Here is a 72,089-nt window from a genome sequence, read left to right as displayed (position 1 = left end):
GCCTCTGTCTCAGAACAGAGAGATCGTAGTCTGCTCTCCACTGAGCTCTCTTGGCCACTTTAACTCTGTTTCTGTCGGTGCTGCCAAAAACCCTGCAGTGTCCCGGGTTGTGCGCCCCACAGCCGCTCTCCCAGCCCTCACTTCCAGGGCCGGCAGGCCTCTGTCCTTTGTGCTTCTAACACCACTAGCTGCCCCCAGGTCCTTCGTGTGCTCCCGAGCTCCCTGTTCCAGTGTGGTTCGCAGGTGCTCCGGAGTGCCAGTTTTCAGTCTGGTAGCGCACGCTCCCAAGCTCCTGGTATCAGTCTGGTTCCAGTGGGCGCTCTGGAGCTCCGGTTTTCAGTCAGATCTCACACACACTCCTGAGCTCTCAGTTTCAGTCTAGTTTGAGTGCGCACTCCGGTGGTCCGGTTTTCAGTCTGGTCGCCCAAAGGTGCTCTTTAATAAGCTTTGATTGTAATAAACTCTATCTCACATCTGTTTCCTGAAGAAGTCAATCAGCAACCCACGGAAAGTGTTCCATAAATACTGTCCAATGAATGAACATATAAAGAAACAAAGAAAGCTTAGGTTTTCACTGTGCCAGTGAGAAATATAAAAGGGTAAAAAGCACACATTATGGTTGCTGATTACTTATTTCTAACAACAGCAAATATTCTAAGCTAATTTTTGCTTTAGATTCCCTCATAGGCTTGCATATGATGAATAGAACTCTAGGTTATTAATACTGCAAATTAAGTATTAAATATCCCAAACTGGGAAAGCTAGATTCATGCTAGCAGACATGAAAAACTATTTGCATGTTGGTTTTATTTTGATAAAACTATTTCCAAGAGTTTTTTTTTTTTCCTTGCCATTCTTAGAGGTCAAAGTGAGAGGGGAGCTCATAGATGTTTAAGTTTTGAGGATCTTGCAACAAAGCCTCAAACAACAGTCCCCAATCAATAGCTTGTGGCTCATCTCCATTCTCCATGGAACCTCCTTCCTATACCATGAGCTTTGAAATATTGAGACGTGGAACTGGAGCACCACCATCCTTGATTATTCTGTTAGCGGAGATAGGAAAATAAATGCGGGTGAATTAAAATTAGGCCTTAGAATTTTCTGTAGATTTCAATCAGTAATGATTTTTAAATCTGATTTTCTGGCAAGGAGCAAAATTGGGTGATATTCCAACTCAAAGTTTTTTAAGCTTTTGGATACTCGATGTAATTGTCTCTCTAATATCCATTCCCTGGCCTGCCATAGTGAGAAAATCCCAATTTTTATCTGTCTACCTTGTCGCTCAGCCCAAAGCTACATACTCCGAACTCCTTAATAGCCAGTAATGACTGTGTGATTAATTTCAGGTTAATAAAGTATAAGCAGAAACTTTATGGTAGGAGGGACCATGAGGACAAGACCACCCACTAGGATTGGTAAAGTGGACAGCTACAAGAATCCCTGGTCCTGGAAGACTTTATGAAGTTCTCATACCAGCCTTGAACTGTCTGGATCTACGTATATATCACTTTACATGAGAAACTTGCATCACTGCTTTCCAGGTTACTATTTTGGGAATCTTTGCTACTCATGGTTCACGGTAATTACTAACGGGTGAAACTCAGAACACAAAAATACAATATTCTTTATGTGAAAAGTGAATGAAAATTTAAATATAAAAGTGATACAATAGATAATTTGTGCATCTTTGAAAAGAAATAAATTTATATTTTGGCATTTCTTAATTTGTCTTAAACCTGATTTTTTTTTTTAATATGGCACTTGAATGTTGTTCAGTTAAGGCCAGTGTTTCTTGGCACACAGTTTTAGAAATCTAATGGGCATTCTATCCATGCTATGTATGGGAAAATACAGAAGTTCAAACGATCCTCTAAAATTTGACCATTTGCTTCATGCTATGATATGTACGCTAAATAGTCATATTTTGAATAATGCCATTTTAGTTACACAAAGAAACACACACAGAGAAGAAAATTGGATTGAGTGGGCATTCATTGAAATGAAAATGGATATCACCCCTCGGTTAGGTGCTTATCAGTGATGCTTTTTATTTTCTTTTTGCTTCGATCCATTTTCTACTTTTTGGACAATCATATTTCCTCTGGCATTTGAAAACTTTCACAACATATATTCCTTCCCCTAGAGCCCTGGCCCTTTCCTGCTATCCTGGGAAAAATGCAGGGAGTTGAGCTGTCTGGCCAAAGTCCAGTGTCCACTCCAACTGGGGCAGGCAAACAGGTTTGGGGAGGACCAACTCCCAGCTCTCAAAAAGCCACCTACTCCTTTTCTTAGGTTAGAAACAGTCAGTTAATTTTGTCACTTTGCTCTTTTTCATTTCTGGGCAACATTGTGCTTCCTGCTTTTAACAACATGGGCAGCTTAAGCAGCCTGAGCCCTGGAGAGGATATTTGCGGCTTGTCAGGCCCAGACAGAATCTGCAGGGGGGAAATCTCCAAAAGTTTGTATGTAGAGAGGTTAGCTACAACCCTGAGTAAATGTAAGCAAATAAAAGCCATTGAGTGAGAATCAGACAGGCCGGGGTGCACCCCTGCACAGGGCGAGTGTGTGGGCTCCCTGCCGGCCAACCCAGAGATGTGCTCCATGTGTGGTGTGGACAGGGCTGGCTGGTGTCTGACAGTGATTTAATACACGCTCTACAAACTAAGAGACTTCAATAAATGTTGTTGACTGACTGCCCAACTGGCTTCGACCTCCCCTGAAAAGGAGAAAGGGTGCTAAATAAACTCAAGGTATTATCATAATAATACCTGTTGACCAAGAATGTTGTCAAGATGAATGAGCTCCTTTGGAAGGGCAAAATGTGCTTCTCTGAAGAATGACACTAGATGAATACTAAATTTAACATCATTTGAAAAGAACTTTATATTGCTTCAACTCTGCCCTGATGACAATATCAGCTAGAGGTCTCCTGGAAAGGCAAACACTATCTTATTGAAATGGTTTGGCCAAAATGTGACCTACCTTGGCACTAGGGGTTTGCTCTGTCTTTATTATCTTGGAACCCTAAGATGGAATGGATCTTGGAAGATTGAATACTTCTCATCCACTCAAGGCAACACTGCACAGAAATCATCTAGAGGTGAGTCCCCCTCTCCTTACTCCCACCCTCTAAACCCTACCCCCAGAAGAGAAATTCCCCAACTCTCCTAGGTAACCATCCCTAGTATTTGTACCATACCCACTGTCAGGATGGCCCCTTTGTGTTGAACCCTAATCCTTTGAGAAATGATTTGTCAATTCCTTATTGTTTTGTGTTTAATGGAAATAAAGAGAATCTGAAACTCTGTGCTTCTGTTGGGATCCAGACCGACTTAAACCATACACACACACACACACACACACACTCTCTCTCTCTCTCTCTCTCTCTCTCATTAATTCACCAACTTGGGACTTTAAAAAATGGATTTTGTCACTACTTCAAGATAAACTCTCACTCTTTGCTGTTCATTTATTTTTTCTAACCTCCTGTGTGCTCCTACTACCTGCAGTTTTCAACTCAAGCCACAAGTTGGCATTTATTGCAAAAAACTAACATGTCACCAGTAACATATATCAAAGAACTAATGCCTAATGCCTTTGATGCAGCATTAGGTCTCTTTTTCTTTTTTTGTTTGGAAGGTGGGGCAGCCCTGTGAGATTGTAGACACGAAGGGTAATTCTGTTGTCCTGTGATACGGTTATTTACCGAGTGAGTAATGGTTCCATGTGTCACCCTTGCTGAAAAGTCATGAGTTTGTGGCTCTCTACAGAGTCCCAGGAAAACAGCTGAAAAGTGAAATTAAGTTTATCAATTATTTACTATAACTGGGGTACCTAATATTTTTCACAGGATTTTAAAAAAAATGTGTTTTGTATCAGAATCGTTCAGCATGAATGGAGCAAAATTACACCCAAACATCGGTGATTTTCCATTCATTTCTATGTGGCCATACTTATCTGATCTGTCATGTGTGTCATTGGTATATTATATATGCAACAGAATTATTCAGCAGATGTTATTTCTTGTAGTGCCCTTAACATCTAAACTAGAAAGAATGATTAAACACTGGTCAACAGACAAAGACTGTGATGAATTTAAAGGGACCTAGGTGAAACTGAGTCTGGCCCTGCCCCCACTCCCCACTCTTTTTTGGGAATGGTTTCCTGGAAGAAGCTTGTCTTGAGGTATGTGAGCAAAACTGTGCTAAATTACAGGAAGCTAATTTCATTTGTGTGATGGATACACTTGGGATTATGTCAGGGAAAGAGCAGTTTTTTGAACATCCTGATTTATAGCTCCCAAAAGATGACGTGTGTGGATGATGGACAAGAAGACCCTTTTCTTCTCCCACCCCAAAGTGTCCCTGAGTAAAGGTTCCCTGGAAATTTTAATGACTAGTTTACAGGAGTAAAAACAAAAACATATGAACAACTCAATGGCCTCCCTTACTTGCAAGAGACTTCCCCAGAGAGTCAAAAGTAATCATTTATGGGGTATTTTGCTGAGTTGTCCTTCTAAACCTTTTTGGAACTTTTCTATTAGCATCCCCTGCTTTCTGGGCTTTTAACAGTCTTTTCAGAGAAAGAATTTAGAATATTTCTTTTATAGCCCTTGCCCCCCCACCCCATTTATCTTATACATCCAGATTTTTTATTGAAATGTATCTTCTCAAATGTGGTTTGAGATAATTGCAGATCTTGGCTCCTATAACAGCTCCCTGGAGACCAGGAATTCAGATCATTTCTGCTTCCCCAAATGCATTCAGAACTAAAAAAGAAAAGAAAAAAGAAAAAGGAGGGAAAAACAGATATCTAGACCACAGTGAAAATGTGAGTTATTTCCACATATCCATACCATGTGTTTTTTGGAGATAGTGCAGCCACCCTAACTATGAGTGCAACCTCAGAGAAGAGATGGTCTGGATTCAAATCCACATTGACTGGCTATTATCCGTGTGGCCTTTGACAAGTTACTTGCCCTTTCTGAATCTCATGTGTCAAATGGGGACAATAATAGTAAGTCCCAAGAATTCAGTGAGTTAATGAATGCCAAGCACTTGGAACAAGACCTGACACCAGGGTATAAGTCACCAGAAGCCTGAGGGGTTGTAGAGAATTTAAGAGAAGCAAAAACCTGAAATTATTATCCCCGTGCACTGGCAATTCTAAGTATTGTCTGGTATCAAATACTTATGCCCTAAAAAATGAAAATAAACAAACAAAAAACACTGCTGACTAAACATGTTTTAAATAATTGTCATGGTTACTGTTGAGTTTTATCAGTCTTATACACACACAAGTAAGCTTCAAATTAGCACATTTTTATTATCCATTCTTTATTAAACATTTTATTTTACATAGCAATTACACAAGCAGCCTATCTGACAGTAGACTCTGGCCATGCGTGGATTCCACTACCTGCGCTCATCTTTAGAGTAAGCTTGCTAGGGTTCAGCATTGTTTGAGCTTACATTAGGCACAATTTGAATCTCTGCTCCTTGCATTTAAACATTGGATGGAGGCGGGGATGGCTAGTAGCAAAATGATTATGAAGATGAAAGAACAGAACTAGAATTACTTCAGTTTATGCATAAATCATTCCCTGAAACTTGTACAACTGATTCTTCTGTATTTTTCCCAAAAATACATTAATGAAATTAAAAAGAATCAATCCATTTCTTGTTTCCTTTTATTGCATTGTACTGTTGTTATTGTCTTTACCTTATTTTTGCTGGCATGATTATACATACAAAGTTTAACAGAAAGTATTCTATAGGGGCGCCTGGTAGGCTTAGTCAGTTAAGCTTCTGCCTTCAGCTCAGGTCATGGTCCTGGGGTCCAAGGATCGAACCCTGTGTCAGGCTACTAGCTCAGCGAGGAGCCTGCTTCTTCCTCTCCCTTCTCCCCTCTTGTGCTCTCTCTCTCTCTCTCTAATAAATAAATAAAATCTTTTTTAAAAAGTGTTCTATGTCTCTCTTTTCTGACCATTAGTATCACTTGTTTTATTTCAAGATTGTATCTGAAATAAAATTGTATCATAAGATGGATTGGTGAAAAATGGCCTGCTTGTGGTGCAAATCCACTAAGCAGTCCATTCTCTGGAATGGAATAAGCTCTCAATAAATGCTAGTTATTATCATGGTTAATCTTATTAGTGTGTAGCTCTGCTTGATGGTATCCAAGAGAGACTTTTTTCATAAGAGCCCACTTTGTTCATAAGAAATATGTCGCCGTTCTCTTCCTTATCAACACCTCACCTTTGGTTCAAATGCCCCCACCAGATACCATTCAGCACGCCATGTTTGTCAAATACTTTATCATCAGCTATGAGCTCTGCCAAGAAGCAGCCCTGGGAAGGAAGGCCAACTTGGTGGTGCCTGTTGGAGAGATAAGGAAACAACTCTATAGGGGAGAAGGTCAGCAACCCTGCCCGGTATCAGCTGAGTGGCCCAAGAGCTGACTTAAGCTTCCTGGTACGAATTATTTGTGCACACTTGACATTTGCTTACCTACAAAATGCGTCATCATCCTAAGTCTGCAACTGGGGAAACAGAGGCAAAAAAGGATTAATGAATTTAATTTAAATCAAAAGAAATAGTAAAGCAACAAAGAACCAGTCAGTGGTATTAAGTGCTGAGCTGAAATTTTTCTTTCTTTCTTTTTTTTTTAAGATTTGCTTATATTTGAGAGAGAGAAAGAGAGAGAGAGAGAGAGAGAGAGCAGGGGGAGCGGTGGAGGGAGATGGAGAGAGAGACTCCAGAACAGAATCCCCGATGAGCGCAGAGCCAGAGGCAGACCTTCATCTCATGACCCTGAGATAAGTACCTGAGCCAAAACCAAGAGTCAGAGGCTTAACCAACTGAGCCACCCAGGCACCCCTGAAAATTTTCCTAAGATATTAACAGTAACTAGTTGTTACTGAGGGCAGACTTGGAAGAGTTACTTCTAGGCCATTCCCTTATATTTGTCTTCACAACAAGCCTACAAGGTGAGTCACAACAGTATTACCTCCAATTTACATAGGAGTTAGGAAGCTTACTAGGAAGTGAGGAAACTAGGTTTTAAACCCTGGTTTGTTTCATTGTAGCCACTGCCCTTTGAGTACCACTCAGTAATATCAGAGATCTCCCTGGAGCGCGACTGCTAATTAGCATGTGCTCCCAAGTCTTTAACAGACTAGTATGTTGTGCCTCTAGCAAGGTGCTTCCATAAAATGCAAAGAAAACAAACCAACATTTGATCAACCCCACTGTATGCTGGGGACTGGGGGCTGGCTACCTCTTTCAGTTTTGAAGGTGTGTGTCTATAGACTTCTTTGTTCCAATCCATCAGCCAGGTGAATACATGTGAGGCACCTTCTGTCAAAAGCATCCCATAAACTCCAAATGTTTATATTTATGGGTGTTTCAATTCAAACTTATTTTGCACTATCTTTTCGCCTCAGTGACATCGCCCTGCTTTCTGATTACCTGTTCAAATCCAGGACATATCAATTATGTGTCTCATACTATGCACAAAGCATGGTGAGGATTTATAAAAGGAGACAATGGGAAGAATCACTATTTCAAATGCTAGTGTTTTATTCATGTGGAAATATGCAACACACGATGTTACTTATCACATCTCAAAATATGTAAGGTATTTTGTTTTTTAAGATCATCTGTTCTTTAGTTGTCTGTAAAGGGACCAATAGTAAATATTTTGGGCTTTGTGGGCCATACAGTCTCTGTCACAGCTATTCAACTTTTGATGTCGTAATGCAAAAGCAGCCACAGACACTACGTGGATAAGAGCATCACTCTTCCAATAAAACTATTACGGGCACAAAAAAAAAAAAGATCATCTGTTCTTTTAACTTTTTTTAGGAATAAATCACATACTTGCTTTAAAATTACTGAATTTTTAAAATTCAGAGCAGGACAAAGAAGGTAGGAGAAACCCACCAAAATTCTACAAATTCAAACACTCAGTGCTATAGGTTGGTAAACACCACTCAAGCCATCCATCTCTGTGTATAGTCAGACAGACAGACAGATAGATAGACAAATAGGCAGATAGACACATAGACAAATAGATAGGTAGACAAGCAGAAAGATAGATAGCCAGACGGAGAGAAATACATGACTTTAGAGAAATTGTATCATATTACTTACAACATTTTAATTGGATTAATTAAAGTTCTTTTACTTAAACCAAAGAAAAAGATGGAGAGGTACAATCTGAGGAACTGCTAAAATTCAGATATTTCCCACTGCCAGGGAGTGATCATTTCTAAACAGTCCTTCTAAAAGTTAAAATAAAAGAAATATAAAAAATAACTAGGATATTATAGACATTATTTTTGTAATTACATTTCCACTTTGAATAAGCTCTGTCAGTTCTATTTCTTGTCATTACTATTTTGTTATAAATATGAGTATTTTATCAATTTATGTTCTTAGCTTTAAAAAACTTTTCATCTTATACTGTTCTTTTTATTTTCTTCATTTTTAATTTTTTTTAATTTTTCAATTTTAATTTTGAAACAATTTTGGACTTACTGAAACATTACAAAAATAGTACAAAGTATTTCCATAGACCCTGCACCCTGCCTCCCAAATGTCAATGTCTTACAGAATCATAGTGCAATAAACAAAATCACAAAATTAACACAATACTTTAGCTAACCTCCCAAGCTCACCTTTTTTTTTTTTTACTGTAATTTATCTAGTCTAGGAGCCAATCTAGGATCCCACGCTGCATTTAGTTATTGAGTATTGTTTTTTGTCCTTAATTTGTGTTTTTAATAAGTCCTCCAATAACATGAAGCAGTCACTGCTGGGAAATGTTCTTCTCTTTGGATTATGCCTGCTTCCAAACTGGATTATCCATCTCTCTTTTTGGCATGTTGTGCAGACAAGGTGGCTACTCACCCAATACCATCCTTTTTCTCAGATTTTTTACAGAACCCCAACCTTGTTCAAGTCTTGAATAGAGATTCTCAATCTCAGACAAGATGTGCCAGACTGGTGGGCTGGAGTGGTTTTATAACACAGTCCTGGCCAAAGAGACTTAGGGTAAAGTCTGGGCTCTGCTGGGAAGATGCTGGGAAGGAATGATACTCCGTAATACGAGGATGGTAAATAAGGAGAAGAGCAATGCCCTGCACTGCCCTCCATGTCCTGCTTCTGAGTGCACTGTGAGGACATGATGCTTTGAGCAAGGGCAGTCAGTTTGCATTCATGAGGGAAAGGCTTAGAGAACTGCAAAGCTGTTGACCCAGATCCCTGATGTCAGTGAGCCGTAAACCAAGCCTAGAACTCCCTACCTCCAGACTTGTTATATGAGGGGGGAAAATCCTTACTTGTTTAAGACATCTCTAGCCAAACATTCTGATAGTCGCAGCTGGACATATCCTAATGGACAAAGCACATCATATCTCTTAATTTGTTTCTTTTTTGTTCAAGTTAATTTGCATAGTTGTTTTGTCATTTTAATCTTGCTTATGCATAAAGTAAGTGGTTCTGTTTAAGCTTTCTACTTCCTCTGACCCAATATAACTATCTTCCTTGACTTTTTTACCACTTTTATTTGAATCCTCCCCTTTGAGTTATAATTTACAGGCTGAGGATTGCAGTCAATCTACATTTCGGCAGAAATTGTATTCTAAGTTCAATAGGAAGCCATTGGAGGTCTTCAAGGACAGAAGACGTAGGATCAGATTTATACACATTTAAAGAATTTCTCTGTTTGTTGTGGGTTGGGGGCAAGCATAGAAGGGGAAAGCCCACTTAGCAACTCCTGAAATAGTCCTGAGAACTAACAAAGAAATCGTGGTTCTTTGGACCAGGGGAGCAACACTGGAGGTGATGAGTGGTATTTGAAGGTAGAGACAACAGGTCTGGCTTGTGGATTAGACACGGACTGTGTGAGAATATGAAAAAACAAGGATAAGACTCGGGTTTGGGATCTGAGCACCTACATCAATGGAGAAGACATTTAGTAAAAATGAACATTGAGGAAGAAGGAAGACTGGATGTGGGGTGGGTGGACTGGGAAAGCAGAAGCTCTTAAGCACAAATGAGAAAGAATCGTGACATGGAGAACTCACTATGGGGAATTTTCTTTTCTTTTCTTTTCTTTTCTTTTCTTTTCTTTTCTTTTTTTCTTTTCTTTTCCTGGAATTAGGCTTTCTCCCCATCTGGATTCTTTACTCTCCTTTGTTTCTGCAAGTTGAAGAGATGATGTGGTTGCTTACACATTGGGCGATGTCCCCACTCCTTTTCCTTGCTAACAGAGCTCCAACTTTATTTGAGTTGTAGGAAAAAGCACTGGTCCATGGTAGAAATTGGTGGGAGGTCATGAGGGCAGGACAAGGAGAGACCGCAACTTTATTTCTATTTATTTTTTACATTTTATTTATTTATTCATTTGAGAGAGGGAGAGAGAGTGAGTGAGAGAGAGCATGTGAAGGGGCAGAGGGAGAAGGAGAAGCAGACTCCCTTGCTGAGCAGGGAGCCCCAAATGAGGCTTGATCCCAGGACTGTGTAATCTTGACCTGAGCAGAAGGCAGACACTTCACTGAACGAGCCACCCAGGTGCCCCAACACAACTTTATTTCTTACCTTGTGCCAAGGAGTGATATTATATATGAATTCCTTCATTAAGTATTAAGTCTCCAAAGACCAGATGAGATGGCAATCTCACCCTCAATTTATAGACATGGAAATTGGCATTCAAGGAAACTAAGAAAGCAGTCCTTTGTAATATGACCTTAAATGCAAGCCAGTCTTGAATTACTCCAGAGTCTGTGTTGATCCAGCACACATCACTCACTGCCCCAAGACTCCTCCAATCCCATAAGAATGCTTCAGTTACATTACCTGAACCAGAATCTAAGTACCCCATCTACATGACCATCTGGGACATCCCAATCCAGTGGCAAAAATATCCCTGCTGTGTACTCACCATCACTGCCCCCTGGAACCCTGGGACAAGTCCCTTTGAGAATGGTGTTGGGCAGTGATGTTCTCTCCTTCATGGAAAGACTTCTAATAGACTGCCACCCCTGCTTCTTCTGCTTTCAATGCCCTGCCACAAACAGCCCAGCAGAGAGACACAAAGTTGAAAGAGAGCATTGGTGTTCAGAGATAGACTCTGAAGAAGAAGCCAATGAAAAGACATGATAGAAAAACAGATTTTATAATTTTATGTAAAAATGGCTATTCCTATCAATGGGAGATAAGCTACCCCAATCAAAAGCAAAAAGTACTAACCAGCTCAAAGAAAGCCTGTGGACTTTCAGCAAGCTCTGAAATGCTTTTGTTTGAACGTGTCTTCTTGTTACAGTAATGAGAAAGGTGTTGCCTTAATGAGTCATATAATGCAAATTTTAATGGTAAAATTAAATTTTGAATAAACAGTATGAAAAATCAAATATTAGAAATCCATTTCTTAAAAGCTTACAATAGTGACTTGTCAATGTACTAGGTGAGCTGAAGTAAGATCATTTCAGATTATGTATACAGTGCTGAACTATTTCAATCTAATTATGGTAAAATTGTGTCTTCATTAAGGCTTCTTCCTAATGCAAAATGCTATTAAAATTATTTTCATTGATATTCTCCTAATAAGCTGGCTTAGAAACTGCATTTACACATGACCAGGTAGTTGTTTTCAGAAGCGGGTATGCCTCAGTGGGAATGGATCCTACCTCCCATTCTCGATGGGGCTGCAGTAAGGCAGAAAGGAGGCACTGCTACAGAGAAAGCACACAGCTGAGAGCCTGACACACAGCAAGTGCTTTAAAAGCTTAGCTCTTACTCTTAATATCATTACCATTACCAATCTCCATCTATAATCACATCATCCATGGCAAGAAATATTCAAGGAAAGGGGTTAGTTGTCAGGCTCCACATTTTGCAGCTATTTCTTGGCTTGACATATAGCAGCCATTAACCAACACAGACTGGAGATGGGAAGCAGCTTCCAGATGCTTACTGGAACATGTCTTAGTCCAGCCCTTATAATGCTCAATGACCAGGGAGGAGAGAGTGAGGGGTGGGGAATGTTTAGAATGTACCAAAGCAAAAGCCAATAACACTAGGATGGCAAAGTTTAAACTCATAACCAAGTGGGCACCTAGGAAATCACAGTGAGAAATTATTAGGGCCAAGGCAAACAATGGTGCTTCTTCTACGTAGAGGATTCACAGGGCACAGAGCCTGCACTGACTATTCCAATTATGTAATCTACACATACTTGTTATATGTTGACCATGTGCCAGGAGCCATTCCCGATCCTGCAGTAAACAAAGGGAAACAAGACCCCTGCAGTCCTTCATCCTACCGTCTAGGGGGGCAGCAGATAATAAGCAAGAAACAATCAAACCAGAAAGCTTCAGATGGTGGTTACTCTTATGAAGAAAACTGAGAAAATATAATATGTAGTGAGTAGCAGGACAGGGGTGCAGGCAGTAGGCAGAAAGGAGTAGGGTAGCAGGAAGGTGGCACTTGAGCTAGGAACCACAGCCAGAGGAGTCAGGATTACTTACTAACTGCTGGATAGTCCCATCCCCCATTGCTCCCAAGTCAGTTTTCCTCAACCCTCAGGACTGGAGGTGGGGGATTTCAAATGAGGAAATAATGTAATTAATTTTTCAATACAGGTTGCCATCATCAGACAAAGCCCAGACAGAAAGGAGATACAAGAATGAACACAGGATGGGTGGAAAGTAGTCTGGAAAGACTTCAAGAAAGTTGTAAGTAACTGGAAAAATAAGGAGACCATTAGGAAAAAATCATCTGTGGTTAAAAGACTTTTCTAATGGAGTACCTTTTAGACTAGCTGAATGTCAACCACACAAGTTCATGACTGTGGTAGACTCTAAGGTCCAATGATCCCACCTCCTGGTATTCATGCCCTTACATGATTCCCTCCCCTTGAGTGTGGGCAGGACCTGTAACTTGCTTCTAAGTAATATATGAGTGATGAGTTGTCACCACCATGATTATGTTATGATTGTAACATCTGGCAAACATTCTCCCTGCTGATTTTGGTGAAGTACAGAGCCTGAGACAGCCTCTGCCCAACAATCAGCTAGAAATGGAGGCCGTCAATCCAACAGCTGACAAGGAACTAATTCTGCCAACCACCTCCTGAGCTTGCAAGATGATCCTTCCATGTTGAGCATTGGATAGACCACAGCCCCAGCCAACACCTTGAATTCATCCTTGTATGCCATCCTAAGGCAGAGATCAGCTAACTGTGCCTGGACTCCTGACCATAGAAACTGAGGTAATAAATGTGTGAGTGTTAAGCCACTAAGTTTGTGGTAATTTATTATGCAGCAATAGAAAACTAATGACATTAATGAAGGGTAGAGGGATTACTCCAGTGTTTAGAGAACCCAGGAGAACATCCCTTGGGAATGAAGTAGTCAGGAGCACAGTCAGCCCCTGAGGTATCACAGAACATTTACTGAAAATATTTTATATGACAAGTAAGACTTGAATACGGGAACACTGAAAGCAAAGACTTGTCCCCTGTGCTTAAGGAACTCAGCCAAAAAGAAGTTGTCAGAGAAACTGAGGTGAGGGTGGGACCAGCAATGGTATAAACAGGAAGTGGTCTGGATTAATTTAGGAGATGTAGAGTCATAGACACAGCTGAAATTTGTTGCTTATTTAAAAAAATAAGCTTGAGTATGAAAAATAATACATACATAATGATTTTTTTTTTCAAAAACCAAGGTAAGGAAAAAAGGTTATAAAATAAAAAGCAGAATCTCCCTCCTCTCTCCTGAAATCGCCAGTTTCATACCCAGAGGAGTAGCCCTCAAAACAATTTCTTATCTATCCTTTCAGAAATTTTCTGTCCATGTGCAATGCCCATGTACACCATTTTTTTATACAAATAGGATTAAATTATACACACAGTTGAACAACATGGGTTTGAAATTTGTGGGTCCACTTATACACAGACTTTTTAAAAAATTCTTTATTTAAATTCAATTTAGTTAACATATACTGTATTATTAGTTTCAGGGGTAGAATTTAGCGATTCATCAGTTGTTTACAGCACCCAGTGCTCCTTACATCAACTGCCCTCCTTAATGGTCATCACCCAGTTGCCCCATTCCCCCATCCCCTTCCCCTCCAACAACCCTCAATTTGTTTCCTATAGTTAAGAGTCTCTTATGGTTTTCCTCCCTCTCTGTTATTTTATTTTTCCTTCCCTTCCCCTATGTTCATCTGCTTTGTTTCTTAAATTCCACATACGAGTGAAATCATATGGTATTTGTCTTTCTCTGATTGACTTATTTCACTTAGCATAATACCCTCCAGTTCCATCCACATCATTGCAAATGGCAAGAGTTCATTCTTTGTGATGCTGAGTAATATTCCATTGTATATATTTGCCACATCTTCTTTATCCATTCATCCATTGATGGACATCTGGGCTCTTTCCAAATTTTGGCTATTATGGACATTGCTGCTATAAACATCGGGGTCAAGTACCCCTTCAAAGCACTCTGTTTGTATCCTTTGGATAAATACTTACCTAGTAGTGCAATTGCTGGGTCACAGGGTAGTTGTATTTTTAACTTTTTGAGGAAGCCCCATGCTGCTTCCCAGAGTGGCTGCACCAACTTGCATTCCCACCAACAGTGTAAGAGGGATCCCCTCTTTCCACATTGTCACCAACATCTGTCATTATCTGAGTTGTTAATTTTAGCCATTCTGACTGGTGTGAGGTGGTATCTCATTGTGGTTTTGATTTGTATTTACCTGATGATGAGTGATGTTGAGCATTTTTTCAGGGACATGTACACAGACTTTTTACAGTACAGGACTATAAATGTATTTTCTCTTCCTTTTGGTTTTCTTAATAACATTTTCTTTTATCTAGCTTACTTTATTGTAAGAATACAGTTTGTAATACATATAATATGCAAAATGTGTTCATCGACTGTTTATATTATGGGTAAGGCTTCCAGTAAATAGGAGGCTATTAGTAGTTAAGTTTTGGGGGAGTCAAAAGTTATACATGGGTTTTTGACTATGCAAGGGGTCAGTGACCCTAACCCCTGAGTTGTTCAGAGATCACTTGTCCTGTTCTGTGCCTTGCTTTTCTTCAAATACTATGCTTCAAAAATCTCTCAATATCTGTACATTCTAATTAGCTTATCATTTACAGAGCCACATAATATTTGTTTATATGAATTTACCTTAATTTATGTAACTAGTCTCCTGTCAATTAGCACAGAAGTTGTGTCCATGTTTTTGCTATCACAACAAATGAAACATGTAAATCTTTCCTGGTTTCTGTAGCTGCAGGACAAATAACGAGAAGCAAAATTGTGGGTAGAATGTGCTGCCAATCATCCTCAAAGGTTGCACCCACATTATCCTCTTATCCAAACTAAAAAGCCACATTTTTAGCCACACTTTGGCAAGAGGTACATGTTAAACAAATTAAAAATCTTTTCCAATTTAGTAGATTAAAATGGTATCTAGTTTTTCTGGGGTTTTTTTGCATACATCTGAATTCTTACAAACTCCTCACAGGTTAACTCCACTTTAAGGATCCAGAATCCAGGACAGAAGTTAGACAATCAGGAGTGAAACCCTTAGGGATGGATGGAAACAAGGAAGAGTTGTCATTCAAAAGACTCACTAAAGGCAGTGTCCCCAACATCCCACAGGCACTCACCCCATCAAAGTTTAGAAACTTCCTTTTTTCACTCCAAGCCTCCACATACTTGGCTTGGAGTAAAACTCGGTCATTATAAGAAAAACAAATGCATCATACACAATAAAACAGTATATTGAGTACTTAATGAAAGTCAGAGATAAGTTGTGGCAGGAAGGTCCTTCTACAGAAATCTTCTGGAAAGGAGAGCTTGCGTTTTCTGAGTAATTGTCCTCAATGTGGTCATGTTTGAAGGTTAAAAGGGCCCAAACACTTTCTCTCCACTTTCTAGTTCTTTAAAGCTAAAAATCCCCCCCAAGAAACTTACTTAACAGGACCCTCTCTGTAAGCCAATAGATGTTATTAAGAGAATAAACCTCACAGATTTATAGAAGAAAAAAAGGGGGGGGTGCTTAGTTAACATGTATTAATATTCTGTTTCAACCGAGTTCAACAGCTTTGAAGTAGCCTATGAGCTCACAAGGCTGTGGGCTCACTGCAACAGCAAACACAGTGAAATTAAAGGGGCTACTCAGGTCTCTCCGTCCTGGAAGAGACTTTGCCAGAGACTGGACTATTTTTTAAATCTATTTTTGCAGTGAAAGGAAGCCACAGGCATCTGGATACTGGCTCCCCAGCCCAACACCTAATTTCTGCCAGGGCATGAAGATCACCTTCTAAAACTGCACCTCGGGAATTTGGGTGGGTTCAAAACGAGATCGGAGCATTTGGGTGGCTTTTGTGTTTTTTCCTACCTGGTTTTCCTTCATCCTGGTATTTCTTTCCTCCAAGGACACTGTGTACTCACCACACTTACTCCTGATCAACCCAAAACACAAATCCAGATTCATTTTTTAAAGACGAATGACTGAGCGCTTGTCCTATATTTTTGTTTTCCCCCAGCTATAGACTACCTGTGCCAACAAAAATGAGTGTATTCATTTATTTTTAAAAACCTCCTACAAATCTTCAGTGACTCTTTGAGTATAAAATATTCATACCTTGACTCCAAATTACAGTTGGGAGCATAACCACTCAACAAGTACTTTTAGTTCAGATTCATTTTAGATTCATACAAGCAGGGGAAGGAAACATAGAAAACACAAAGCATCCTTTGAAGGAAAGAAATCCTGAATGAAGAAACGGGTGGGAAAATACTGCCATTTCAAACCAACCCAAACGCCCATGCCGCAGGTTCACAGCTGTTTAGAGTGGAGGATCTAGCTTTGGCAAGTACAAAGGTGGCCACAGGACGAACACAACTGAATTGAGAAGCTTCTTGAACAAAAGCAAAAACAAAAACAAAACAAAAAAACAAAACAAAACAAAAAACCTGCTTTAGAGAATTAAGGTAAGTCAATTAAATATGAGTGTGTCTTAGCCACATCCACTTTTATCACAATTACTCAGCATTTGTTAGGAGAGCTCTTCGGAGCGTTTAGCTCCATAGATTCCAGATAGCTAGAAAGTTGATTTTACTATGAATTTGGGTGCTGGGGGAAAAAATGACCCAGCTATTCAAAACCCACTTCTTGATTTCCATGAAGTGCTACCTGGCAGGTCTGGTTGCAAATCATTTTGCAAATGCAAATCCCAATACCAAAAGTTTCAAGACTTTTTCTTTTTAGTAATCCTTATAATTATTGTAATCCTGGTGTAGATATTTTTAGAGAAAAAATGTTGCTATGGTGTGGAGACATTTGGCGAATTGGAAATGGGCATTTTTATTTGATAATGGTTGGAGGGAAATCAACCAGCACTTGTGAGGTCTGAGGGCTGTGAGGTCTTTGAAAGGTGCAAATATAGCAAAAGGTGATTCTTTCTGCCAATGAGGTTCTAATTTACCAACATTTTAGCTGACCTAACTAAGCCCTTACTGGGAAAGGCCACCCCCAAGCCAGAATGCTTTGGCTCACACCAGAATGAGCTTCAGGGATCACATCACTGGAGGCCCAGGGGAGGGAAGCATTTGGTTTGTTTGATTCAGGGGTACAGTGAGAAAGTCAAGGCCCTGGATTCATTCTGTTTTTCTTGCCTTTCCTCTGTGTGGTCAGCTTCATACAGGGCTGCAAATGGATCCCAGAACCTTACAAATATAAGTTTCTTCTGCCACATCCAGGATGGAGAGCAGAGATCATTTCTCAGAAGAACAAAGCAGCTTTCCTCCCACCCCACATACACCCAGCACATGTCTCCTGAGCCTCACAAGGGGTGCAGAGTCTACCCCTGAACTCATACCCACGGCCAGGAGGTAAAATTGAGCCAGTCTGCTCAGGCCTGAGCCCCAAGACAGAATCAAACATAGACATTAGCATCCCCCAAATGTAAGGACCACACAGAATAGGTAACTACAATATAGAGTTACCAAGAATTGACCAGGTAATGGATGTTGTGGGGCCTACTCATCTAGAAAGGACAAGCCTGAGTTATCACAGAGTGGGCCAGGACTTCTAATACTCACCCAGTTCCTTAAATTTGAGCAGGCTCAAGAGTGCCAAGCCAACTTGTGGGGCTGCTCGGAAGATTATAGCCACTTCAACAGGAGGACTTTCTGAATCTCCCCACTCCCTTTGTTCACCCCTGGACCAACTATAGACCTATCCCAGCCACCTTGTCTCTAGCTTTGACCCAAGCTTCCTTCAGGATCCAAGGGCAGATAGATGCGAGCAGGGTTCACAGACCCTTGACAAGTGGCCCCCTGCATCAGCCGGCTCACCACATGGCAGCTGACTTCTTTGAACCAGCAAGGGAGAGCCTCCGGCTTCAGTGCGGGCCCAGGCTGTGTTTTCAGGCTCACCTGATGAAGTCAGGCTCAGCTGGGATCATCTATCCTTTGATTAACCTAAAGTCAGTTGATTTGGGACCTTAGTTACACCTATGAAATCCCTTCCTCTTTGCCATATTCTTTTGGCGAGAAACAAGTCTCAGGTCTCTCCCAAACTCAAGTGGAGCAGACTGTACAGGCCATGAACACTAGTGGGTGGCAGTCATGGGAGCTATCTTAGAATTCTGCCTCCCTCAGTCTTCATTTTTCTCTCTCCAGCTACCCCGTCCCCAAATACAGTGTATCTACTGGGTTTTTCATAGGTTCTGCCAGCATCACATACCAAAACGGGAAAAAGCTGCCCTGGATCCATGAAAAATGGGAATCTAGAGGAAAACTCAGAGTGTGCTCACATTTTCCATGGATGGAAATCTGTAAGCATTTAGTATTTGTGTTCCACCATGCAGAGAGATTTTTGGCCATGTTCTTTTTTTTTTAAAATACACCCTTGAATCAGTGGAAATAATAGGGCTTATGAAGTTGCCCAATGACAGCCCCCACTTTGTATTTCTCACTGCTCACCAGCAGTCACTCTTCTAGAGGTAGGTCAATTAGCATTAGAACAGGAGTCGCATATAACCAAATAGGTCGCTTTCAAGTGGCTCAAGTTGAATTCACTGTATAGCATTAAGGACTGGGCATTATGTGGAATTATTGGAAAACGTGAAATAGAGTAAACAAAGATTTTCAAATATTTGTACCCCAAATACAGTATTATCAACAACCAGCATAGCCCATAGGCCTATGGATTATGTGATCTACAGCTGAAAAATAAAAAATAATCTTGACTGTCCTAGTGAGTCCCAATGGCCACCAGTGAGAGGTACCTGCTCTGTTCCCACCAAAGTTCTGTATTGTTTTTCTGGACAAGCTCCATGAGGAAGCATGTACCATTCTCACAGTGGTCTCCGGAGTGAAGGCTCAAGGCAGAGCTTTCATCTGAATGGATGCCAAGGCCAGAGTTGAGCTAGATAATTCAAACCGGTATACCGTGCCAGTGGCCAGAGGAAGAATAGCAAGTTTAGGAGTCAAATTCAGGCAACAAAAAATTAAAGAGTTTCTGAGGAAGGAACAGAAAAATCAGAGACAGCCAAGAGACAGTTCTGAAAGCCCTCTCTGAAGGGGCCAAGATGGCATATGAGGGTCCATCTCAAGAGACTAGCATGGGCCGACTCCATTTCAAAGGTCTTACCCCAGCTAGACATTGATATCCCAGTTCTTATTCTCATAAAGGATATTCCCCTTTCAGGAACCACAAGACCTAAAGTACATTCTCTGTGTGATGGAACTTCAGCCATGGGAAAATGAAATACTTCAGTGTGAATTCACTGAGCCCATCACTACACCCCAATGTGCCAATGCTAATAACAGTCACCAAGACAGTTGTGGCTCACCATTTTACCTCCTCCACCAACACACAAATTTCCTACCAACAAAACACTCTATCTTGATTCTTATGTGCTATCTGAATCTGAGTTCTATTATAAATATGCTCATGATTGGCAATCAGCAGACCCAGTGATGTTCATTCCAGCCAGCCTCAGAAAAGGCAGACACCTACAACTTTTCATGCTTCCAAACTTGGCAGGTTGTAGTATAATGAAGGGTTCCAAAGCATATAAAATATTTTCTTTACCTGTAGATAGAAAAAAAGAAAGGGGGAAGGAAGTTGCCAAATCCTGTACATCCTTTCTTTCCAGGTCCCATCATGTCCTCTTTTCTGTTGCCTTGTGTCTGGAGTGTTGCAATGCACATCTATGTTCCTATTTCTAGTACAACAGTCTACATCCTGGATATTTCTCATGGGTCAACTTATCACTTTCATCTTGTGACCTCTCTACTTAAAAAAGACAACTATTCCGCATTCCCAATTGAATAAAGTCTGGGATTCTGGGCCAGGCTTTTGTGCCCAGCACACTCTACCCAGTATCTGAGCTCCCTGCCCCTGCTCTGCCCATATTACCATCCTACTGTCTAATCACTATTTCCAGACCATGTCTTGACTTCCCTGCCTGCACGTTATTGCTCACTCCATTCCTCCCAAATAGAATATTCTCCCAACTTTCCCACCAAAACCAGTCAAGATGCCCCCTCCCTGACCTTCCCCTTTGAACCCTGCAACAATTTGTATACTTCTCATTTGACCTCCCAAATTGCTAGGTATTGTGTGTGTCGGGGCGGGGGGAGATTTACATGTATGTACAGCCCTTAAGGCAAGGACTGGCTCACAATCATAGTCATCTATGTGCCTCACAACTTCTGTTGTGCCTTAAATACAGTAAGCACTTAGTATTTGTTGGATGGGTGAGCAAGAACAATTTTCAATTCTTAGTCATCCTAACTTATTAGATTACTACCTGGATTCACCATTTATTATAAAAGGAAGATTTACATATATGCCTAATATATATTTTTTTATTTATATATATACTAGAGTCTATACATATGCATATTTGCCATTTTTCTCAATAAATGACAGCAAGGTTGAATATATAAAAATAAAGATGAAGAAGTCTAGGCAAAGCATGTAAATATGTATAACACAATGCCCAATTTTAAAAGACAGTGAAATATCAAGTTTTCTATCATTATTAGGTAAAATATGTATGTATGAGACATACTCTAGAAGAAAGAACATAGAAATTAAATGGTTTTGCAGAGTGGTGAAATTTAGTTTATTGTTGAATTGATTAAATGATACTGTAGTAGGACTGACATTATACATTACTATTCCCATGTGCCAGGAAAAAGTGGTTTCCTCATTTCCTATAATTGAACTCAACCTTGAAGTCCCTCCCACCTGTATACCCTCTAAAGACCAGGATGGTCTGAGCAAGCCTGCTAATTAAAAGTCACACCATATCCTCTATGTAAGCATCTTCCATCAGGTAATTATCCCATCTATTCTAAAGCCACCTTCTCACCAGAGTTGTTTATCCTTTTCTTTCTGCCTCTTCAAGATGTCTCCAGTTTCAAGAAATATTCACATATCCTCAGGTAATGGGGGTCCCCTGCAGGAACTCCTCTAGGTCTCACTAGCTCCCAGGTAAGGGACATCCCCTCTCACTTGATCTAGACATTAGCTCCTGGTACCACTGCTGAGTGCTGGCCCTGCTCTCCTCTTCAAGGAACTGTATGAACTCCCTGTCCTGGAATGTCTGCAGAGCATGCACCTGGATCAAGGCTGGGGGTTTACACACATGGCTGACTCTTACCTGTGGGGGCCACAGATCTTAAGTCCCAACCATGTTCACCTTCAGGTTCAGCTTGAACTCCCCAAACAGCCTTTTCCCCCAGGGGACTTGCTACCTCTTACCCTGTCAACCCATAGCAGGCAAGATGGATCTCCTGCCTCAGCTATGGTGCAAAACCTTCCGAGGCTCCCTTTCTCACCAGGAGGTTGGGGTGGAAGACTCAAAACACCAGGTCAGGACCTGTTACCCCAAACTCACTTCCTTCCTTGCTCTTTTACAGCTGCCCTATCATGTTAGAAAAATGTGCATGTACCCAGATATCTTTGGAGTCTCAGAAACATCGTCAAGATGTTTCCACATCCTGCTGTCATTCTGAGATTCACCTATTATTTAACTCCTGACAACCTTGGGAGTCACATGCTATTTGTTGGGCAATGGTTTTACATTATATCCTACAACCTCCCTTTGCCTTATGGAAAAACTTATGGTAAAGCTTTAGGGTCTGAATCTGCCCATCCTCATTCTTGATATGTAAGTGAAGATTTGGGAGTTTAAAATATCTTTTTCTCTTCCCCCAAAACTTGGCTTCAAAATAATTTCCTCACTCAAGAAAGGACTCAAGAAAGAGAGCTTCGAGCCTCAAAGCAGGTTAATGGCCACTTCGTTCTTCACTTTTGATGTTCCAAGACTGGTACTTGGAATGGTAGATAGGCACTGCCTGGGAGCTTGTCAGAAATGCAGAAGCTCAGGCCGTCATGGACCTTCTGAATGAGAATGTGACTTTTAATCACTTTGGACCCCCAAATGATTAGTGTCCATAGTAAAGTTTGAATGATATTGGTCTAGAAAAATCTCTTCCCTCATGGATTCACATTTATAGGGGATGGATTGAAAGAGCATGTAATTTACAAGGGACTAAGAATACAGTGGTATAATATTTTTGATAATAAAAGTCTGTTCTTAGTCATCATGAATAGATGGTACATCTGAAAGAAAAAAAAAAAAACCCTGGGGAAGAGCCAAACTCTTTCTATGCCCTGAAAAATGATAACTGGCTTATGGGAGGAGTTCTCAGGCCCTTTCAGCTTGAACTTCCCATGCCCCTGAGTACAAGTGTGTGGGGCAGAAACAGTATCCTACGATCTCATGTCACCTTGACAGTCTCTGATGTGTGTGTCCTCGCCCTGGTCCAAAGGTTAAACTCCACAGATTCAGTGAAATTAACCAATTCACTCAGGGTCACACAGCCCCTAAGAGAAGAGCTGGGGGCAGAGCTGGGTCATTCCAATTGGGCATATGTCCAATGTCTTTCCCAAGCTGTTGAGAAGAAGAAAGCCAGTAAAAATCTTATTTCTATTAAGAAATTTCTATTAAGAAATAACCACAAAAAAAAAAATAGAAATGCTTGCCTTGAATCAGAACAATTGGGTCTTCTGTATTACCTTCTGGTGGAGAGTAGGATTTGCCTCCATGATACTAACCTCAGACATTAAGATCCCTGTATCCACATGATGACAAAGAGGAGGAAGAGTAAGAAGAGGAGGAGGGGGACAAAACTAGTTTAGTGTCCAGTTTTACCAGAAGAAGCAATAACAATCCTTAAAATGTATATATTCTTGCTATTCTTTTCTCCTCCTGGAATAGATACCTGGGTGAACTGGTAGGCAGCATGGGACACACAAGGCAAGGTCTGCAGCTGCCTTGGATAATGTCATTTCTTAGAGCTTCTCAAAGGGAGTTTCTTGGGCACCACCCAGCCTGTATGGTAAGTGAGACCACTTCCAAATCCACTCAAAATTCATTCAGGTGTTTCTACAACCTGTCATGGCCATCATATAGAGAAATAATACTGCATTTTTATAGATCATGATTAATACAGACAGTGTCCTCACTGTGAGCCATCACTGGATGGATGCATGACAGCCATGATCTCCACAATGCTTAGAAAAAGGAATAATCATTATCATCCTTGAGAGATGAAGAAACAGAGTATCGGGGAGGCTAAGTAACCTGTCTAAGGTTATGCACCTCATAAGTGGTGTAATCAGAGACTTAAGTCAAGGTATTGATTCTATAAAGCTCATGCTCTTTTCCACTACTATCCATCAATTTAACTCCTCAACCAATGAAAACTTTTGATCTAGACCACCTGTTAAATTGGGTATTAAGCCTCCGGGAGGAGCAGTCACTGACAGAGCCCTGAGGGAAAAGAACACCCAGCAGGGGGCTGATGAGAGATCTGTGGGGATAGAGAGCCAGGAATCCCCAGACATCAAAGATGGTGACTAACAGAGAAGGTCCTGCCCACCATGTTGACACAGTTGCAGAGAAGTGTGGTGCTGATGAATAAGGGTAAGCTAAAGCAAAGTTGAGGTTTTTCTCAGCCCCCATTACAGCTCCTTCTCACACACCCCTTTGAGAAACAGTGGTTTCAATAGGCACTAGTGGTGTGCTTTCACCTTTTCTTGTAAAATTTTAAATAACTCAACCATAGCTATTCCAGGTACTGGGAATATGCTGCAGTTTTAGCACAGACCACGGAACATTCCAATGTAGAGTTTCCTACCAATATGGTGGCCAAAGGTCCCTTTCCCATTTCATTTTCCAGCACATTTTCACACGAGTAAAACAGGTGATCCATGTAATTGCCTACATAAAATCAGGAAAGGGATACCTTTCGGTTTTCGAACCCTAGGAAAGAGGGTGCTCCCTGATAAAGAAATTGTTTGAGGGAAGGAACCAACCCCACCACCCACCCCTCAATGCCTACACACACGCGCGTGTGCACAAACACACACACACACACACACACACACACACCCTGTCCACATGTTGGGGTAGCCTGCTAGCCACTCAACTCATCCTTTCCTGCACTCCCAAGTCCAACCAAGATGGAGGCCTCCACTCTGGAGTCTTACCATTGGCTGCTGCTCAGCACTCGTGTCCACTCAGCGCACGGAGAGAATACAGACCCTGTGGCAGACACCAGCAATTGAGATGAATACCAATTCCTCTGTGAAAACCCCTGGAGAATTCATTATGTGGGTTGTTCTTCTGAATACTCCTTTAAACATGCAAATCCCTTCAGCACTGCTGTACTCATGGTTGAATAGAATATGAATCAAAGGCTCAGCCCTTTCCTTTTATGCTCAGATCATAAATCTGAAACATCTCAAGTTTGTGTGTGTGGATTTTTTTTTAACCAGAGGAAGTTAAGGCTTTACTTATTATTCAGAGCCGTCTAAAACGAGATTAGGAAATGAGAATTTAGTCCTTCAGATGTTATCCAGATTTAAAAATTAAAATGATTAATGTCTAGAACATAAATCTCAATTATAAGAAAGACCATTGGGATAGTGATAAAAATAAAAATAGGGTGGAATTTCCAGATAAATTCTGAAGAGTCTTGTAACTGATGTGAGGTCCCATTAACCTCATGGGGATCTAATCAAAGGCTTTCTGTTAAAAGTAAATCTGAGACTCAGGGAGTGAGAGTTCTTGCAAGGACAGGTGAAATTCCATCAGTACTTTGTAGAAATGGCCCTGAAAATGGGATGTCCCTTCTCACACATAGTGGGCATTATCACAGTCTCGGTTTTTGCACAAAAGTGCTTAGGGTCAAATCGTAAGAGGTTCCTCTGTGATCTATAGGTTGTTTGAGTCGCCAGTACAATGTACTTTCTGGCCTCAGGGTTTAGGGAGATCCAGCCCTCACTATAAGGATTTTCCATGGTGAAATAATTTTATCTTGAGTCCCCATTTACTACAAGTGAATCATTTCACCAGGAAACGAGAAGCAAGGCAATAGTTTACCTTCTATTTTAAAAGGAACAAAGTTCACCATTACTCAATACTTCAGCTGACTCTTACACCACTGAGTGTCGGAAATGCATAGTTTTAGAATGTTTCTGTTCAAACTTGGCATTTCTACATGCCTTCCTTCAAGTAACGAGAAGGCCTTGTGGTTCAGGGAGCATTGCGTGGAGACATAATCCTGTTAACTCTCTAGTTGACATCGACCTCACTGTTTCTAAATGTTATCCCTAAAAAGTGAAAAAAATCACATTACTGAGTTCTGAGGTACTTTTCTGAGGAGCATATTTCATAGTTCCAGTGCTTGTTGGCAGAATATAACTTTTGGTAAATGCAGGTGATTCATTCTACACGATTCCCAAATTCAAATTTGGAAGGTTGATCCTATCTTGAAGGAGTTGGAGGGGACTCCTGGCCTCTCCACTCTTGGGAATGCAGTTCTGGGGTCCAGAACATGTGATAACTGTTATTATTATATATCTAACTTGTCTCTCCCTTCCCTATCAGCCATTCTTAAAGATATCTTTTGAGAACTAAAGCCAAGTTACATTGAAAACTTCGCAATGATGATGAGGCTTCTATCATCATTATCCCTGTTTTACGACCAATACAAGTCCTCTAAAGTCTTGGCACTAGGAAATGGAGACAGTAGAACGTAAATGGATGATGTCAGAGCCCCAGATACATCCTCCTAAGCCCACCCTCCATCTGCCAGCATATGCTGTCAGCAGAATCCTACCTTCCCCACACAGGACTGAAAGTGCTTAGAGAATTAAAACTCCCCAGCAGCAGCTGCTGTCAATCAATGACTGACAGGACTTGGTGCATAAATAACCCAGCTCCCTCTCCCTTTGATGAGAAGAGCCCTGAGGTCCTTGTTTTGTTGTTTCTCCTAGCCAGATTAAGCCTCAATTGCCCTTAGTAGTAACTAACTCGATGACATGCTCCTTATTGGCCGCCTTCCCTTCCCAATCTCAATTTGCACACCTTTCCAAATGTTTCCTGGCCCAAACACCCTGTTTGTACGCAAATGCTTGGATCTACTTCTAGGAGAACCAAAATGAAACATAGACCTTTTGACTCCCAGTTCTATATTTTCATTTTACCTGATGCTTTCCAGGCTTTCTCATCAGTTTGGAGTTTTCTGGAGAGACCATCAGAGGCCAGAGGTAGGTTTCTCCTTCCAGAAGCAGGCCATGTCCATTACTGCATAGTAGAAACCAGAGACGATGTTGGTCTCAGAAGCATAGCCTCCCCACCCAGACTAGTGCTGCAACCCCCTAGGTGGTTGTGTCAGCTGAGTTCCCTGAAGGCAGCCTCCAAGTCAGAGCTTAGCATGCACCATGGTTATGAGGCATCAATGGGATCAATGCCTCGTGTGGGGAGAGGAGGCAGGAGGGGGAGCGGGAGACATTGGCCCCAAATCAGACTTGGTCTACCCCATAGGGATCCCCAGAGCTAGTGTGGCCCTCAGATTTGTTTGGAATTGGGTTGAGATGACTGGGCCATGGGTATTGGATGTGGGCCAACCCAGGAAGGGCCGTGACCTCCAGGGAGGTTATTTCTGCAGATGAGGTGACCCCAAAGGAACTCACAACTACCTAACTTGTCCTTCTTTGACAAGGTCCAGTTGAGTAGTGATCCTGTGTCCCACCTCACTTTCTTCCATGCTACCGAGAGAACAGCCATTCCAAACGTTCAGTGACTCCCCATCCTCAAGGTAAGAGGTCAAATTCCATAGCCTTCAGCTACTCTGGGAACCCTCCTGTCTCCCACCAGCTATCTGTTTCTCCCAGGTTGTTCCCAGCCCCCACTGCCAAGCCATGCCCACATCCCTGCATTGGTGTTTCCCTCCAACTAGAGGAGCCGTCGGTTGGGGAACAAACTTTCAGCTTGGGGAACAAACTCTTCCTCTTCCCCCAGGATTTGACTTAAATATCGCCCCCTCAGACAGGAGGCACCTCAGTCTTCCCATCAAAGGAAGAGCAAATTGCTCCTGTCTCTGGGGTACACAGCTTGCTGTAGCAATAATACACCGCATTGTGTTCAGTTTGGCCTACTCCCAACCCTGCGAACTCCTTCAAGACATTTGTGGTGCCCAAGAGCTGTGAATCCATGGACATACTGGGGATTCAGTACATGTTTGTCCAATGCATTTTGGCAGAGCTTCTCCCAAAGCATGGATAAATGTGCCCTTAAATGAGAGCTAAGACCAAGATTAATGCACACCCTTGTCACAGCTGGGGCAGGAAAAGAATGAGGGCCTCATCAGGAGCCTTGGGATCACAGAATTTCTAATTCCTGAGCTTGCAAGCGAAAGAAGAGGAATTAGGTTCCATCACTGCTATCTCTGGCTACAACCCAAAAGGAGGAGGCTCAGAGCAGAGACACTTGATGAGCCTCTTGACTAGAATTGCTAGAATTTAGTTGGTTAGTGCTCTTGGAAATATTTTAGCATAAGTTAAATACAAAAACAACACACAGTACATTCTTCTTGTAAAAAATTTAAAACATTACAAATAAGGGCAAAGTCCCCTTTAACACCCCCTCACCTCAGGGCACACTTTTTCCTCCCCAGAAAAGTATGGTGTGGATCTTTCCATATCCTCTATGCACTAGAGAAACACAGTCACATTGTACAAGAATATTCATTGCAGTACTATCTATAACAGCAAAAATTGCAGTTTTCCCATAACATGTACTATTGGTACATTAGCCAGCTTCCCTCTTTCCATTTTTGTCATTTGGTGTGGGGCTTTCAGTAAACTCCTGCACCTGCTACTCCATCAGGTCCTGCCCTTGGGGTCCAAGAGCCACTTGGTGTGCTCCTGCAGAGAGTTTCAAGTGCCTGGAAATGTATGACCAGACCCCAGGAGGTGCCTTAACCAATGATGGGTGCAGGAGTGAGAACTTTACACTTTAAAGTCTCCTTTAAAGTCTCCTCAGTCTGCAGGGCTTTGCCAAAGATGGCCCCTTGCTAGTCTTCTCCTCCTTCCCCCACCCCTTACCTGGGACAACTAGCTTAATAAATCACATGCACATGAGCCCCAGCCCTCCAGGCTCTGCTTCTAGGGAGCTCACCTGAGACATCAGCAGTAGTAAATTACTAAAGATTGGTAGAATTATATAGTATACTGTAGTGAAAAATAAGGGGTTGTTGTGTATGTGTTAACATGGGAGAATCCCATATACCCAAGATACACCTTTGTGTAGGAAAAACTAATTGGAATATAATATGGATGTGTGTGCTAAAATACCATTTCAGGAAAAGAATAACACTGAGCAATGCTATAAGAAAGTTAACAAAGTGAGGCACCTGGGTGGGTCAGTGGGTTAAGCGTCTGACTTCGGCTCAGGTCATGATCTCAGGATCCTGGGATCGAGCCCCGAGTCGGGCTGCTTGCTCTGCAGGGAGTCTGCTTCTCCCTGTGCCCTTCACCCTACTCTTTCTCTCTCTCTCAAACAAATAAATAAAACCTTCTTTAAAAAGTTAATAAAAGCATAATTCTCCCCTCACACACCACCATGTGCTCCCGCTTTCTTCCCCCACCCCCCGCTTTCTTTTTACCAGCCTGACATGTTCTGTTTTTCCAAGCAATGAGCAAAGCAGCTGCTGATTATGGGGACTTCTGCTCCCACTCGCCACCCAGCCAGGTCCTGTGAAAAGGGGAGAATTTTCCATCGCTAAGAGCAAGGTTTCCATTTTCTTATGGAACAGGTAGCTATGTTGGTCAGCTCAAGAGAGTGAATTCTTTCAAGTTACCTGAAAAGAATCCAAGTAGAAGTGTTTGCTTTTTTGTTTTGTTTTGGTTTGTGTTTTATCTAAGGTGGAAGGTGGCAAATGTTCTATCCCAGAACAAGTGCTTCAGGCTGTCCTGAAACAGCTGGTGGGAAGAGTGGCAGCCTGGCAGTGGCAGCTGAAGATCCTTCTGGAAAAACGAATGAAGGAGGCTTCTGCCAGATTTGGGTCACCCAGAGAACATCACCTGGTTGGAAGACAGCTTGATGGGTGAGAGAACAGCATAGTATAGAGATTAAAGAATAGGAAGGGAATCAGAAAGAATGGTGAGCAACATATTACCATGAAGGTAAAGAGGGGAGTTGCAAAACCATTTGGAAGCTGAAGTTTTCTGGACTTCAGGAAGAGGGCAGGAAGGAAAAGGGGATGGTTTCATCATGTGGTAAAGGGCTTGGAAACAGTTGGGGTTATTGTCTGCACAAAAATGAAATGCTGAATTTAGCCTTCAAAGGGAGGGAAAGTCATGGAATTAAAGCCAACTGAAGCTTCAGACTGCTTGTCAGCTGAGGCAGTCTCCTCAGCTTCTAGCTCTTTGCCACGAAGAGTCACAAGAGGGGAGAACCCATTTGCTAAACTTGGAGCTCTCCTTGGCCCAGAGCTAAGCACAGCATTAAATCCGAGTGATCGTTTCAAACATACGGTATCATTTTGAACAAATGTAGTTTTCCTTTAAAAAGGTTGTTTTTTTTTTTAAGATTTTATTTATTTATTTGACAGAGATAGAGACAGCCAGCGAGAGAGGGAACACAAGCAGGGGGAGTGGGAGAGAAAGAAGCAGGCTCACAGCAGAAGAGCCTGATGTGGGGCTCGATCCCATAACGCCAGGATCACGCCCTGAGCTGAAGGCAGACGCCCAACCGCTGTGCCACCCAGGCGCCCCAAGAAGGTTGTTTTTTGATTACAGTTGAGAGGAGAAATTGTAAAACGTTGAGCTCTTCCTCCAGTGTGTTGCTGAGAAACTGAACAGAATGCAGGGAGGAAAGCAACACTCATCGGTGTTCCCAGGCAGCAGGCTGAGCTTCATCATGTGCCTCAACTGATTTCATCCTCACCCAGTCTGGGGAGGTGGCTTCTGCTATTCTCCCAGTTTTACAGATGAGAAATCTGAAGCTTCTTTGAAGGGAGAGCTATGAGCCCTCTGTCTCCAGTATACCCAGCTTTTCAGGATGAGAACCCACGGTAAAAAAATGCGTTTTCTATCTTGAAACAGATACACATACATTAATAATGGAAATGGGTTTTCCAAAAGGACACACGTCTTTGCTGCGTGAGATGCACTGAAAGATTCTAATCTATTCCTTTCCTTTATTTAATGATAGTTTTAATGGAGTAAATTGCTGTCACAGCATATTAATGAGTCCTCAATTAAAATTTGAAAAGCACTCGGCTAGGATTTGTTATAATCTGATTTGATCCCCCCAAAAGCAGTCTTCCCAGGTAAAGTATGAGTTTTAAACTAACATTGCATAGCATCTGTCCTCTCGTCTTCCATCTATCCATCCATCCCTCTATCCATCCATCCATTCATCCATCCATCCATCCATCCATCCATCCATCTGCCATCCATTCATCTACCCAATAAACATTTATCAGCATGCAGAGGTTGAACCAATTTCCAGATTCTCCATCAGAGGCACTGATGCTATCTAATCAACTCTCAGCTCCCAGATGGAAAAATTCAAATCATCAACCCATGCAAAGACTCAGTAAATGGCAGATACACACTCTAGAAATGCCCAACACAACAATTATAGATGGTTCCAGAGCTAATGTCTTTGGGCATAACCCCTTCCCCACCAAACAAGAAAATCTTCCTTTGGACAATCAGTCACAAAGACAGGAAAATGTGCAAAGGAGGTAAGTGGAAACAGTCACAGTGGCATTCTGAGATGTCCCTGTTGAAGGTCTCACATAGCAAAGAACACAGATCGGGGACATGAAGAAAACTGAAATCACACCATTCCCAACCACTCCCTCATTCTTGCCTTTGAATTTGCTGTGAGTCCTGCTAACCATGACCACAGGCTGTTTAAAATTACACCGTTTGCCTTATTTAATTTTCTTCTGCAGTCATAAATATTAATTAAGCTAAACCACAGAGAGCCTGCATTTCGATCCTTTCACTTCCTGAGGTCCATAAGCAATTAAGACCCACAGCCATTTAAGTACTAGCTGGTTCTTTAAGTCTGCCCTGTGAATCCGCTTTTTAATTTTTTTAATTAGGTCAGATCTACAAATCTTAGTGGTTTCTTTTTTGCTACCTAACTTCTCTTGGCCTGTGGGTGTTCCCAATTTGATTCTCTTCCTGCAAATATGATCTATGTTCCTCCAACAGACTCGTTCATTTTCTCTAAAACAAGATGCAAAAAAGCATATAAGAAAAGCATAATAGAAATATTTGTGTGCAGCCTGTCAGCTATCCAGTGACAAAACCGCACTTTTCAAAGCTTGTTCATTTAATGGTACTTAATGACAAAGACAAAAGAAATTATTGTAAAAAAAAATGAGGAATATGTAAAGGGCAAATGAAAGTCTTCTTCCAAACATCTCCAAGGGCCCAACTTCCGGGGTGTCATTGTTACCGGTCTTATGTGTAACCTTCAAATCCTTTCTATGCACAGACAGAGTCAAAGTTTATTTCCACCAAAACTTAATCAAGTCACCCTATCCTGCAACTATTTAACCCTTTGTCATAATCTTATACACATTTTACATGATTTTAGAGAGATTTAGGTCATTCTGTATAACAGCTGCATAATATTCCACAATAAAGTTGGGTTGATGTTTATTTAAACATATTCTTTTAGACTTTCAATATTGGGCGTGTTGTAGGTACACTACACACACATACACACAGTGCCAGTAATTGGACACTATACCCATGAGCATTTTCTTTCCTCCCGAGCTTTTGAGAACTGCCCCATCTCATTAAAGGAAAGTCCTTGGGGAAGAGGAAGAGATCTGGGTCAGAGGGCCTGGGTGTGGGTGGGAGGGCTGGGGGACTGGAGGCAGGTCCTCAGCATCGCACTCCCAAGACCACAGCAACAATGCAAGTTCCCACCACAGACAGGCCTACGTGTGAACCTTGAGCCTGATGCAAATGTTAGCCCTTCCACAGCCTATTTTCCTAAATCCATGTCCACTGGGGGACGGGGAACTCCAGGAAGAAGCATGTAGGAAAAAATTCTGTATTCCTTTTTTTTTTATGTTTTTTTTATTACATTATGTTAGTCACCATACAGTACATCCCTGGTTTCCGATGCAAGGATTCGATGATTCATTAGTTGCGTATAACACCCAGTGCACCATGCAATATGTGCCCTCCTTACTACCCATCACCGGTCAAAATTCTGTATTCCTAAATTCAACACGTCAAGAGGGAGAACAGAATGAAATAACCAGGAAGAGGAGAGAAGGCAGTGGGTCTCAGAGGTGAGGCACAGAACTCCCACCAAGACCAGATGTTCCCCCTCATTAGCATCTACTTAGCACTTTATTTTGAAGACTTAGAGGAATGAATTCACCAGGTTTCTCTCTTAAAGGGAAGAGCTAAACTCTCAGGATTGTGAGAGCTATAGACCCATTTATGTAGACTACTTTGGAGAATCTTATGCAGCCCTTATAATTCTTTATATATTAAACACTACATCTGAGGTCAGCATCACATATTCCTGTCCTTCTGGCTGAAAGAGGCAAGCCGTGTGGTGACCGACTAGCTGGATGTGAAAGAGACAGCTGCAAAACCAATTTGTATTTTATACCCAGTTCCAAGCAGCTTCATACAATTCCTCACCAGCCTCACTATAACAAGCCACACTGCTTTAAAATCAAACCCAGATTAAGTACTTGGTCTAAAATTCTTACTGTGTTGACATTAATTCTCCATGTGCTTTTATAAATATGAGAGAAATAAGAAGAGTTTACCCACAGAAAAAATATGTACCCTCCCTTTGAGCAGTTCCTACCTGGAAGGAAGGAACCCTTTTCGGAATGAATGGCTTATTTAAATTCCCACAAGGGAAAGGTGGTCTAAGCGCTAATTATGAGTGCATATTGCAAATAGAATAAGCATTAAAGAAACATCCTGAATTTTTAAATTCTTCTCACCTTCAAGACTCAGATTTTAATTTCTAAACGTTTCCTATTTTATATGAAAATATGTGAGTGACAAAGCAAGGGAAACAGTGTGTTTCTTAACAGGGGGGTTCACTTCGGTGTTGTCTGTGGGTTCAGTTTTAATTACTCTCGGTCATGTTGTTTTTGTCATGTATTGGTGGGCAGTGCCAGTGCAGCACGGGGTCAAACGCTGTGGAAGAAAATTCCCACTCTCAGTCACCATCAGGAAAGGCCTTTGTCTTTTCCAGGAGAAGGACCTGCAAACCCCACTGGAAATTCAATAAACAGGATCCCTGTCTCTCTCGCTCTCTTGCTTTTTCTCTATCTCTATCATCTTTCTATTTTGCTTCATTCAAAATTCATGTTGGGATCAGCAAAAAGTTTGTGGGATATTTAGGAAAGGTCCACAGGGAGGCAAAACCAGCCTGGGTCCAGTGGAACCTCTTCCTTAAGAGGAAAAGTTAAGGGGCCTAGGTGGGCATTTGCTGATGCAGTGTGATCACAATGGAAACTTTGCTTAGGCTATTTTCCATGCTTGGGAAAGGACAGTTTCCACACTGCAAAATGATCATAGCCACGGGTCCCCTATCGCTCCCCACCAAGCAGAGTGGTCCTGGTCTCCTGAAGACCTGTGGGAGCGGAGGAGGTGTGGGACCTGTGGGGGGAGCTCTGAGTGGATCACAGGTTACAGCACTATTTTGCCTGCACCTGCGGACACGTTCTGACTCCTGTGAACTGGGAAGGTGGAATCCAGGCTTTGGGGAGGGTCAGTGTGGCCACAGGTCACTGAGGGAAGAACTGACAGAAGGTGAAGAAGGACTTAACGCTTGTCCTTTTATCAAGTCACATCCCACGATCCATCCCGGGACAGACTGCAGGCTGAGTGAGAAACAGGCCTTGAAGGGCCGGGCTGGTCCATCGGTGGCCAGGGACCTGCAGCATGGCTTCACAGGGAAGCTTGTTGGAATGCAAACTCCAGAGTCCCTCCCCAGACCTGCAGAATCAGAATCTGCATTTTAACAAGATCCCCAGGAGATTCCTATGCACATAAAAATTTGAGGAGCTGTCCTAGGTCTGGTTAATTACCTCAGTCTCAGTGGGTTGCTATTGCTCTATTAATACTACCCCTCCCTGCAAAATAGAGCTCCCACTTTTCAGGAAGCTCCACCATCCTCCTTCTGGAATTACTTTTGGAAGTAAAATTGACAATGAATACAAATATGTGTATTACAAACACTTGAGGGCTGAGCGCTCTCCGTGGCCACTGCTGTTCTCACACCCACAGGACGGGGTTCTCAAGTCAGCACTCACCACCAGCAGGAGCATCTCTCTGCTGCCTGCTCCTTCTTTCCAAAGCCAGAACCCCCTAGTATCCCATTGCAAAAAGGTGGGTTTGTAGCAGATAATTTGAACAACATGTCGCTCCTGTCTGGCTGCATTCTGGCCATATCCATTCTGCTGGCACTATGCTGACTACTTCAGAGGTCTGAGCCCTTGATTTCACTATCAGTTCTGGGTCAACACAGGCAGAACACTTCGCCCTGGGTTTTATCTATCCCTGCCAGCAGATAGACTATTTCTGAATGGTGAAATGTAGATTCCCCTTTGGAATGGGCACTGGAAAATTCCTGTGTCATGGCTGAAAGGAGGCATGAAAACATAAGGAAAACACTTTCTGCTAGAATCTGTGGCAGAAGCAGCAGGAGAAAGTAGAAGGAAACACTCTCTATGAGCCTGTGGTGTTGCCTACCTTATTCAAGGCTACATCCTCACCTCTGGAATATAAGAAGTGCTCATTAAAATAGTTGCTGAATGGACCAACGATATATAAACTCCTCTTCATTGTCACTGCTTCGTATTGGACCAAGTTATGTGTACTTCTTTTATGTTTGTGCAGAGCCTCTGTATCATCTTGAGATGGAGACAAGAAGCAAGCAACTGGTTGCTAAACATGAGACTCAAACTCCAGGCAGTGCTGAGTGCTTTCTGGTCTCCACGACTGTCACACGGTGTCATATGCTTCACCCTCTCATACTTACTGGAAGTGCATTTGTTAATCCATGTAAGTGATCAGTAGCTCATAGATCTAATTCTTAATTACCTCTCTGTGTAGACAGGAACTTCTTTGACATCAGCCATAGCAACATGTTTTTCTGTCTTCTGAAGCAAGGGAAACAAGAGCAAAAATAAACTATGGGAATGCCATTAAAATAAACAGCCTCTGCACCTTGAAGGAAGCAATCAACAAAACTAAAAGGCAGCCTACAGAACAGGAGAAGATATTTGCAAATGACATATTCGATAAAGGGTTAGTATCCAAAATGTATAAAGAACTTGTACAACTCAACACCCAAAAAGTGAAGAATTCAATTAAAAATGGGGAGAAGACATGAACAGACATTTTTCCAAAGAAGACATCCAGATTGCCAACAAACACATGAAAAGATGCTCAATATCACTCATCACCAGGGAAATGCAAACTACAATGAGATATCACGTCACACTTGTCAAAAAGACTGAAAAAACACAATAGACAGGTGTTCGCAAGGTTGTAGAGGAAAAGGAACCCTCATGCATTATTGGTGGGAATGCAAACTGGTGCAACCACTCTGGAAGACAGTCTGGAGGTTCCTCAGAAAGTTGAAAATAGAGCTACCCTAGATTCAGTACTGGGTATTTACCCAAAGACCACGAGAACACTAATTCAAAGGGATATATTTACAGCAACGTTATTTAGCCAAATTATGGAAGCAGTCCAAGTGTCCATCAGTAGATGAATGGATGAAGAAGATGTAGCATATGTACACATTGAAATATTATTTAGCTATAAAAAATGAAATCTTGCCATTTGCAACAACACGGGTGGAGCTAGAGAGTACAATGCTAAGTGAAATAAGTCAATCAGAGAAAGACAAATACCATATGATTTCACTTATACATGGAATTTAAGAAACAAAACAAATGAGGAAAGCAAGGAGGGGGGAGGCAAACTAAAAAACAGAGTCTTGACTACAGAGAACAAGCTGATGATTACCAGAGGGAAGGTGGATGGGGGATGGGTTAAATACATGATGGGGATTAAGGAGGGCACTTGTTGTGATGAGCACTGGTTGATGTATAGAAGTGTTGAATCACTATATTGTACACCTGAAACTAATATAACACTGTATGTTAAATAACTGGAATTAAAAACTTAAAAAAAATTATCTGTGTAGCAAAGGATTCTGAAGAAGAAGTCTCCGGGGCCTGATTCTTTAGGTCTATGACTGACTCTTCATGACTCCTGTCCCCAAAGAAGTTTACTGCTTGCCTTTTTGGCAGGAATAACAGAGACTGCCTCCAAGAATAACGTTCAAATATATGAAATAGCTCCCAGGGCCACAAATGTAAATGCATCTAATTTAGGCATCCCTCAAAGAGGAGTTTATGCTCACTCACGTTGACATGTTATTATTCCTACTAAAAGTTGTCATTTCTTTATTTTTATCTCTTCCAATTATGTTAATTACCTGCTATAATAGTCTCACACACCAGAAATGTGCTCAAAACTCAAGAATGGTGGACAGGATGCTAAGTATATACCAGAAATACTTGTCAAATCCTTGACCCAAAAGGCAGAGTGCTGGCCTTCTCCACAGACCCACACAGATGGAAGCAAAGTTGACAACTACTCAACCCAACCACTGAGAAAGCCCATAAAAGATGAACAATCCATAACTGCACCAACCTCCCAACAGCAATCAAATTACATGGGCACAGAGAGAGATCCAGGTGCCAAATTCATTCTAGTAGTACCCCAAGGACCGTCTTCTTTCTTCCCCTGTCATGCTAGGAAGTCATCATCTGTGGTTGGTGTGACTATTACTTCTCTCCTTCCCTCAATTCAAGGAGGAGCACAGCCCACTTTCTGACACAGGTAAGAAAAAATAATATTGGTTTGCTTTTCAGAACTCGAACCTGTGGTCCACTTGAATGGTGGCTTCACCCATCTCCTTTTCAGTGTGAGAATTGAATGAATAGCTGTAAGTTAGTTTGCTAAAGTTTCCATGACATCAGATCTAATATTCTTATTACATATTTCACCTTTAAATAATAAAAAACAATTTAATAATAAAATAATAATGATATAAAATGATACAACTATACTGCAGAAAAGATGTAGATCTTTTCATATGAGCATCATATTTGTTTCATTTTATTTTATCACTATTTATTATTACTTCTTTCCCAACTTTTCCTGTGAATCTTGCCCAGGAGAGCAAGATTACCTTGTATTTAGGTACGTTGTGCACTTAACTTACACTGTTGTATAATGGGGTTTTTTTCCCCACTTTCATCAGCATGTTCGTGTGTGTGTGTGTGTGTGTGTGTGTGTGTGTGTGTGTGTTTTCAGAAGACTGGGACATGCTTAATCTTTTCTTCAATCTTTCACATGAATTTCCTTTGATAACATACTCTTAGCTAATTACCTTTCCAACTGACCTTTCCATAAACAACTGGTGTTTAGGCCATCAGAGAACTATGAAAGCCAGCGAAAGAGTATCTGAGGCTGTGTTCAGTACCAAATAGACTAAGCTTGATGGTCAGGATTTTTAAATAAAATTTCAGAATTAACAACCCTCCCACAGGAAGTGAAATGATGACTGTAAACTTTGGCACAACTATATGCCTTTTCTTTATGAAGACATAAAATTCACCCTGAAAATTCCACTCTGTGAATAAGAGACGTGTGCGTGTCTGATTTCTGCCAAGCCAAAAACTTATTTAAAAGTAAAACGTGTATTAACACAAGACTTTGCTGTCACCTTTTCATCTCCTGTCTTAATCTCACCTGGAGACCTGCCTAATAATACCCTAGAGCAAGGTCTGCCCCGGACATTTATTCTCTGAAGGGCTTCAGGAATTGGAGGATTGATGAGCCAAATGCCACCCCCACCCCAGACCTCCGCCCTTGGTATTTTACGGGGGTTATTTCTTAGGGAAGTTGAGCTCTGTTCATTGATATCCCCTTCCCCACGGGCTAGTTTCATATCACAGAGAGAGCTCCCAGGTGAAAGGGGTTTTGCTAGGGAAATGCAGCATAGTAGCGTCTTCTCCCCGGCAAGAGCAGAGGAGGCCCAGATTTGAGCCCAAGTCAAATCCGCTGGGGCAGCATCCAGAATAAAAACAGCGTGCTCACCCCAAGCACAGTCGTCAGTTATAAGGCGGCCTTATACGGAAGCGGGGCAGCACCAAACGAAAAGAAAGGAAAACACGGAGGACACGGGCAAAAGAAAGCTTAGCAGGTCTCGGTCCTAGGTAGGGTTTAAACTAAGGAGGTATCAGGGGAAACATCTGTTTTCAACCCGAGTTACCCGCGAACTTTTTTCCTGGAGAGAAGCTCCCAGAGCAATTTACAGCATTCCAGCCTGAGGCTTTCGTGCCAGACGCTCTGAATAAACCTTTAGAAACCGAAGCTGCCGGAGAGGACCAGGAGTGTGCAGGGGAGGTAGCGCCTCCAAAGACCTCCGCGCCGGGGACGGAAAGCGAACCTCAGGCTGTGTGAACGTTCCTGCTTCCTCGCAGCAACCGGCGCCTACAGCGCACTGCAGGCCGCCCTCGCCTTCCTCAGAGCGGCCGCCCGCGCTCGAGAGGGTCCGGTACTGGCGGCTCGGACCCGACCCGAGCGCTCGGCGCCTCCGAGGAGGCAGGAGGCAGTTTGGGTTTGCGCAGAACTTCGGGGGACCCCAAAGAAATGTCAATCCCGTATCTGAGAGGCCGGGAAAAGGTGCTCAGGCGCCGGGTTTCGGGGTTAGGAGCGCAGCACGGGTAAAGAGGGCTCGGGTCGGGCCCGATGACTGTCCGTCCGATAGGGGGCGTCCTGTCACTGCGGAAGCAGGTGGCGAGCGCTCCCGGGTGCGCCCGGATCCGGACCACTAACTCTGGCGAGATCTTGCAAGGTTCGCTCTTTGGAAAGGTAGCGCTCCTTCCTCCCGCGAGCCTCCTCTCCAGGCCCCTCTCGCTCCTTTTGCTCGTTAAATAATTTCTAGAACCATAGTTTCGATCAGGAGCAAAAATAGAAAGGGAGGTGGAACACATACGCACATGCACAGATTAGGTTAACCAGAATGTTCAATTTCATAAACACCAGAAAGCTATCTTTCTGTCGTTTCACAGGTTTGTCTGTTTGGGCGTCTCTTTTTTACTGAATTTGAGAAGCGATCCTTGGGGGGTGGGATTGACAGTGTGTTTTGAGGTGTGTGTGTGTGCGCGTGTGTGTGTGTGTGTGTGTGCGTGTGTGTGTGTGTGTGTGTGTGTAGCTGCGTGTCTGCCCTGGGCCTCTGCAGAAAGCTTTAAAAACAAATAACTTACCTTTCGAGCGCCAGCGCGCACCCCTATTCCCCAAGCCCTGGGGAGAACAGTTAAATGGCTCCCCTCATGCTCTGAGACCCTCATGCTCTGAGACCCCTCAAGCTGGGAATCTGGTCCCTTTCGCTTCCCAACACACACCTACACTAAGTGTGCATACACCCCACAACACACTTCCCGGGTGCACTGGGCCGGCCTGCCACTCCTGCAAGCCTTCTGCGCTGCCTGTGGCTTTCAAAGCCATGCAGACTTTGGCTTTGGGGGCTCCTGCCCTGGCACTTTCTAGGTGGTTTCATTAACCCCCTCACTATGAATGGGTCAAACCATTTGAGGTTCAGCCCAAAAGGTCGTGCCAGCGACTGCATCTGGTTCAAAGCAATGCAGGCCTGAGGTACCTGGGGAAGAGGGAAGGGCTGGCTTCCCTGCATGGACTGCTCTTCCTCACTGTCCTTCTAGACTGACGCTCGCACAGTCCTTCCATTCTCGGTGCTCACCTCAGGGCCTGCCACCTCGCCCCTGTCTTCTGACACTATTACCCATCACTTTGGGCAGGTGGGCCAGATATTTCCTATTTGTTCTTTATCTCTGAGATGGGGGCATAGGGCTGGATCCTCATGGCCCAGCCTGTTTTTAAAACCGAGAAAAGAAGTCCACATCAAACACCTGTAATACGCCAAACCCCTCAATCTGGGCTCGCTCGGGTGTTGGTAGCTGGCCCAAGACAGATGATAATCTGAACCCAGAAGCTGGAGCAAAAATAAAAAGGAAGTATATGGTTGCGGGGCTTCTAATTTTTACGAAAGAGTCCCTCAAGAAAGCAGAGAACAGAGACCCCCCTCAAGTGAATTCCATGTGTCCCATTATTGATTCCTTTATTCCCCCTCTCTCCTCCCGCCTCAACCCGCACCTCCTGCCCTGTTTGTTTTAGTTACGAAATGCTGTGGGCACCTCGGTTGTGACTGCAAAGTAACCTTGAAACACGGCGTCCTGAATGTCAGAGACAAATAGCAGTCTCCTAACCGTCGACTGCAGCTGGCGGGGCCGCCTGTGCCCTGAGCTCGGCGATCGGACAGTGCTCTTGCCCGCCAGCCACCTCCTTGCGGGTCGCCGGAGGCTGGGCTCCGAAGAGGCGAAAGCCGTGGCGGCCGGACCAGGCGCGCCCCGCGCGCCTCCCGGACCGGCTTCTGGTCTTAACTGTAACAGGGAGGGGCCTCCCAGGAACAGCGGCAGGCGAGTTCAAGGTGTGTACACAGTTTTTCTAAATACGACAGCGCTTTGCAAATTGGCTCTGTCACCGTCTCCTCGTTTCGACAGGGAATGAGCACTGAGAGCGAAGAAACCCGGGATGAGTAAATGCGGCGTTTCTAAGGCTCTGCGGAGGGGCAACCGGGCGCGGAGGCCGGACGCGCCTTCCGACAGGCGCACCAGGCGCCGGGGCGCTATGGGACCCGGCGGGGATCAGAGCTTTGGGCCCTCGCGGGGTGGCTTCCTCCCAGGTTCCTCCTCCCACGGGCACTCCCCGCGCGCTCATGGGGAAAGGGGGCTGGAGCAGGGAACCTGAGCGCCAACTCGCCCCGCTCGCCCGGCCTGCTACCGGTGCGGGGCGCGGCGGCAGTGGGGCGGACGCCGGGCGCCGAGGGGCAGGTGCCGGGCGCTTGCCGAGGCTCCCTCTCACCTAGGTGTGAGCTGATTATTCAAATGGGCTGCCCGGGGTCTGGGGATTGGAGGCCCGCGCCGGCGCGCCGCGCTATATCACCAGCCGCCCACGTCACTGCGGCACTTGTCTGCTCCGCGGTCCACACCTCCTCCTCCTCCTCTCCTCCTCCTCCTCCTCCTCCTCCACCTCCTCCTCCTCCTTTCCTCCTCCACCTCCTCCCTCTCTCCACCCCCCCCACCCGCCCCCGCGCCGCGCGCTTCCCGCCGCCTCCGGGCAGCTCGCACTGCCAACCTCGGCCTCCGCCCGGCAGCCCGCAAGCGCGGCGGCGGCGGCGGGCGCTCCCTGCCGCGGGGATCGGGTCTCGGCCTCCTCCCATCCTTGGCCCCCTCCTCCTGTGGCTGACCCCTCCCGCCCGTTCCAACTACCGCCTCCGGCCGGCCGAGGGAGAAAGAGGGAGTGGAACCGGAGAGAGGGAGTGCGAGAGAGAGAGAGGGAGGGGACGGTGCCTTGGCTGACTTTTTTTTTTTTTTAAGAGGGTGGGGGTGGGGGTGATTGCTGGTCGTTTGTTGTGGCTGTTAAATTTTAAACTGCCATGCACTCGGCTTCCAGTATGCTGGGAGCGGTGAAGATGGAAGGGCACGAGCCGTCCGACTGGAGCAGCTACTATGCCGAGCCGGAGGTAGGCACTCGCCTTTTCTAGGGGGAAGTGGGGTGGTGGCGTTCGCACTGTTCCCCAACCTCAGGACCGCTTCCTTCGCCGGCACCCGCCCCCACCCCCAGCCGCTCTGGGCAGCCGCCTTTTCCACCCTCCTTCGACTCAAATGGGTCTCTTTTTTATACGACACACTGTTAGCCTTGAGATAATATTAACTTTGTGATCAAATATTGACTTGCGGCGCCTCCAAATCCTCTTCGTGGCCGAGCCACGCACTATCCTAACAGAGTTATGTTTGGCAGCGCGCGGCTGGGGAGGGGTGGGAGGTCGGCCGGCGAGGGGGTGGGGAGCTGGAGAGAAGGTGGGTAGGAGTTGGGGGCTGAGGTAGAGGCAGATTCAAAAGACTAGGGACAAAGAGAAAGAAAGTTTGTGTCTGCAAAGCCCAGCCGCGTGTAGTTCAGTTCTCGATCTCCTCCCTGCCCCTCCACTCAGTGCCTCCAGCTGGCCCCAGACTCTGCGCAGGCACTGGGTTTCGGTTCCCCTGGGGCCAGGGATGGGGTCCTGGGAGGAAGGATGAACGGAGAGGACCCTGGGACAATCTCCGTTTGAGGCCGCTGGGGCGCCCTAGGCTGTGACCCACAGGTTGTTCACTGGAGTCCGAGGTGGCGGCCGAGGCCGCGGCGCGGATTCGGTGTGCTGGCCTGAGAGTCGGGGAGAGGAGATTAATTTGGGGTGCCTGGCCTGGGGTTGCTCCGGGGGACCCTTGCTTTAGAATCTGAGCAAGGCGCAGAAGGGCTAGATCCGGCCACATGCAAACAGCAGCAGCCTGCTTGCCACCTCCTCCAAGGGCGATCCCGGCGCGCTCCGGGTGAAACGGACTCGGTGTCCGGGTCTGGGGGCCGGGGGAGGGAAGGACTCCCCAGAGGCCCTCCCGGAGGCGGGGGCCTGGGCTGGCCCGGTAGGTGGGAGGTCAGGGCACGCTCTAGCTGCGGTGCTAACCCTGTGCGCCTCCCTCCCCGGGCTCTGTCCGCAGGGCTACTCCTCCGTGAGCAACATGAACGCCGGCCTGGGGATGAACGGCATGAACACGTACATGAGCATGTCCGCGGCCGCCATGGGCAGCGGCTCCGGCAACATGAGCGCAGGCTCCATGAACATGTCCTCGTACGTGGGCGCGGGCATGAGCCCGTCCCTGGCCGGCATGTCCCCCGGGGCAGGCGCCATGGCGAGCATGGGCGGCTCAGCTGGGGCGGCCGGAGTGGCGGGCATGGGGCCACACCTGAGTCCCAGCCTCAGCCCGCTCGGGGGACAGGCGGCCGGGGCCATGGGCGGCCTGACCCCTTATGCCAACATGAACTCCATGAGCCCCATGTACGGGCAGGCAGGCCTGAGCCGCGCGCGCGACCCCAAGACGTACCGGCGCAGCTACACGCATGCCAAGCCACCCTACTCCTACATCTCGCTCATCACCATGGCCATCCAGCAGAGCCCCAACAAGATGCTGACGCTGAGTGAGATCTACCAGTGGATCATGGACCTGTTCCCTTTCTACCGGCAGAACCAGCAGCGCTGGCAGAACTCTATCCGCCACTCGCTGTCTTTCAATGACTGCTTCCTCAAGGTGCCCCGCTCGCCTGACAAGCCCGGCAAGGGCTCGTTCTGGACCCTGCACCCCGACTCGGGCAACATGTTCGAGAACGGCTGCTACTTGCGCCGCCAGAAGCGCTTCAAGTGTGAGAAGCAGCTGGCCCTGAAGGAAGCCTCAGGCGCCACGGTCGGTAGCAAGAAAGCGGCCGCCGGCACCCAGGCCTCGCAGGGTCAGCTCGGGGAGGCCGCCGGACCGGCCTCCGAGACTCCGGCGGGCACCGAGTCACCCCACTCGAGCGCCTCTCCGTGCCAGGAGCACAAGCGAGGGGCACTGGGGGAGCTGAAGGGGACCCCGGCCGCTGCCCTGAGCCCCCCAGAGCCGGCCCCCTCGCCGGGGCAGCAGCAGCAGCAGGCAGCGGCCCATCTGCTGGGCCCTCCCCATCACCCCGGCCTGCCGCCGGAGGCCCACCTTAAGCCTGAGCACCACTACGCCTTCAACCACCCCTTCTCCATCAACAACCTCATGTCCTCGGAGCAGCAACACCACCACAGCCACCACCACCACCAGCCCCACAAAATGGACCTCAAGGCCTACGAACAGGTGATGCACTACCCTGGCTACGGCTCCCCTATGCCGGGTAGCCTGGCCATGGGCCCGGTCACGAACAAAGGGGGCCTGGACGCCTCGCCCCTGGCCGCAGACACCTCCTACTACCAAGGAGTGTACTCCCGGCCCATAATGAACTCCTCTTAAGAAAACGGTTGCAGCGGGCTAGACCGGGACAAGGACAAGCGAGAGGAAGTGGGGCGGAGAGTTTGAGGAAGGGGTGTTGGAGAGATCCAAGGGAGAAGAAATCCATTACATCCCCACCCCCAGGACAGCAGTCTCCCCTCACCCTCTGCAACTCTCCCTCTGAAACAGATGGGCCACACTGATATCTATTATTCTATATAAGGAGGGAAGGCAAAAAGAGAAATAGTCAAAAACAAACAAACAAAAAAGAGGAAGAAAAAAGCAAAAAGCCTCTGGTTTCCACTACTGTGTAGACACCTGCTTCTTTAAGCATTTGAAAGTTCTGATTTTTTGTTGTTGTCTTTCTCCTCCATTGCTGCTGTTGCAGGGAAGTCTTACTTTATTAAAAAACAAAAACAAAAAAAAAACACAAAAAAAAACCCCACAAACTTTTGTGAGTGATTCAGTGTAAAACCATGTAGTTTTAACAGAGAAGCAGAGTTGTACTATTGTTTAAAAAGAAAAAAAAAAGATGTAAGGGTCTGCTGTAAATGACCAAGAAAAAGAAAAAAAAATGCATTCCCATTCTTGACACGGTGAAATCCAGGTCTTGGGTCTGATTAATTTATGGTTTCTGCGTGTTTTATTTATGGCTTATAAATGTGTGTTCTGGCTGGAAGGGCCAGAGTTCCACAAATCTATATTAAAGTGTTATTGCCAGTTTTACCCCTTGAATCTTCAAGAATTTTTTTCCCTTTGCCTGACTTGAAAAATACACAGGTCCAGGAATTATTTAAAAGTGGGGGAAGGGGATCCTGGCTGGTTGCAGATTTCATTTTATTTTGGTGAAGGGGGGAGCATGATGGTTGTTGTTTTAACAATATTATTAAAACTTTCAAACATACTGAAGGTGAACAGATTTTACAGAAAACACCCATGTACCCATTGCCCAGATCCTACAGTTATTGTTTCATTATACTTTTTATATCACATATCTATCCAGCTATCTACACCTCCATTGGTCAATTCAGGGTTGGGTTTTTTTTTTTTTCCCGTAAATGCCTTTCAGATGTGATCAAGTACATCCAGAGTGTTATGGCCATAGACCTAAATGCATTTCAAAGTAAATTTCAGACATCAGTACACTTCCCCTTAAACACTTCAGCAAGCACATCATTAAATAGAACTCAATATTGTTTATGATTACTTTTGGAGTTTTAAGTTTATCTCTACACACAATGAAACACACAGATCCGAGGTGTACCATTCCCTGGGTTTGATGCAGGTTTACCTTCCAAGTCGGGAGAAAACTACGTATCTTAATTTCCCATCTGGGTCATGTGAAGATACAATGTAGTTGCTGTCTCTTGGGCCCCAGGGGGCTGACTTCTCTGGGGCGAAGCCTGAATTTTACTGTATTTCCAATCGTAGGCCTCCCTTCAGGTCAGTGAGCCCAGGTTGGATTTGCAAATTCCTGGTACAGGACTTTCATCTCTGCTTCTCTGGCACCCCTTTACCCTCCTGTGGAATTGGAACTCTGCCTGGATCCTACAGCCTCAGGTCCCTGTCTACACTCCACCAACCTATCCTACCTTCCTCCTTCACTTAAGTGTTGTGCTAGACCTAGCTGTAGCCAGAGAGCAGTGAGGCTTCTGGGACCACCTCCTCCACCCCCCCACCACCACCGCACCTGATCTAGAGAAACAGATTTTCTCCTGGAATTGGTGTTTAAAGGGACCGCTCAGGATGACGGTCCAAATCTCCTTTTTAAAATAGGGTATATTTGGGGATGAGGTAGAAATAAGGGGGTGTCTTGCGCTGCTTGTCTAGTGACCCTGACCAGTGGCGAGAGCCCAGGGTCTGCAGATGTGCTTACTCAGCCCCACACAAACACCGCAGCCTTTGAACCGCGTTCAGTTAGCCCAGGTTGGGAAGCCAGGATTGCAGGACCAAGGGTATGAGGAGGTGTTTTGTGAGCCTTAAAAGAAAAATCCAAAAGTATAAAGAAAGACCTAGAATAGATTCTTACAAATCTTGCTGTATCTCCCCACAGATGGCTTAGCCACCCTAAATAGGCAGCCAACCGAAACGGAGACCCCAAAGGAGAAGCGCCGCCTGGGCGCGCAAAGGGGACCCGGGTTTGACTTTGCCTTGGGGGCATGTGCGGGCCTACAAGCTGGCGGGGCGAGGGCAGGAGCCAGTGTCCCCGCAGACTACCGCGCACAGCTATCTTACAGTGGGCGATTACTCTCCGCAGGCATCTGAAGCCGGGACTTTTTGTCTCAAAGTTTCACAGCCCAGGACCCTGTTTTCAGGGACTAGATTTGGGGGCTTGTTGACCATCCAAACCTGGAGTGTGCCAGGTTCTCCCCAACCCTGGAGACCCCCCTCTCTCTTCGCCCCTGCCACTTTGCGGGGTCTCTGCCCCCTCAAGCCCTGGCCTTCCCACGCGCTTGAGGGGGTTTGCCCTCCCCTCGCGTTCCCCACTCCCCCCCCCCCCGCCTCCAAATCCCTTTTTAACATGCCACATTGTCCCAGGAACACAAGGAAGAGAAATTGGGGCGGGGTGGGGGGGATCCGGAGGCCGCAGCCAGCAATCAGGCCAGTCTCTCCCCCTGGCAAGGACACACACGTCGTGAGCCCGGCCTGAAATGTGTTTCATTATCACATAAAAGGCTCCCGTGGCGAAGGAGCGGAGAGGCAGGGCCGGGGGCCGAGTGGGGGACAATGGAGCCTGAAAGCGCTGCCCTAACCTGCTATGTTTCGTATCGCATGCCCATTGTGCGAGGGTCGTTTTAAACTACTTAGCGCTCCCCCCTCCACTGATCCCGGCCGATAAGATATAGTTCTGTCCGAATACATAAAAAGGATGTCGGGGAGCGGGGCGCTTTCGGAGGCTTTTCGGCGCTTCTCCTGTCTTTCACACACACCGCCCCCCCCCCCGCCCGCCTAAGTCCCCTCCCCCAGCCGGGCTCCAAGCTCTCTAGCTCACAGATCGCCCTCCTCCCGCTTTCCCCAACTCTAAGTATTGTAGGGTGCGGCGTATCTTTTTTTCCTCCCCCTCTCTCTTTTTCTTCCTTTTCCCCGCGCCGTCCGCGCGTCGGTTTAAGCAACCGTGATCTGTGAATAAACAAAGTCAGTAAACAACCGAAAAAAACATTCTAGATCCGAATTCCAGGAGGGTAAACTTTCCATGCCACGTCACACTTCAGCAAATTTGCACAGATATTATATTGCCTCCCCCTCCTTTATTATTCTTTTTTTTTTTTTTTGCTAGGATCCCATTGTACTTAACTGAATTTTATAACGCTGATCGATATCTTGGTAAAATATTCATTTTTAAACTAGCGGGCAGTGAAATCTTTGCTTTGTGTGCTAAAGTCAACAGTCGCTCGGTTTGAGCTCAAATAAATGCGGAGATGCCTCGGCTCGGAGCAGTCCGCCGCCTCCCTCCGCGCGCTGGACGCTCTGCCGCCAGCCCGTCGCACCGCAGGTAGGGAGCGCGCCCACTCTGGGGCCGTAACCAGGTCCCTTGGGCAGCGTCCGCCCCCCCCCCCCAGTCCTGTCCGCGTGCCTCCCCTCCCCCAGCCAGTCCCTTTCCCTTCGAAGGGCTCCAACGCGAGGGGTTGGGGGATAGGCAGTGAAAAGCTAAGTCGGCGAAGAGACCTGGGGTTTGGGAGGTGGCCTTTTTTTCCGAGGATTTCTGAGAATGCACGGTATGGGTGAATGAGGGGGCGAAGTGTTGCAAATAGGCTCTGTCTGGGTTCTGAGCATAGAGAGCTTGATGGGGCCCCCAACGACGGGAAGCCAGGAGAGTCTCTTGCAGCCCCTTTGGGCTGGGGATTCGATCCGACGGCTGCGCGTTTCCCAAGAGCAGAGAAAAGGGTGGGGTGGGGGGAACGCCCTTGGCCTCAGGGTCTGGGGTGGGTGCCGCGGAAAACGAAGTGCTGGTACCGTGTGGCTTCGGGGGCAGAGGCCCGAGAGTGGAGAAGCCCTCCCCCCAATCCCTGCGCGTACAGGTTCCAGTTGTGTGTAGGCGCTTGCCCCAAGTCCCTAAGCCGGCGGCAGTGGGGGTCGTCGCCAGGAGGCATCAGGGGAGGGACAGGGCCTTCCCAAGAAAGGAGTAAACTTTCGTTCTCGCTGCAAGAAGCCGCCTGTGCGCTTTACGCACAGGCGCGCACCGCTGCAGACAGGATCGGGAGCCTCGGGGGTTACAAGCGGAGCCCTGGAGAGACAGGAACAGGCCACTACGCCATTTATCCTCATTATCCCAGAGGCTGGTCCGTGCAGGGGCGCGCTGCGATGCGGGAGGACGGGAGTTTAGTTTGGAGGGCCGAACAGAACCAATCGCATCTTTCTGCCGCCGGCGGGAAGGCAGGGGCTCAGAAAGCTGGAAGTTCCAAAGCTGCCAGTTGAAACTGCGGGAACCCCGGGTGTCCAGGGCAGGCTATAGGGTACTGAAAAGTGTCTTTCCTATGGGGTCTACCAGGTGTCCCCTGAAATTTGCATTTCCCCTAGGGTGTTTGCTTTAAAGGGCTACACATCCGGCCTTGTTTGAAGCCCGCGCAGACTTCTAGGTATTTCTCCAGGCGGGGAGACTAGCGCTCTTCCCGTCTGCCCCGGAATCACCAGATCCTGAACCCAATAGAGCAGAAATGGTCCCTGTGATTGGCAGGGTCAGTTATGTGGGCACCTCTGTGTGGGGAGCATGGGCCCCCCTCCGGGCCTTCCCTGGCTTCCCGGGCGGCGCACCTTTGCCCACTTCACCTGCGGCCGGCTGGAAAGCGCGCCTGCCGCGCTCCAAAGCAGCGGTTCCGGCTCGTGGCTGGTTGTCTTCCCTAAACAAGATGAAACGCCTGCAGGACATACGGCTAGGCTAATCGTTTTTAAATAATTAATGCCTCCCCGTTCCGCTGGTAATGCGCGGCCTCGAATCCGTCAATTACTTCTCATTAGACGAGTGTCGCCCCACGGCCTTCCCTCGGGCCTTTGATGGTGCCCGGTCACCCAGCCCAGCCCACTCACGGCCGAATGAAAAGGTGCCCGGCCTTTGAGAGCAGGGTGCGGAGTAGCCGCGGCCCTCAATTCAGTGCGAGTTTTGAAAGAAAGACCGTCGCTGAAGAGATGTAATCTTCCAAATGGCCAATTTAAACGCCTGATCTTTATCGCCTGCCTTCTCCCGGCTTTATAAAGAAAAACCGGTCCTCAGTGCTTTGGAGGCCTTTTAATGCGGGGGTAGGGCGGGGAGACGCGAGAGATGAAGCTTAATAGGGCATAGGGCAGGTGTTTGCTCAAGAAGGTACCTGGAGGTACCTCGGGGTAAGTGGTTTTCTCATGGGCAGCGCATTCTCCTAAGCTTCGGGGCCTGGACGTACTGCCGGCTTTGAAGGCGAGGTGCGCGGTGACAAGTCTCCTGGAATGTATAAACCAGACCGTCCAGAGGAAGTGACAGGGCCTTTTCTGGCTGTGAATCTTCACCCTGCCAGAGGCGATAGGACAGGGAACATTCTCGGAGTCCCCCACCCACCATGGGCTTGGACATTGCACCACAGTCAGTGCTGGCTAATGCCCACAGACTTGTAGCACCACGTCCTGCCGCACAGAAGAAGCCCCACCACACAGAAACACCGCAGAGGCTCCAATCCCAATTTGCTGTCCCTGCGTAGCAGAACAGCAAGATTTGAGACCCCAAATGCCTTTGCTGGGTCAAGGAAGCTGTGGAGACAAGCCTTGGCCCCAGCACCATGGCAACCCCAGCCAGCTAAGGGATGATGGAGTGAAACTAAAACAAAAACACAAACACAAGAAAAAACTTCCCAAAGTTTGAGACTTGATTTTCGTTACATTTCTGCTGGTCCCTTCCCCCCTCAAAAGTTCTTCTTACAGTAAATAAATATCTGAGGCTCTCAGAACCTTACATGGCCCCTTTGAGCAAAACCAATGTGGTGTATCTGTGCCACTCTCAGCTTTACAGAGTTCAGATCACAGGTTTCTCATAGCCTCTGTCCCCAGGACTGGGTTTCCTCTGAGAAGAGGAGAAAAGAAGACATGAGGAATGGATAAAAAAAAAAAATCATGAGGACAGTGGGAGAAACTTTAAAAAGAAATAGATGGAGAAAGGGTGACTGGAACATGCCTGTGTGCCTGCTTGCCCCCAGAGGGCCCTGGGCTGAGCTTTAGGCCTTCGGCTTCAGACTCACATTCTTTCTAGGGCATGCCACACCATTGCGATTTTTTGAAAAACTTCTTTTTGATGAGATTCACCGGATATGGGCAGGATGTTGTAGGAACCTCCAGAGACAAGCAAACAAAAATTGCACAGAATAGATGCTCATCCCCAATGGAGCTCAGCAGGGTCCCCACCTCCAGGGGGCTTCTTCTCCCTTTGACAAAACTCCCAGGGAGCGCCCTACCCCAGAGCTCTCCAGGGGTTGCCTCGGAAGCCTAAATCCTGGGGCATCTTCCCCATTCTGTTCACAGCCTTCCTGCCCACTCTCTTATCCTTTTTCTCCTTTCTTCTTTAAAACAATCATGTGTGTCCCCCCTCGCCCCCTCCCACCATTGTGTTTGTTGATGACCTAACACGCTCACACCAAAAGCCACACACAGAAAACCAACAACGTGGGATGGGAGGAGAGACCAATTATGATTGAGGCTAACAAGCGGGGAACACCCAAGTTGAGGCCGGCTGTCTCCTGGGAGACTGATGGAGGCTTATTTTACAAGCTGTCATTCGTCGTGGTCCCTATTGCCAGATTGGAGGTGATTCCTATTTTCCCCTCCCCCTCAGCCCTTGCACCCATGGAGCTCATTCCGGATTCTTTGTATATCCTCTGCAGAAGAAGCTGCCACAGAAGTCCCTCTCCTGCCCAGGTAGAAAGAGCAGGGGTGTTTTACAAGCACATCCTCACTACAGTTTGCTTATTTTTCACATCAGTAGCTGTTTCTCAGAGCTCTGAGCTCACTGCCAGCAAGACGTGGACCGGTCATACATGCCCCCATCCTCCTCACCAGGTTCCCAGTAAAAGGCTTTGATGACTTACCCTTTACACTTCTCCGTTCTTCTTCTTCCTCTTCCCCTTTCTCTTCTTCCCCTTCTCCTCCTCTTCCTCATCTTCATCTTCTCCTCCCCCACCTCCTCCTCCTCCTTCTTTTCTACCTCCTCCTTTTCTTATCTCTCCCCCCCACCCACCAAAGAAGGGGGGATATTTTACTGTCAGATAACACAACTGATAGCTAGATTGCTAAAAGAAGCAACACAAATTAAGTTGTTTTCATTCATGCAAAACTAGAGGTCTCATGTTCTCATTGGAGTAAGAGCCTGGGGTTTACCCCCCTCTTGAAGCTAATTAGAGGCAGTAATCTTCCCTCTGATGTCAGGACACCATGCCAGCAACATCATATTTATTTAACTTTAACACATCAAATTAACTGAGAGGGAAAATTTCAGCATCACCAACATGTGTGAGGAAGAAATACTGGAGTATTTCTTGCCATTAGAACTTCAGAATGAGAAATTGTTTGCTCAATGACCCCAGCAAATCAAAACAGGACAGTGTGCTTGTGAATTTCAACTTGTTATTTCATTAGAAAGATGATCTCAATTCATTATCTATTCTTTTTTCACAAAGCAGACATAATTATACAATGAATTTTGTTGGGAAATTTTTGCTCATGTAGAAAAGAATACACATTGCTAATTTGAAGTCATGGTTATTAAAGGCACATTGCTTGGAAGCGGACATATAATACTGAGAACTGTTTGAAGGAGAAGGCTTGAGAGGAGTTAAGGCATGACACAGCCGGCTGGAGAACTGGGAAGGACAGAGGATGATTGTATGTCATTTTCTGTGAAGGAATAAGGTGACATGTCAGCTAGGGCAGGACCTGGGTCATAGGGAGTTCTGTATGGAAACCAGAGGCATCTTTAGCAAAGAAATCAGGGTGTCAACATGTGGACTCCTTGGTATAAAACATACAACCCTCTGCTCAAGCTCTCTGCAGGCTTTGTCTTCTAAAATCCTATCTAAGAAATTTAAAACAAAAAAAGATCTATCCATTATACATTTTTCATTCAGTCTGCAACTCTGAATTACGTTAAACCGAGTTGTTCACACACAGAAAGGAGTTGTAACTTCAACTGCTTGTTAGCTGAGTAAATTCACCCTCTATGCAGAAAAGTGAGTCAACTTCTTGGCAAAACGTGTGCCTTCATCCTACCTTCTTGGTGTTTCTTAGCTCCTGCCACCCACCACACACCCATCCCTTTTTTTTTTTCTTTATCACAATTGTATCACTTCAACCACCAATGAGTAGGGTCTCCCTGTGCCAGACACTGTGCAAGGTGTCTTCATGAACATGACCTCATTTAAGCTTCCCCATGCCCCACGGGTAGATGTCAGAATTTATGGGTAATGGACCTGTGGTGGAGAAAAGTTAGGGAACCCGTTCCAATTTCAGAGCTCAGACTTGAACTCAAGTCTTGCAACTCTATGTTCTTTCAACTTCTAGTGGCCTCTTCTGACCCTGGGCCCAAACCTCTCCAATTCCAATGTAGTAGGAAAGCTGCCTTCTCCAGAATACAGTGAGCTGCTGTTGGTAGAGGGGAAGGCTGAAATGTTAGGAGAAAGATGGAAAGAAACAGGAAGATCTCCAGAAGAATGAGGTGTGGGTCCTCCTTGCTAGGATGGCAGAAACCCCACCTGCTGTCCTAGAAGAGATTAGGATGCATTATGTCTGGGATCAGGCTGGATTCTTATTTTCTCTTTTGGAGCAACACAGTATTCCTATGTGACACGGTTTCTCAACGGCACCCCGCTGAAGCTGCAGGGGCTCTGACTAGCTGGCTAATGCTGGAGGAAGAGACAGGGAGGGAATCAGCAGCGAGGTGGCTCTTATGGTGCGATTAAAAAGAGAAAATGCCAGGGAAGAGAAGAAAGGTCAGTGGCAGAAACAATGACATGACATGGGCTTAAACAATGCACATAACCAAATTATTCTTGAGATGTAGCCTGCCAACAGTAGTCCTTACTGGGGATTCTGGAGCAGGGGCCAGGAATGTTCTGAGATACTCTTGCCTCTGACCTCCCCCTGACCCACACCTGGTGGCCTGACCGCACAGGTGACAGCACAGCTGGAATGCACGTACCACCCACAGCTGGGATTCAGTGCCGCCCTTGCCCCTGCCCCAGCTGCAAGAACAGCAAGGCCCCAGCCCCCACAGCTTGCCTCCCCCTCACGTATATACAAATGCAGATCTGGATAAACACCGGCCTCAGAGGTTTCCCCCTGAAGAGGATGTTGGCCCAGGAGGACTGGCCTGCTTTCTTCACAGAGGGCCGATAGGATGTGGCCCAGCACTCAGTAGGCCTACAGTCTGAAAGAAAAGCGCCACCCCAGCTGAGTGTTCACATCTCAGCTGCACATGGGCCCAAGGGTGTGCAGGAACCAATGACTGATACCTGCTCGCGCCAAGCCCTGGGACACTGTGGAATGAGCAGGGCCCTCCTGAAAACGGGCTTGGTGTGGAGGTCTCCTTTTTTCTTTTCAGCTTACCGTAAGATAAGTTCCCTGGGTTTCCAGAGTTTTTAATGGTGTGGGGTTTCCTGCAGACTTAGCATCTTCCATTTTGGGCTTTGGGGGGCGGCTCTGGACACTGGCTTCTAAGGCCAGTGCCACACACAATGATGACTAGGGCATGGGAATAACCGACTCTTGGAAGTACATGCAGTTCTAGATTAAACCATATTTCCACTCCAAAGTGGATACTTGCGCTGTTAGGTTGAGGTGGGGAGATTGCATCCAGAGTGACAGTCACCCACAGTCAGGTTGAGTATGAGCCTCCTAAAGACTGCCGGAAAAGGGGCAAATGCAATCTTCTGGCTGTTTATGGGGATAAGCAAGGGGCAGACATCCAATCTATATTTTGTCCACCTCCATTTAATGACCACTTCCCTCCCACCAGCGGTTTGCCAATTAAAGGCCAATCTCTCTTGATTTCTTTGCTTTAAAAGGACGTTTCGATTCACCCAGCCAAACAATTAAATCCCCCTCTCGCCTCTCCCTTCCCAGAGCTCAAGAACAAGATGCTTCCCTATCTCTTGCCAGCATCGAGCAGTGGGAAAGAGCTGATCTCAGGTGCTAACCTGCAGTTATCAGAATGCCAGACTCATTTAGGGAGCTCAACTCTGGAACCCGAGGCGATCCTTTCATTGATTGTGGAAAGCGCTGTTTAGATTTTGTCCTTGCTCAGTAAACAACTAAAAGTAACTGCAGGATTTCTTCCTTACATTCAGCTGAATCCCTCTTTCTCTCTCTGTCTCACACAGGAGCATGGGCGCACACAGGCATACACACACACACACACACACACACACACACCTACATTCCTCCCCTCCCTCAGACTCCTGTTATTCAGGAAGGGATAGTCCAACCACTGTCTTTTTATAACACCCTCAGCTAACTCCCCTCCCCACCCCCAGTGGCGAGGTCTTTCAGGGTGGTGGGGCTACACCTTCCGGCAAGAACTCACATCTCTCCCAAAGGACATAGCCTCCAAAGTACCTAAATCTGTAGGGAAAGCTCTTGAGAGAGGGTTGTGCCTTTGGGCCCCTTATGCTGCCACCTCTGAAAGTCCCCACCTGGCTAAAATACTTTCCAGGGACTTCCTGGACTATTCCTCCTTGGCCTCCCTTCCCCCACCCCTGTGTTTCCCCAGATTCCAGTTGTCTTTGATAAGCTTGTTGCAGCTCAGAGCCAGCTGAACAAAGTTGGGGATGAGGGGTGGAGTCCCTGTCTGCAATGCTGGACTGGGCAGAAGGGTCCTGGATACAGATCTCTTTGGGGGTGAAGGCGAATTAAATAGGCAAACCTACTCTGATGATCAAACTTTTGAGGTTTTTAGCAAAATCTCCATGTACTCTTCAATTACTAGTAGCAAAAGAGAGAGATGCTTCCTATTGTCCACAATTTGCAATTCTCTGAATAGACCATTTGTTTTAATTAGGTTCCCTTCATTTAGCTCTATCTGCAAGAACAGGTTTGCTCTGAAGTGATTGTGTTGAACGTGCGTACTCTGCCATCTATTTGTGTAAAATAAATAGAAAGACATAATTGCCAGTCATCACGATATAAAAGATTAGTGCAAATCCTAAACAATGATCATTTAATATTCAATAATTCTTAGAAAAAGGAATCAAATGATAAATAATCACAGTTTCCCTAAAGGTATTAGACACAATCAGCCTGCAACGAGTGCGTTTTTAAAAATTAAGGAACTTTCTTTTTCCAAGTTGGTCCTATTTCGAATGGAATTCTTTTTTGTTTGTTTAAATGTCTTTCACATGAAAAAAACATTTAAAATTAGATCACTTCAACTTCACATAGTTCTTCAATATCAGCCAGCCTCGAACAGAAAGCTTTTTAAAAGTCTTGCAGGTCTAATTCCTGGTTCTATTCTTCCCAAAATGACAAAACTCTAGTACCTTATTTTTTAAGTCCCTAATCTTGCCCACAAGCTCTCCAATTATAAAAACAAAACAAAACAAAAACGATAACAAATATTGTAGTGTGCAAATTCTTAGGACTTCCGATAGAGATGTATTTCACTGTATCAAGTGTTCCACAATTATGTACAATAAGCAAATATTTTTTTAATGAGGGATAGTTTTTGCAAATAATTGTTATTTTATTATATAAGGTACAAAGCAATAATGTATGCCATTTCTTTGAACCCCTTCCTTTTTCCTAGTACAGTGAAAGAGAATAAAATGCACTTGGGTTTCAATATATTTATTATGTGCCAGCCATCTGCATATTTGACGAGGCTCAACTCTTTCTCTGAACCATGTACAGTCCATGCTGTGTCCTGAAGAAACGGAAGAATAAGATTTCCGTCCCCTCGACCACTTGTATTAGTCTTGGGTGTAGGTGTTCACATGCAGCTCACAGCACTCTAGCTTCAATGTTATTGACAGCGCTATTTTGTTAAATATCAGCTTGGCTATGACTAAAGCTAATTACCCAATTTCACTTCATATTTGCCTCTAAATTTTATGCTTGATAAAATAGCTCAAGGATGCTAATTAAATCTCTCCTTTCAAAGATGATTTCTTCGTAGTTCTCAAGGTTTGCCTTTCCAGCTCTGAAACTTATACTGAAAATATTTCTGGGGGTAGCAAATAGGTTGATCATTTTTGGATTAAGATCGTGAATAAAAAATATTTTTAAGTGTCTCTGGGTAAAAATGGAATAGATTCTATGTAGAAGAGGAATTTGTTCTATTTACCTCTTTCCTTTGTGCAATGTTTGTGCAGACCTCCCCACACCTGGGGAGTAGCTTAGATATTTTATAATAGTTCACCATCTCTGGAGCCCAGGCAAAGCCGTGCTAAGTTTTGAAAAATAATTCAGAAGAAACTCGCAGATATTGGGACGCAGGGTGTAACCTCCCATGGCTCTCTGAAACAAGCGACATTCTGTTTGGTGCAAGGGGCGAAAAAAACGCGACCTAACAGTGTTTACATGTGTATTCAGCCATGAAATTGAATATTATCAAAGTTGAAAAATGCAAATCAAATTAAAACCGGGAAAATTGTCTTTGGAATTACAGCAGCCTGAAGCCCCCAAGTGTTTGCTTAAATTGAAGCGTTTAGAAATGAAAAACCCCAAATTGCTCCCCTCTGCCTCCCCCTTCCCACTCTCCCGCCGTATGAAATTTATTCTTTAATTCTCCTAGAAATGCATTGAGTCTCAGGCATCAATCGTTCGTCCGAAGCATCAATCACGTTGGAATAGAACTTTTTCTTAAAAATTGTCTCCATTTACTTAGTGTTACTAAAGTCGGTGTGCTTCAGGAACAGAGCGGCACCCGCTTTCCTCAATTCCTGAATGATCCCCAAGCCATAGGCTGCCAGGCACGGTTTTGCTTCTTGAGAGTGGTGGGGGAATCCTTGTGCCGCTGCCCGGCCAAAGCCAAGCAAGCAGTGCGCTCCTGGCGCGGGCTGCGCGAGTCCGAAGGGTAGCAAGCGGCGGTGCTGGGGGCCCCGGCGGCACCCCCCGGGCTGCGCCGCCCGCGCCGCCAGGCCGCTGGGTCCGGGAGTAGCGGGCCAAGCCCCGGGAGCCTCCTTGCGCCTCGGGCGCGCTTTCCTTCGTCTGGGAAGCCTGGAACATGGAAAACTGGCTTCGCCCCCTCTCGGTGCTCACTTCGTTAACACAGGACTTCCCAGGGTCTTGGTGGAGGAGGCCGAAAACGGGAAGTATCAAAAATCTATTTTTTAGAAGAGAAAGAGAGAGATCTAAAAAGCAATAGGCGGCGGGGGTGGGGGCGGGTCATTCTTGCTTTTTTCCAAGTTCTAAAGCGCAGGGAACAAACCCTAAGCGACCAACCCACCAGATGGGGCCAATCCCACCCCAAGTAGTCTGCAAACTTTATTTCTCTCCCGCCCTTCCCCCATCTCCCTGCAGCCTGACAGAAAACCAGCGCGCCCGCCGTTCTCCAGCAGGTGCCAAGTGTGGCCGCGTTCCGAGAGAGCCCGCAGGGCCCGCGTGGCGCGGCAGGAGTTGCAGGTGGAACCGCCGGCGGCGCTCTGCGTGAACCCGGCCTGGGGTCAAGGGTGGCAGCGGGACCCAGCTGGGGTGGGAGCAGGACCAGGCAGCCACGCCCAGCAGCGTTAATTGGGACAGTGGGGAAGCTGGGGATGCCAGCAACGACTAGGCTGTGCTGGCGTGGCCTTGGAAAAAACTTTTATCTCATTTGGTGACCCCAAGGATGTTCATTTCGCCCCAGCCTGCGCTTACTCCAGTTCGAACACCCAAGCGTGGTCAGGCCTGACTTTTGTCCCCTGGGGAGGGAGACAACTGGTAGCCTCTGCGTCACTCCTTCCTTCCCCTCGGCTTCATCCTCAGTCCTTGTAGATTTGAGGGGCAGACCCTGTTCCAGAAAAGGAGTAAGTCCAGTCCCACGAACTCTGATAGGGGCGGAGTAGGGAGTAGCGGAAGCCAATTTTTATTTGAAACTTGCCCCTTTATTTCCTTTCCAGGAACCCCTGGATCAAGACTAGCTCAACTATGGCTGAGTAAGCAACCCATGTTCCCCAGAGTTTTAAACCTACTCGCAAGTTGTGGTGTTCTGGAGATTCAGGATCCTATTTCCAAGGAGAGTTGTGGGGGGCATGTTTATGTTTGTTATTTTCAAAACCAAGCAAAGGAAACAGCAGCCAATTAAAATGAAATATTTTCATTTGCCTCCAACGTTGTCAGTGATTTGCCCCCAGGGATCCACAATTTTCCCAAGCCTGTTAACGGGTGACAATGAATGAGTGTCTCCTGTAATTTAATTTTCCTGTCACACTAAATAGAGCTACATTGTAAACCTTAGATCTACTCTTACTGATAGGATCGCCTTGTTTTGCCATTTGCACCATAAAGACCCCCAAAAGGGACACTGTATTGTGACCTCTACTCTTGAATTATTCAAGAACTTAATGACATTTTCCATTTTAAAAAGAGAACTAATTGCCATGGATGTAAAGCATGTGACCTTCTCTGGGTGCCCAGTATGAGAATGTAACCATCTGTATGTGCATACAGGAGCTGCAGAAAGCGGGCAAAAATAGAAGAAAGATGTAAACATAAATGAGTCCCAAATGGACATGGAATTAATCACATTATTTAATTCCACCCCAAGCCATGACATAGTTTTCCAGAAAGTTCTCTTACCTTACCTAAAATCTTTATAAAATCTCACATCAACTCAGACCTGTTTTTTGGGCATGACATGACTTTTTAGCTAAGACAGTAACATTTGAATTTGTGAAATCCGGTATGTCTTCATTAATGTGAAACTACCGGTGTCAAACAGAATATCTAATAATCTGCTCCCCTTCTCCCCCCCCCCCGCATTTCTTATTTTCATTATTATTTTTATCTTTTATTTTCTTACTCAATAGGAAAAAGAAACTCACAACTGTAAAGCAATTGCACCTCAGTATTTGCTATTTGATTCAGGCTTAAGTTTCCAGGAAAGCCGGCATTGGAATTCTTGAGGACCACGTTTCTCACTCTTCAAATTCCTTGAAAATGGATGCTTATCTTTCCTCAAAGTCAAAAGACTCCCAGTGTATTTCCTACTGTCCTTTCACTCTTTTCCTAACCCCTATCTGAAAGCAAAAAGAGAGAAAATGTTCTTTGGCTTCATAATTTCATAATCAATGTGCAAAAATGCTCTGACGTTTTCCCCAAACCTTCTAGTAAGTCCACAACCAATGTTCACCATTTTAAAAGGGTGAGTAAATTGGGAAGTAAAACACATTCCCCAGGCTGGGCTGCAAATACTTCTTTTGAACTTTTAAGTGATGCTTTCAACAAGGAATCGTCATCTGGGCAGAGAACAGACAGTTCCTTTTTAATAAATACACCATGGCTTCATTGAAAACTAAGTAACCTCCCTCTGTGAGGCTGTGTGAATCCACATCTCTATTTTGTAGAATTTGTGGAAAAGAAAATAAAGTACATTTGAACACCTAATTCGATTCTAATGGATCCCACATTATATCAACCTATTTGACACGATTCCTGCCATTGCAGCTTGGAGTCATGTGCCAAACAGAGTGTTGGACACTCCATCTGTGAAAGAATGTTATTTTAAAGGAGTTTATCATAAAGCTGTTATTACTCACGTTGTGTAACAGAACAACTGTTTTCATATTTCTTCAAAAGAAACTTATTTTTTCCCTTGGTATTATGTCCTCTTTGTGTACAGTAACATGGCAGAAAAATTGAGTAAGGACACCTAGTTCTTATTGTAAAATAATAAGGACATACTTAAGGAATAAAGTTTGAAACATTTTCAAGTCAAGAAAAGTTGCGACACAGAATGAACAGAGATCCACCTCCTGGCAAGTTCCTTGTACAAAAAGCAGTATGTGATGGGTCAAATGTTAATTTCATTTTACTGATTTTTTATTTAGTTCTCCACATTTAAAAATTTTTTGAACAACTCGATGTAGACGAGAAGACAGGCAATTATATGGGTCTCTCGTAGCATGTCTAGACGCTATCCAGCATTTATAGCACTATGAGCCAGTAATTTTTCCACTGTGACAGTGTGTTCAAAATGAAAATTTGATTCACCGTCCAAACCGTCACGGTGGATAAATTACAGTGATTTTTTTTTTTACCTTAAAAAACAACGTTCTTGATCTAGGACCACTTGAAGGAAATTGTAAGTACCGTGGAAAGTTTATGGCATCTCTAGAGCAGGGCAAAGCCCTCTCCCGGCTCTCTTTCTAGATCCCTCCCTCTTCCAAATGGATTTCTGTGTTGACAATTCAGAGAGCTGGGAGGAGGGATTTTATCTTCACTGAGCTTGAGTGGGTGGTTCTAGAAGGGTGTGCAAGAGATTCTGAATGAGGGCCTTATTTCAACCAGTTCCCATCCTCACCTCCCCCTGCCCACCAAAAACCAAAAGCAAAAACAACAGCTTTGAAAAGCATTTCCAGTTTGGATTTTAAGAAGGATAAACTAAATGCCTTTCCCATGGAGCAGGAATGACATTTTAGTTCCTCATCTGTAAAATGGGTTCCTTCTTTCTCCATGAAGCTTGGAGTGAAGGGACTTTGCAGTGGGGCTTTGCAACTGTGTCCCTTGGCATTGATGGAGATCAACGACACTGTACGCTTTGGTTATATTTCAAGATGCCGTGCACACACTGGAAGGGAAAAATGAGCCAATTATTGAGGGGAAAATAAGATAGCTTATGATACCAAGGCAGATATACTATCAAGCCAGCCTGCCCTTATGCATATGTAATTTCTTCAGTTTTCCAGGCCCTGGTGGGCTTTCAACAGCTGCAGTGTGCCAACAGCCTGGGGGGGCTTGTCTTTTTCCATTTTCAGCCCCGGCCAGGAAGACTGATGTACACATGTTTTCACCCTCATTCCTGATTTGCTCACACCTTTTGTCTCTTCCTTTAAAGATTTTTAACTGTTGATATATGGTTTTTAAAATGCCGGACTTAGCAAAAGTTAATGATAACTTTCTGTCTTATTCTATCTATCTGAACGTGTGTGTGTGTGTGTGTGTGTGTGTGTGTGTGTGTGTGTGTATATATTTTTTCCCCTCCCTCCCCCGGCTCTGGGAAATAATATCAGGATAGCTCAACTCTGACATAGTTACTAAAAAAACCTTTTAAAACAACACCATTTCTTCTGTTTAGTAAATATTCATCTTATGAAAATGTATTGTGGTCTGACCCTGTGTCAGGATTCTGCTTTTGCATGGAGCCTTGCCCCTGACTAAGAAGGTGGTTATAAAGTGGTTCAGCAATAGCGTTTTCCAGCATGAGCAAGCACGGCTGTGGAAGTAGGAACACCTGGTTCTCGTGTGTTCTCTCATGGAGCTCAGGGTGTACAAAACTTCGAAAGGATTTTCCATAGGATGGGTGAAGCTCATGTGTTATACTGGTTCTCTATGATGCCAATTAAGTGTTTGAATCATGGAGTAATTAAAGCATGTATAAAATATATCTTAACTGAGGCCGAACATTCTAGGCATGGAAGGCATCAATTTTCTAATGAGAATATAGAGACTTTTCAAAACATACCATCAGGATGTAGTTCACTTTTCAAACAAAATTCGAATGACTGCCTGACTCTCCTTGACCACATTCCGATGTTTTCTCTAGTTTTGCTTATTCCCGGCTACCAGAAAGATGAGATGGAGGAAGCATGCTGTTTCTCTAAGAGTCGCACGTGATGGAAAGCACATGAACTTCTCCCCAAGCTGAACTTTGACCATCTCAAGAGTGTTCCAAAAAAGCCATAACTTTGCTGGCAGATTTGGATTGCTCCTGGATGCTTTCCTCTGAGTTTTCAATGAATATCAACGGAGGAATGAGACACAAAGCAGACTGTTAATAGAGCGGCAATGGTCCAAGTCCAGATGGGTGCTGTGTATGCATCTGGAGCTCTCAGGATAAAGGGAAGGGGGCACATGAAAATCGAGACTTGCAGCCTTGGACCAAACCACCAGACCCCACAAAGCATCAGAATATGTCAACACAAATATGTTAAAATATGAAAGTGTTGATTTGCCCTGCAGTGCAAAACGTAGTTGTGATGGTCAAGTTGCCCAAGCAGACATTTGACCTTCCCTGAAGTCACTAAAGCTTACCGTGAGTAAATAATGACGAGAGGCTAATTTTTATAAATTCCTGGCCTAAAAGTGAGGTACTATCTTAAGATGCCATTACTTTTCAATGACAGGGAAAAAAAAATCTACAGACTCAGAGTGATTGCTTGGGGTGAAAGGTGCTCCAGTACCCATCCCTCGTGGGCCTTTCTTTGCTGGCTGATAAAATTTTGTGGCCACTACCTCATAGAAAGCAAAGAGCGGCCAGCATGTACACAGGCCCCATGAGCCCCCTGGAGTGGCAGCGCAGGTGCCCTTTCCCCAAAGAGCCCTGACCCTGACGGAGCCCACAAACAGCCCGGGGCACACACACCAATGCTTCTGCCATCTGCCCACCATGGCACACATGTGCTCTGCTGCTGATGACACATTCCAAAAGGAACGGAATCACGGGTCTGGGGGATGGGGACAGTTGTATTACTCTCACTGCCATTTTCCAATACTGGGGTGAGGTAGGGCATCAAAGGACAGAGTTCAACTGTTTCAAGTGAAAAAATGTCATCCCCAAGGTCCACAGAGCACCTCTCCTTTCGTTTTGAAGACTGAGTGTCTTTCACAAGCTGGCCATTTGCTGCACGGGGGTTTCTAACATAATGTGATTTTTTTAGTGTGCTTTGTCTCTGTGGAGAGGCTTCAGAAAGCCCTTGAAGTCCTCAGCCTTAAATCCATGTTAATAGGGGAAGTTCTTTTTTTTTTTTTTTTTTTAAGTTGGGGAGATTTGGTTGGGAGAAACATTGACCCAGACTGCACTCTGGGTAAACTAGGGCAAAAGACCTGATATCGTCTGCTGGGTACTTATTAACCACTGCTCATTTGTGGGATCAATATTTCCAGCAAAGGAGTCAACACTCAAGATACACCACTACGTATGTCTCGTTCTTTTCCTTGACACACAATTTATTTTATGAATGCATCTGCTGGAGAAGAAAAGGCAGTAGGAAGGACTGTGTCTTTTATCTGAGGGATATGCAAAGCACATTTATTTTCAGCTTTTATCTCCGGAATTGTATGTTGATCCCATACATATAGATTGATTTTGTTCAGGTAGATAATGAAAAGTCAAGTGGAAAATTACACAATGGCACTCACGATCCTAGTCTTATATCGGTATATAAATTGGTTTATTATTTCATTCTATTAAAGAGGCTTTTTTTTTTTTTAATACCAGGAAAACTTCAAAATGCATCATGTTGTCAGCCTCACTGAATTTTCTTTTGGGGGAGGAGGTACGGAAGGGGAGCAGAGGGAAGCCATTTATTCTGTGCCTTTGCTAATTGTATTGGCTAGATGAGCTTCCACGGTGGAGTATCCTTGCAGATACTCTCCCCCAGCCCACCTCGTGGTCATGCACACAGTTTCTGCAACTCCGGGACCTTTCTGGCCTGAACAAAGATGTTCACCATACATGTCCTTCTCCATAAGTGGATATTTTTTCAACCCCAGGCAATTCTAAATTTTGTCACGATGACTGAAAAAGCTCCCCCGCCCCCAGAGTACCAAGAGGCCAGGGGCGAGAGAGGGTGATAGCCGGATAAAGGCCACCACCAAGGGACAGCTTGGAGCCAGAATCCTGGAGGAAACGTTATTAATAAACATCTTCTGGACATTTGGTAGCCCATGGAGTTTGCTCCAGCTTAAAGCAATTAATTCAGGACACTGACATAAACTCTCCAGGTCTTTGACAGCTTGGAGCCGAAATAAAAATGCTAGTTCTCCCGGGAAGAGAAGAGGCTGGCTAGCTCTTTTCTGGACTGTTTGCTTATAGGCCCAGAGAGCAACCTTCCTTGCAGAATGAAATGCAAGGGCACAAACAATGTACCAGGGAGAGAATAGAAGATGGGAATGAACAGTTTGAACTATTTGCTCAGCAGAAGGGCACCACAATGCTGGGGTAGTGGTTTTCCCATGCAGCCACCGTCCCTTCTTTGGGGTCTTTTGTTGTCCCCTGTCTCCTTTGGCCAGATAAGAGCACAGCTGCAGCATTGCAGCTAAGTAAGGCTGTACTTATCCCCTAAATCTCGGGGTGCCTTTACTGTAATGGGTTAGGCTCGGCTCTCTTTTATTTTACAAGGGCATGGTAAGGGAGAGAATTGAAGAATGGAGTGGGGGAGGGGCGGGGGGACTAGGACTGTGACATGGCTTGTATCTGATTCATGATTTTTTCTCTTTCTTTCTTAAATCTGGGTAGTGATCAGATACAATCTTTGTGGGGCATTTAAATGGAAGGGTTCAGTGATTTGTACCAGTTGTTAGACCAAAATGTTTTTTGGGGAAAGGAGCATATAGTGAAGGGAAGTGGGGGGTTTTGGGGAAGAATTTTTGGTTTAAATATTCAAGCTTCTCTGGTTGCTGGAAACAGGGAAAAGTTTTGAATTGGCAATTTAAAAACTGCATTCAATGAGGATCTGTCACTTCTGAAAATCATTTTGGACTCCTCCTTTCCAAACTTACTTTGTTCAAAATAGTAGTGGATAGAGGTTGCTGGAATCAGAGTTAAAAATAGGATGAGATGGAGATGAACATAAAATGTACTTCTGTAATTGCCATAAATTACACCTCTAATCAGAGTAAATGTCACCTAAAATATAATCAAACGTTCTTTCACATTTGCTCTTTTAAAGTCAGAGCCTATTTTAAATGCCATAAGAGACAGTAGACATGGTAATAATACAAAAATAAGCACAAAGTACGGTTTACATTAAATTCATTTTAAAGTCAAAATCTAACATGGGTTAGCACTGTCGGGTGTGTGTTCCAGCTCAGTGGGTTTTGCCACCAGTGTTGGTTTTGGGAGCCAGGCAACAATGCTTAATTCTATTGTAATAAGGTTTATTTAGCCTGAATGGTTTTATAAGGTGAAAAGGCAAAAAAGTTTGACACGGAAGAAAATTCATGGTTTACTATGATTGCATTAATTGTTCACAGCCCAAAAGCCCACCTGCGGGAAGTACAAAGTTTCAATGCTGTTTTGTTTTTTTTTTCACACTGACAAAACTCACAGGAAAAAAAAAAAAAAAAACAACCTTCTGTATATTTTTCCTGCTGGGTGGTCAGAAGGAAAGGCCACGAAGCCAAAGGCCTCCCATTGAGACAGTGCTCTGCGGAGAGCCGACCTCACGTGCCGCCGCGGCAGGAGATGAGAGCACCTGTCGGGTCTCCGCCACTCCTTGGCGAGCTCTGCGCGTGCTGGGGGGACGGGGGACAGGGGACAGCCACACACCACCCCCATGGTGGGGACAGGGACACCCCCCCCGCCGGGAAACGCTCACCCCATGTGTCCACACCGGGCTCAAGACATCCTGTAAAATGTCGTGTGGCCATTGTCCAGTACAGCTGTTAAGTAGTTTTAATGCCAGTGAGTATTAAATTTGTTTTAATAAGTTGTGTGTGTGTGTGTGTGTGTGTGTGTGTGTGTGTGTGTGTGTGTTCTGCCCTGCAGGGAAGAAGGGATAGAATATGGGGTGGGGGGATGTGCTCTATTTAGACATTTGCAAATGTGTGATGGGATTCATGAAAAAAGACTCCTTAAAATATGTCATTTTTGCTATGCTTTTGTGTAAACATGTGTGGATGGAATAACCTTTTTTTTCTATAAGGATTGTAATAAAACTATCAAGTACAAGATGTTATGCATTTCTTTTGCAAGCACAGACTTTAAAATTTTGTATTTAGTACAGAAATATTACCACATAAGAAAGGACAAACACATCTTCTTTCCTGATCAAATGTATACCACCTTTATAAAAACCAAGGCCAGGTGAAGGAATCACAGTCTGCTTGAGTAAATGTATTTCTTTTCTCCTCCTTAACTCTTGACATGAAGAAAAACTTGTCCAGAGAAAATTTTTCTCACATAGGATTTTAAGAGTGATCTGAAAATCATATTGAATCGTGGATAACTCAGGGAAATGACTTTTCTCCTTTCAAGATCATAGATTTCCACAAGAGGGGAAATGTTTTTTTATTGCCAATTTCTGCAAAGAACGCACATGCGACTGGTATGTAGCACAAAGCTGACGCATTGGGAGGCCTCTGAGGGAGAAAGAATGCCACAGCAGAGGGCAAAGGCACAAATAATGAATCAAGTTTAAAAGACTGTGGTCAGAAGCAAGGAGCAAGTGATACTGATCTTATATGAGCGGGGCTTGGACATCACACCAGCTGCCACGGGGTTTGATTAATGAGGCATTAAGGAGATCGAGTGACACTTACAGCTAGTTACTTATGGTGCTAATTTCAAAACACTTTGCAATAGACAAAGAGACTCTGCTCATAATGCAAAGTAATTTGTGGTGTGTTCCTGGTGAATGCATTTAGCGAAGCAAATATAGTTATGCAGAATTTAAATTAAGGTTGACACTAATGTAAACAGAGCCCAAGAACCACTGTCCAATAATTTGATGAGGACACAGGTTTTAATCAAGCCTCTTCCACTAAAATAGCAATTTAAATCCCCATCGTTTAAACTGGATAAAATGCTTAACCATGAAGGTTGGGGGGAAAATAGAAATTTACTAGAAAAGATAAAAGAAACACAATATCTCCGGGGAAACTGTGACTATACTTTGACCCAACAGAGGGTTATCCATGCTGATTTAAATATCGGGTTGATTCCAGGGCGGATCCTAGGAATTTGAGGGCATTTGCCATGTTTCTTTTTTTGTTGTGAAATTATGGCTTAACACTTTCTGGTACTATTGATTGCAGAGTAAAAATGATCCTGGTAATGAGGAAATGGAGACTCCAAACTGATTCAGAATCCCCAGAAGTATTTATTTTATTTATTAGAAGGAGAAATATCAACCCCCACCGGCCCCACAACCGATTTGTATCTGAACAGAAATTTTCCACATTAACTGGGGGTGGTGAGGATGGCAGCAGGCCTGGTAAGGAAGCTGGCCTGCCTACCCAGACAGGTACCTTTCTAGGAGGAACCCACACACTCATACATGGCTTTTCTCTGGTTTGCTAGTTTATTTCCCTTACTAAAAATCATTAGGGGAGGAAGGTGGTCCGTTCAGGCATTAACATTAATTAAAATGCCAGCCACTCACATTCCAGGGCCTGGGAGGTCTTGTGTATCAGAAACAAAACAAAACAAAACAAAACAGCAGTTTACTCTCTCGCAGTTCCTGGAAGGAAAAAAGCAGTGAAGCCTAGAAACAACATCTCCTAGGGTCTCCGGACTTTACTGATGGCAATGGAATAGGAAGGTAAGGGCACCCTAAATTCTCCAAACTGTGATCTGACTGTTCCAGATCACGTTAGTGATGTATCTTCTGGGGGTGTATTTTTAAAAATTTATTCCAAAGAAAGGGCCCAAGACAATTAAAAAAATGTGTTAAATATAAAGCATTCTGAAATGCTCCTAGCAGTAATTTTCAAGGTCAACCACCTTATGGGACTTAGTCAAGGGCAGAGGTGAGGGGAAAACTGGAGACTCAAAATTTGGGGAGAACAGCTGAGCATTTACCTTGATCCTGGCACCATCTACATGGCAATAGGTCTTGTATGTGGTGAATAAATCATGCTCCTAAGGTCACTCGGGCAGCAAGGGCAGGGCCAGCCCACTCTGATACCAGAACCCGTGTCCCCTGTTGTCAGCCTTGGCCCCTACGAGGGACATGTCCTCCTGCGAAGGAGCCACTGCCCCTTTCTGTGCTAACCGTTCCTCTGTGGTGGTTCAGTGGACTGTCAGCACTGCTTTGCGAAGACTCCACTTCAGGTGGGTTACCTGAGGAAAACTGATGGCTCAGGCTCCTTTCCTCCAAATATGTTTAAGAGGGGAAGGGGCCTCTGATCTTCTTCATCCCTCTGGAGTCAGAGTAAAAGAACTGAAAATGCATCGGTGTGCATCACAGCTGCAAAGATGGGGATTCTGAAAGTAACAGGGTCTGTATTCTCTGTGTCCAAAACAGAGAGACTCTCTGGCATCTTGATGTTGGGAGCTCAGGGGGAGAGGTGAGAGGAGACGGGCTGGGAGGTGTCTCAGAAGCCACAAGGCTAAGGCTCACGCGCTGGGCTCACAGCCCGGAGGCTCTTTCCCCCTTCTGTTAGAGGAGAAGCCACAAAGAGCAAAGTGGGATGGTGGAGGGGGAGGAGAGAGGTGTGCAGGACCAACACCACATGTCAGAGTGCCTTCCTGAATAATGTAAGGAAAACAATTTGTTGGGTGATGGCTTTGGGGGCCTCCTGGGTTTGGGGACATATTGAATTCCTATTGGGCCCTGATTCACAGACTCTTACCTCGTCTTTGATGCCTGGTCTGTGGAGAGTAGTCCCTAAGGGCTGTGATGCACCTGGCATTGACACAGAATGCTGATTTCTGCCCTCGGGAGACACGACCCTGCCTGGCTTATGTGGTCATGGCAGTTGCAAGCTCTGGGGGACAGAGGTAGATGCTGCTTCTTTGGGGAGAGTTCTGACAAGTCCTTCATGGGGATGGCAGTAGCAGCCCCATGGTGCTTCTCCTCCTTCCTGCCCCCTCTTCTTTTGTCAATCATTCCTGCTTCCTGAGGTCCCATTCCCGGGAAGCCACACGCACACACATGCGCATATAAGAGTGTCCTCCACTTATTTCCCTGTGCTCGCTGGGGCTGGCCAGTCAGTCCATGTTGCAGGAGTAGTGTGGGAGAACCATTCCACTATCCCCTTTGCTTTATCCTTCTAACCATACATCTGGAGACCTCGTGCCTCTGAGCTCACTTGCCACACACTCTTGGAAGCATCTTACTCTTTTTTGCACTGATGCACTTATGCGGAATTGACTGGGGTGATTGCATTTCACCCTCAGTGTCCAGGAGGTAACATGGGTGAAGGCTTGTAAATGCCAACCCATTTCTTTTGTCCTCAGTCTCTCTCTCTGTCAGAGGATAAAACAAAACAATTTCACAGACCATTGTTTAAAAAAAAAGGTGGCTTCACAAAATTCCCTGGACATAAATGATACCGGTGATGCATTTTGGACTCATTTCTTTTTATGGAAACATGGGGCACAACTGGGTGTGGGCAAGGCCAACGGCTGTCAGCAGTCAGCTCTCGACCTTCACTGAGAAGGACTCACATTCTTTTGCCTGCTCTGTGAAAGAAATCCAAACCTGTTTCTCCTGCCCTACCTCTCGATTTGGAATCCCAGCGCAAATCCCAACATCAACAAGGTTGCTATGGTTTTTTATGATTATCTTAAGAATTTGTCTCAAGTGAGGCTCGAGTACTGCCAGGGGAAGGTGCTGAGATCACACTCAGCTCAGCACACATTCCCCACTTTCTTCCTTCCTGTCTCTTGCACTGTAAAAGCCACCTCCAGCCACACAAAGCTTGCTTTCTTACAAGAACCATGATCTGCCATGTAATTCTGGGCCCCAAGTCCTCCACTGATTTCCTCTTAAACAGAAAACAGATGACAAAGTTCTTCTCATCACCTTTAAAGCAGTCTCTGTTCCCAAGAAACACTGACTCCTCCCATGGGACCCCCTGAATGGAGTGCATGGCCCCTTCATAGCCGGCAGGCCACTAAGAGTCTCTGGTTGTCTGTAGAAGGTTCTTTCCAGGTACCAGCAGGCCTACACAGCCATCCCAATGGACACCTAATTCTGCATGCCTCTGTGGACTACTCCCTGTCAAATGCCAGTGTCTGTGTTGGGTCTCTTCTTAGTGAGGTAGCTGGGAGGGGTGAGACCCGTGCTCTGCATCAAAGGTAATTCTGCACCAACATGGGTATGAATGGGCTGGCAGACAGGCTTTTTTTGGTCTGGGAATGTCCACTGACAAATAGATTGAATGACAGGCTGGGGGAATTCTCCATCGAAAGTCTAAACTGAACTGCTGAGATTTATTATAATGTACTGCTTCTAATAAGTATTTTGGAGGCCAGTTCCAGGCTTGACTGGTGTCTGTCGGACCTTTTTTCTAGGTTTCACTGTCTGCTCTCCTCTTTCTTTCTTTCTCACCTCCAGGACCCAGGTGTGGGCTCCTGGTGTGTCCCCTGACTCTTGTCAGGGCTCAAGCTTCTGGCTCTGCCATGCACTGGACCATTAATAATAACATTGATCACATAGCAGAAAGCATAATTCTGACTTATTCTACAGAATTCTTTATATGCACAAGCATTTTGCCAACTCCCCCACCCCCCTGTGTATTTGCTTAACCAATTTATTACACAGGGACTGAAGCATTTTAGTATTTTCCAGATAAATGGGTTAATATTTTATTTCTTTAAAATGCACATGACTCAGCATTTTAGGATATCTCTGAGCAATGGGTCTACTTGTTATTTATTAGCAGTTTTCTAAGAAATATCTAGAGATGAGAGAGTGGATTCTGATGGCTTAGGGAAATTTCTGGGGTTATCTGAGCACGCCAGTTAACTGTGAAGTTCGAGCAACACCAGTTGGGATGTCTATTGGCCTAAACCAGTGGGACAGTTTTCATGCTCTTGTGAAATTTCCAAATCACATTCCTTTCTTACTTGAGAGTCAGTTGGTCAAGGTATTGGCAGCATCTCAACTCTCCCTTTCTTTAATTATTTACCAAATCCTGTTAATTCTTCTTTCGTAATGTCACATTTATCACTGCTTTTCCATTCTCCCTGCCAGCACATCCATATAGGCCCTTTATGACAAGGAAAACCAGCTTCCTGTACCACCTGTGTTGTTACCAGTAGTTGGTTTCTAGACATTTGTGGTCAGGCCCACAGAGGGGGAAAGTTTGAACAAGCAGCTTACATCCAATTATCACTGTACTTTTTATAGGCATTCTATACCTATTATTTCAATGTCAGTGACAGACCACATTCTGAACATTGCTTTCATCTTTAAAAAATCAACTATAGGGGTGCCTGGGTGGCGCAGTCGTTAAGCGTCTGCCTTCGGCTCAGGGCGTGATCCCAGCGTTCTGGGATCAAGCCCCACATCAGGCTCCTCCGCTGGGAGCCTGCTTCTTCCTCTCCCACTCCCCCTGCTTGTGTTCCCTCTCTCGAAGGCTGTCTCTATCTCTTCAAATAAATAAAAATAAAATCTTTTAAAAATAATCAACTATAGTTTGTCCTAGATATGAACCTACCTATTTTTTTAATTTAAGGAATATTGATTTTTATACGTATTGGACCTACTGTATAAAGAATCTTGAATTTTTTTGCTGTTCAAAATACATTAGATTTTCTGTAAGAAAGTAAGGACTTGTATTTCCCTGCCAACATAGTGAAAGGTATTGGGAATTCACCATAAATGGATGGGGTAGATGGCTCTGGACCCATACATCAATCTGGACATCACAAAAAGGGATGTCATAAGATATTTGTACCAACCTATGTGATACAATAGAAAACACACATTTTTTTTGACAGAAATAAAATATGAACCACATAAAACCTCTGGGTCTAACTCCCAGAAATATAGAGAACCAAAGAAATTGAATAGCATCATTTGGGTGTTGTCAGTAAAATCCAGATGGTGGGAAACAGGATATATTAGACATAATACCTTGTTTCTTCAACACATAATCA

The 72,089-nt window shown here is 44.9% G+C and overlaps 1 protein-coding gene and 1 long non-coding RNA gene across 3 annotated transcripts; both read left to right on the top strand.

The window, feature by feature from the left end:
• Positions 1-40,828: 40,828 nt before the first annotated feature.
• Positions 40,829-45,124, top strand: FOXA2 (forkhead box A2). Of its 2 annotated transcripts, XM_087853778.1 has the most exons (3): positions 40,829-41,007; positions 42,033-42,102; positions 43,112-45,124. In XM_087853778.1, exons 2-3 carry the CDS (start codon positions 42,034-42,036, stop codon positions 44,417-44,419), a joined length of 1,377 nt encoding a protein of 458 aa, XP_087709904.1. In that variant the 5' UTR covers positions 40,829-41,007; position 42,033; the 3' UTR covers positions 44,420-45,124. The 2 variants fall into 2 exon arrangements, with proteins under 2 accessions (XP_087709904.1, XP_045632758.1); XM_045776802.2 differs by lacking the exon at positions 40,829-41,007 and having other exon boundaries at positions 41,715-42,102.
• Positions 45,125-47,641: 2,517 nt separating this feature from the next.
• LOC123779067 (uncharacterized) lies at positions 47,642-58,637 on the top strand. The gene is made up of 3 exons (XR_006776071.2): positions 47,642-47,891; positions 57,863-57,964; positions 58,438-58,637. It is a non-coding gene; the product is annotated as an uncharacterized LOC123779067 (long non-coding RNA).
• The last annotated feature ends 13,452 nt before the right edge of the window (positions 58,638-72,089 follow it).

Source organism: Ursus americanus, chromosome 22 (assembly GCF_024610735.1).
Source record: "Ursus americanus isolate L20-20 chromosome 22, mUrsAme1.1.p, whole genome shotgun sequence".
Taxonomy (NCBI): domain Eukaryota; kingdom Metazoa; phylum Chordata; class Mammalia; order Carnivora; family Ursidae; genus Ursus; species Ursus americanus.
This window is presented reverse-complemented; position numbering and strand designations above follow the sequence as displayed.

What these genes read in the sequence shown, in the direction of transcription:
- FOXA2 (XM_045776802.2), top strand. Translation starts at nt 42,016, where the DNA reads ATGCACTCGGCTTCCAGTATGCTGGGAGCGGTGAAGATGGAAGGGCAC. An exon ending in GCTACTATGCCGAGCCGGAG is followed by an intron (nt 42,103 to 43,111) that starts GTAGGCACTCGC and finishes CTCTGTCCGCAG; the next exon opens with GGCTACTCCTCCGTGAGCAA.